Source organism: Sinohyriopsis cumingii, chromosome 16, assembly GCF_028554795.1.
Source record: "Sinohyriopsis cumingii isolate HCF-2022 chromosome 16, ASM2855479v2, whole genome shotgun sequence".
Taxonomy (NCBI): domain Eukaryota; kingdom Metazoa; phylum Mollusca; class Bivalvia; order Unionida; family Unionidae; genus Sinohyriopsis; species Sinohyriopsis cumingii.
Window position 1 is genome coordinate 69065747 of NC_142976.1, and position 72089 is coordinate 69137835.

General features: G+C 35.4%; 1 protein-coding gene across 1 annotated transcript; it reads right to left on the bottom strand.

Moving 5' to 3' along the window:
- Positions 1-32170: 32170 nt before the first annotated feature.
- On the bottom strand, positions 32171-57135 carry LOC149780730 (eukaryotic translation initiation factor 2 subunit 2-like). Its single transcript, XM_089937779.1, has 9 exons — positions 56968-57135; positions 48328-48535; positions 47558-47643; positions 45996-46167; positions 43227-43330; positions 41966-42114; positions 41532-41588; positions 38390-38475; positions 32171-33237 (listed from the first exon to the last, which is right to left on the bottom strand). The coding sequence occupies exons 1-9, from the start codon at positions 56983-56985 to the stop codon at positions 33068-33070; spliced, it is 1050 nt and encodes a 349-aa protein (XP_089793905.1). The 5' UTR covers positions 56986-57135; the 3' UTR covers positions 32171-33067.
- Positions 57136-72089: the final 14954 nt, after the last annotated feature.

Here is a 72089-nt window from a genome sequence, read left to right on the forward strand (position 1 = left end):
TATGTAAATCCGTCAAATACATTCTTTAGCAATTATGAACTCATGTAAATGCGTGAAATATTTTATTTAGCAAGTATGAACTTATGTAAATGCGTAAAATACATTAATTAGCTAGTATGAACTTATGTAAATGCGTAAAATACATTATGTACCTAGTTTGAACTTACGTAAATGCGTCAAGTACATTGTTTAGCTAGTATGAACTTATGTAAATGCGTCAGGTCATTATTTGGCTACTTTGAACTTATGTAAATGCGTAAAGAATATTATTTAGTTAGTATGAACTTATGTAAATGCGTAAAGTACATTGTACATTGCTCAGCTAATTCGAACTTTTACACCTGTCTGCATTTCCTCAAACTCTTCAACAATAGTTACCAAAATATTGATCATCGATAATCACTATTTTATTATCATAAACATTTACATGCTCATAGAATACACATTGCAAATATTACAAATATTGCGTAGTTATCAAATGCTGTATGTGCAATTTTAAACATAAGCTCAACACGGTAATTGTCAAAATCTGAAAAGGAGAGGATGAACAAATCTACAATCTTTGTAATTAATTACTCTAAAAATAATAATCTATCTCTTATTTTAAACGCTTCATAAACAAATTTCGCTCGTGGACATATTATTTTCTTATTTCAAGAAGTTAACAATTCAGTGTACCTGTGTATAAATGGTTCATTCCGGAACTACTTTCGAATTAAGTTTATACGCAAGCTGATATACATAGGGGTTACTGAAATAAAGTTTTATTCATCTTCAATATCAAGGCTGGCATAGAGTATGCAATATCTTTCACTTCTATCGATTCTACTGATTCCAAATCTCGCAGCTTCAATTCCCAGATTATGGGAAGACACTCGGACTTTTGTCAAAGCTGATCGATCTTTATGGTTACGCAAGTATTTGAGATAATATTCGAACCCGAAGTCTGTTTTTCATAGGTTTACATACAGTAAGTTTTTGTAAAAAAATTTAATTTGTTATTCCAGACTGATAGAAATGCATCAGCAACCCTTTGTTTAAAAATTAGAATAAACTTTGATCAATTTACAGAATCAGGAAACCTGTGTACTTCACCAAAACCAAATCTTTGTAAAATCTCTTTTAGGGGTGTAAACCCATTGGTACCATTATCTGATTCATTTGCAACATATACCACTTACATCTTCTTGAATCAAAACTGCTCCAACGCCAACATCACTTGAATCAACAGACATTTCAAAAGATTGGCTGAGCATTGGAGCTGTAAGAACTAGCACGCTTTAAGTATGGCTTTCAACTTTTTTCAGTCAAAGGAACTTGCTTTTCGTACTCAAACACATTTGTCAGTGTTTCAGCAATTATAGAAAAAATGGAACAAAATTGTCGATAAAATCCGGCCTAACCTAAAAATCGCATCAGTTGCTTTGAGCTAACAGGCACGGGAAATTCAGCGATAGCCTTGACCTTAGCATCTATTGGTTTAACTTGTCCATGTACCACGTTATGTCCTAGAAAAATTACACTAGCACGGCAGAACTCACTTTTAGATAAATGAATTGTGAAACATGCAAAAGTGAGTCTGTCAAAGAATTTCCGAATTGTTCCTAAATGTTCTTTCCTTGAGTCGTTGTAGATGAATGACATCATCAATGTAAGCATCACAATTATCTAGACCAGAGGTAATCATATTCATGAGACGTTGAAATGTACTTGGCGACCCTTTCGTCCCAAAGGGCATTACTTTATATTGGTAAAGTCCATCTGGAGTCACTCATGCCGAAATTTCCATTGCTCTTTCCGTTAGTGGAATATGCCAAAATCCTTTCAGAAGGTCCAATTTGGTGACATACTTGGCATTCCCAAGCTTATCAATACAGTCATCGATTCTTGGTAATAGGAATTAATCTGTTTTTGTCACACTATTCACCTTCCTAGAATCAGTACACATACGGAAAGTTTTATCTGGTTTTGGAACACGTATGCATGGTGAACTCCAGTAACTTTTATTGGGCTCTCTAAAATCATTCTCCAGCCATTACTGAATTTCTTATTTCAAGTAGTCCTGCTTGGGAGGATCCATTTCTGTATGGGTGTTGTTTCACAGGATTGGAATTTACAATCTCAACGTCATGAAAAAAATGTGTTCGTTTTTGTAGGAACATTTGGAAATAAGTGCTCATATTCAAATAAAAACTGTTTAAATTCTGTAAAAAAAAAAACTGTGAAAGCTTCTGGCCCAGTTTACTCATAATTCTGAATTCAGAAGATTGGTCACCCCAATATCAGTAGAATCCGATGATATTCCTTCACTTAAATGTTCAGTGAGTGGGACAGGTCAAACTAAATTAAGTGCAAGGTTAACCTGGCAATCTCTTTCAATATACTCTCTTAGCATGTTTATGTGACAAAGTTGTTTTTGTTTACGCCTCCCAGGAGTATTTATGATGTAATTTAAATTATTTATTATCCTGTCAACTGTTAGGGACCATGATTGAGTTCGTAAATAAGAAGTCACAAAATGAACGAAGGGATAAACCTCACATTTTAGAACGGATACTGTGATAAAATTCAAAAACCTTCCATTGAAATATTCATTTTTACAGTTTCCATTACCCTTTTTTAATTAAATTTTTATAATATTGTTTGCCAAATGAAAGAAGTTGCAAACGTATCGGTTTATTTATACACTTTAAATATAGACATTCTAAGTAGCTTTTGTGCACGTTCTGTTTAGGTGGGTATTTGCATTGATCGAAAGAAGATAAACAACAAATAAATGTGGGCTTCATCTACGACGACTATAGGAGACGTATTTAAGAGAAATTATATAATTCCCATTGCATTATACTGAAAGTTAGGTTTGTTAATCAGTAAAATAAATGTACGAGTGATGAAACGCCTGATAAAAGGCAGCGTAAGAAACTGCTTTGAAAAACTGTTAGAAATAATAACCAACCTAAGTTGTTACTCTTCTTGAAGATATGCATTTTCTAATTGGACAATGAGTTTGGTATATATTTCACTAATTCATGACTGTAGGTATAACACATGTTTTTGGAAAGCTGAAGAGCCAACACGTTGAAAAACATAATTTCTGACTTATGTACTTACGTTGCTTGTTCGTGTATATAATGTTTTTAAAAATTTTTACAAGTTAATTCCTAAATGAGAGCTGTACCATTCTTGATGACGAGCTATAAAGACAAAAGTAGAACGGATTTCACATACCAAGATTATCCGGCCTCCATTAACATTTAATAACAGTATCGGATACAGAAATATCGGGAAGAGGCACGTAGGGACAGGCATAAACAAGTAGGCGGCGAGACTGTAAGACAGAACCCTCTGCGGGTCCAAGGAGACGAAGCCCTCGGAAGTTCCTGCATTTCCTGGGTATAAGTTTAACCATTTAACTGTAAATAAAACTTCCCCTAAGAAAAATCATGTTATTTTCGTGCTCATTGTTAGGGATTGAGTGTCAGAAAGGGCGCCTTTTGAGTCCCACCCGCCCTGATTCGCCCCTGTAAAGGGAATTTAGTTAAATGAAACACATTCCTGTTGTTAAGGTCTCATACTAGACATATGTATTTAGACTGTTCGCACAAGGAGTATTACTCTTGAAGATATATTGCATTGGACTCGAGATTACATTTTGTTTGCTTACATCATTACGAACTGATGTAAAATAAGTTAGAGCGGAAGTGGTTTATCATACAGAGCGACGGACATATGAACCAGGTCGTTCATTAAGTAATCTAGTGGCATATCTAACTCAAATTGATTTGGGACAGCATGGTAAAACAACTAAAATAGTTAGCATCTACCTCTGTATGAAGGGAAATAACTACAAAATAATACGCTGAGGTTTGACTCCAGGCTCCATAGTCACAAAATACTTGCAGAACGCTTTTTGTATTTGGAAGACAAAGCACAACATGCAATATAAATTTGTGCAAAAGACATATGAAAATAAATAATACCTGATATTTGGATTTATTATATAGATACTAGCTTGTATTACATGTATGTATGAGCAACTTTTTGAATTTGTTCAGAATGTTGGTTAGGCACACATGATAGGCTATACATGGCGGCCAGTATAGTTGGTGGAAGATGTTGTTGTTGTTGTTGTTATAGGGTTTATCGCAATTTTTCAGCGCAAGATATGCTATACACGGCGGCCAGTATTAATGGTGGATTAATGGTGGAGGAAGAACCCGGGAAAACTCCAGAAAGAACCACCGACCCACGAGAAGCTGCTGGCAAGCATTTCTCACAGATCTACGATGGCCGATGTTTAATATGTAAAAATATGTGTGAATTCTAAAAGCCAGGAAGTTGCTTAAAAAAAGTGATCATGAACTGAATGTGCATTTTATAAACAGTGAACATGTCCTGTTCCTCTACTAAAATACTGGCCTTGTCAACAAGAAATCACTAATATACTGAGACTTAATTCATTCAAGCTCTGGAACCGTGTAAGCCAAGTTGGAGGAGCGTCAGCCTCGTAATCCAAGAATCGAAGGTTAGATACCACCCTGCCAGTCCGGGATATCGGCCTCAGTGTATTCTCAGGAAAGGCACTTATATCTCATTTCCTCAACATGATGAAGTAAATGTCGTTCAGCCAACAAAACAAACATCCTTCAAAAGCGTTCTCATCATCTTTTTATGGATGCTCTTCAGTTGAAATTTATTTGCAACAAAACAAAATATTGAGTTTATAATGTATCTACATGGTGATTGTAACAAGATAACCAGGATGGCTTTCGGATTTATAACAGAATACTTTTGATGGTGATACAAATACAATGTTTATTGATGACTGACTTGAATGGAAAAAGAATTATGATTAATATGTGCGTGTATAAGATCCAAATATTGGACAAATTAACACAATCCGCACGAACCTAATAGTGTAACATAAATGTGAATACAAGTAAATGACCTTGTACAGTACAGGGACAAAGTTTAATGATTCAGTCATTTCACCGGACGAAAGGAATTATGTGTTTTACTCAAATAGCAAAAATGGTGTACTTTACTCACATAGTTAAAATTTATTCACTCAAATAGTGAAAAATGAAGTACTTTACTCAATTAGTAAAATGATGAAACAATGGGACAGATATCACGCAAAATAACTTTCCAGTTCCAAAACACTGGGTATAAGGAGCCCCAAAATTAGCCCACGGCTAAAAGATTACATGTATGGAGTTATACAAAACATTCCGTCACTAGCATACTTGGCTTCCAGTCACACTGGTCAATCAAGCAGTCAGCAATACAGGTAATAACCGACCACCATTCAATTCCTTGGTCAATCAAGCCATCAGCGCGCACCAATCGGCCAGCAGTGTCAGATCACCTGCTATCCAACCAGTAACACATTTGTTCAATCAGGCTGCCGTTCAACCATCTCCGTCGCCAGCTCCATCGTCAGCACTACAGCCGCTATGACTAGCACCACAGCCGTCATGGTCAACTTATATGGTCAGTTCTACAGCTGGTACTCCGTCAACCCTGACCACCACGGTCAGCTCCACAGCTGCCACGGTCAGCTCTGATCACCAAGGATCAGCTCCACGGCTGCCATGGTCAGCTCTGATCACCACAAGTAGCTTTCATCAGCCGAAAATAAATCTGTACTAAGAATGACACAGGCATATACAATAGTACATCATTTAGTCGAGCTCATGTGGATACCGTCGCACATTGGAATCTCTGGCAACGAAACAGCAGACAAAGTTGCACAAGCCAAACTAGGAGATCAAAACTCTATCAAGCTTAACTATAGTTCTACAGAAGCACTAAGCTTCGCACAAACATATATAGACCAAACATGGCAAGATTTTTGGAACTCCTCCACAAAAGGTAAAAAGCACCATGAAACCCAAAAAAAACGTCGATAGGAACATACAGCTACCTAAGAGTACCTATTTAGAACAGAAAACCATAAACAGGATAATAACTGGAAAAACTAAACTAGCAAGCAGTTTTAGAAGGTTTATAGGACCCAAACCAGCAACCATTAACTGCTTTAACTGCCACACCACCGAAGATCTACACCACGTATTCAATATATGCCCAAAATATCAACCCGCTCGGAAAATATTTATCAAAAACCAAAAAGAGATTGGATCACCACACACATACCCAGAGTTACTTATGGACTCTAATAAAAATAAACAATCAGCATATAAAAATATAAATAAATTCATAGACTCAGCAGGACTTAGGAACAAAATATAATTGCTATCCCCACAAAACCAAAAGACCCAGTAACTAGCTAAATAAATTTAGAAGCCACCACATAAAAACCCATAACACATCATTCAATTTTATAAAAGTATTAATAAATAATTCACTTCCGAAGCACCCAGAAAAAACTAAGGAAACCGCAAAATCGGATGTCCTAGATGTCCTTAACGAACCGAGTAATCAGCTAGGACTCCGATCCTAGATGTCCTTAACGAACCGTGTAATCGGCTAGGACTCCGGTCTCTTGCTAAATAAAGTATAAATAACATTCAATCTCTAAAAACATTAATAAATAAATAACTTAAAGAGGCAATATCTAAAAACTTATAAATAACATAACGTAGGAAGCACACACTAAACACCTCGACTAGTAATACCATAATAACCTTGAAAATCTCTCTTCATACATGATTTCTACTAAGAACCTCTATAAACAGCATAGAACATTCCCCCACCCTTTTTAGAACATTTTGAAGAAGAAAAAAAAGAAGAAAAAAAATCGAAAAAACCAAAAATCGAACAAAAATCGCAAGAAACACCAGGCAAATGCAACAAGAAGCCAGCGATGTAAAACAAGCAGGACCGTTCCCGAGCTCTCCTTCCCACTATTCACAGCCAACCATTCAGCTGTAAGTGACCTTTATGGACCCACAGATTGAGGCCAAACTATCAGTGTTCCTTGAATCAATAAAAAGCCTGGGGGAGGTGGCTCCATTCCCTTCCCCAGGAACAACTAGCAGGCTGCGGTGCAGTCAGAAAAAAGTGGCACATGCACAATTGTGCGCACACCACTATAATTAAACTCAACAACAACAACGTAATGACGCTATATACGGTAAGCTAGTCAAAATAAATTATCGGTACACCATTACAAAGCAATAAACAGGTTTAGAAGTGAACCTACCCGTGTCCGATAAGAATCCTATGATACTAAAAGTTTCTTAATAAAATGCAACTTTATTGATAATATAGATCTCCTGTTAAGTCACATATAAGAATAGAAAATATTTGCTATATACCACACAAGACGGAGCTACGTAGAAAATATACAATAATAAAAGTGGTAGTACAATAGTTATAACCTATAACATGCATAAGAAATTAATAAATATCTCATAGACCTCTACAGCTGAAGATTTGCAAGTCCTTAAGTCACTGACAAGACGTACCGAAATGTAAAGATTTTATCCTACGGTGAGATAATTTATACACTCACGATGTAGCCCTACATCGTCTGTGTGCGTAATGAATATCGGATTTTCACATCGGAAGCGCTTGCGGCATAGAATGAATAGAACTCACGGTTTCGAAATATTGTGCAATATACATAAATCACCTTCGAGTATCGTTGTACACAAACAGCGAAGCCCGATACATGAATTTAATAAATAAGGGATTAATACAATTCCGTGACAGCGATGATGCTAAAACGCATGAAGAAATAACATATTAGCGACTCCATTTTAATTCACAAATGTCACTGATATCATTGAGGTGTTTAGTATCCCCTGTTTGTCTCTGTTTCTGTCTATATCTGTCTTCCTCTTTTTAAATTTTCTATTCCATCTCTAATAAAACTGCATCGTGTTCCATATATTAAAATTACTATTTCATAATTATTTTACTTTTCTTGTATGAACAACAACTTTATCATTTGAACCTTCATTTGCACTTCAAACAATATGATACTATATTTATATAATTATGCTATATTATATTTTATTTGCATAAGATTCTCATTTGAATTTAATTGGTTCTTGTTTAAAATCTTATAAAATATGTATTGGATTTTCACCTCTGTAACTGTATAAGATAATACACAAAATAACAACCATTCAAAATACTATTCAAATGTTGAATTTATGAACTGTTATAAACAATTTGCTCACCACACTTATTAATTTAATTTTTAACAATGTCTGGTGGAGGTAGTTCGAAAGCGAAAAAATAATCATTGTTTTGGATTGATGTTCATTGTAAATAACTGGTAAATGTTCACAATCACCAATGAAAAATGCAACAAAAATACTAAAATATAATACATCTGATCCAGCAAGCAACACAGAAGCCTATCTTGTTTCGGTAATTGTGCTTGTGGGAAGTTTATATCAAGAGCATGGCCTTTAAGTTTTCCTTTCATCATTCTTTTAATTATTGTTCTGTTAACAGCAGCTTGCTAAGCTTTACGGGGATTTCTTTTTCTTTTTCTGCGCATACTTTTTCATTTTCTCTATTTGATGTCGACTGAATCCAATTTCACCGTATTACGTCTTATACTATTAAAAAATATTGAAAACTTATTTTAAAAAACTATTTTATTTAGATGCATCAGAACCATGTGTTGCTGTCAAGTTGATCGTTATATAACACCGTCTGCTGCAACTGGACGCAAAGTTACAATCACAGATAATATCCTTTGAATACGTGCTTTTTTACGAATAGTATGATCGCAGCAAACTTGAACATCCTTGCTTAAGCGTATTTGATGTCAAATTCTATTCAAAATGATAATTTCTTTCAATCTATATTCAAAATAATCATTGCTGTCAATTAATATTCAAAATAATAATTTCAAATATTGGCTATAGTACAATTTTAACTGCGTTTTTGTCAAGACTAGTATATCTTGACCACATTTTATCAGGTGCGCTTTTAAAATGATCATTTCTTAAATATTTATTTTTGTTCATCTGGTATTAATAATGGAACTTTAGTACATGTCATCATAATATATGTTTATACAATACCATTCATCTTTCCATTTAATCTTAGGTGACGGTCTGCATAGATAACACTTTTATTTCCATTATTGTTCCTCCTTGAATAGATTAATGACAAAATAGAGATATTGTTCAGATACGAGAATGACAAGGGCATAAAGTACAGTTACAAATATAAACAATAAACGTAAGCATATATATGATGTAACAAGATAACCGGGTTGGGGTCGGATTATAACGAAGAATTCCACTGATGATAACAAAAATACAATGTTTATTTATTAATGATTCAATGGAAAAGATTATGTTCAATTCGTGCGCATACAAGATCCAATTGGACAATAAACGTAATATGCACGAACCTCATAACGTAATGCAATGTAAATGAAATGTGAATTGATACGTAAGAAAAGAACTTAAAATAGTACAGAGATTTACTATTCAAAGTGATTTCACACAATGAAATCAAATAATTCATTTAGACGTCGACAATTTTCATACAAATAATAAACGGTATGGTTCGGTGAAATATGATATACTTTACTCAAATAGTAAAATGTACAAGTTTTTCATTCAAATAATTAAATGCGAAATATCGTCTCAGCCATAACGCTATCGGGAGGTTGAGGAGCCACCACCTTCCTAGTCAGCCCTTCCGAGTCAGCTCTTCCTAGTCAGCCTAAAGATCCGTTCAATATTTTGTGCTATGCAAACCCGTGCTATATGTGTATTGGCGCGCGGGTTCAATATCTGGTAATACTGCACGATTCTGACAATGTGAAGTTAACGGGGCAAAAAATGGGCATATAATAATTTACGATATTGCACACCTTCATATTGCATTCACGTGCATAAGGAAGTACTTTCTATTGTAAACAAACAATGGACGCAGACGCCAGCATTTTGATTTATAAACAAATCATGTACACTCGCGTAGTATGTGCTTCACGTTTTGGATGATTAAATTTGTTTCTGAATGAAGTAAAGCAGATGTTTCGTGGACTGCCACATACCAGCTGTTTTTGGCGCATTCCGCGTTAACTTTTTTGATACAATGTTTCTGATTTAGGCTAGCTATACAGTAGACGCAAGAAAGGGTCCTTACAAATAACATACAAGTGACAAGGCAATAACTATCTTCTTTAGCTGGTAACAAGAATGGCAAAAATATATACTTACAGTTTTACATCCTGAATTTCCTCAAAATGTACTTTCTTAGTTCTGCAAATCCGAATTACATGAGCCATGTCACAGGTTTTCAATCTTGATTACACATTTCGAAACTGTACTGTAATTTCGAATATAAAGGCAATTACATCCTCCTTACTGCACTCAAAATGAAATAAGCATTAAATTCCATAGTGTCTTTTTGATAATTGCAATTGATAGACTTCATATTTTTCCAACATTATGATTTCAAACATTCAATGACAGAAACAGAAACACATATGCAGATGTCAACACGCTCGCTGCTTCAATCCGATGTATTTCATGTGGAATTGTCACATACAAATCCGGTCCATTATCACGAAATTTCGTAGAATCGAAAAAAATACCAAATATATTCATTCCAGATCAAATGGAAAAGTTGTTGCGATGCGCAGTCATTCACAATATGACTGCAAATTTCAATTTTAACTAGACACGTCATTTTCTTTCGAAAGTTATGTCGAGCGCGCGACTAAGTTTAAATTTATATGGGCGGAGTTATGTGCGCATTAATAATGTTGTTGTTGTGTAACGACGTTTCTGCCCTTGTGTATTTAGCTTGGAATAAGGCATACATTCAGTTACTTTGTTTCTTGTAGTGTATTTTGTTAATGTAATTAAGCATCAGGTACAATAAGAAAATGAGCATATAATAAAAAGGTTACTGCATTTGTAAGGGAAAATATGAACTCGTTTTGTCGGATGGATATGCTTCACTCCCAAAGTAGTGCAGTATTTACATCCGAAAAACTCGTACATATTTTCCCATACAAATGCAGTAATCTATAAATATATAACGAGCTATAATACAAAAAAAATGTTTTATTGAAAATAGAGAAATACCTGTATGAAATAGAAAATATTTGTTAACTTTTTTTGAGATTTTTTTGTTAAAGATGATGAATTAGAAGAAAAATTAACAGATAATGATTTATGTTTTCAATACCCAGATAAACGATTTTGCTATGTTGGTTATGTGAATTGAAGTTTAGAATTTCTTCATGGTTACATTCAATTATTATAAAGAAAAGTAAAAATATCAGAAAAACTTTTATCATATAAAATATTGCATTTCTTAATTATTTAACAATTATGAAACAGACAATAAATATGAAATTAATCACGAAATTATAACAGAATTAGTAAACGTGTATTATTTGATTAGAAACAGAATCGTCAAGAAAGAAAACACATACCTCTGATTGCCTCTTACAAAAAGATTGTAATATCTTTCAAATTCCTAAATTTAAAAAAACAGCAGGAAAAGTAGCACAAGAACATGATTTGAAAATACAACCAATATCTGATATTAATTAACTCAGTTCCTACGTAAAAGTCTTATTGTCTCTCTTGGTATACATCATACGTATGTAATGTTGCATTGTCATATTCAGTTTCGATTAGACAATCGTTCAATAATTTACAATTTCAGAGTTAGACAGCAAAATATTATCATTATCTTCGTTCGCTATATATCATTATTACATTCTATTCTTTACTGGGATCATTATATAACATTTTGATCACAACAATAATGTTTTTTATTATGTTCTCTGGAGAATTTAACTTTGTATATGCTCAGTAGTGTTCAATCACACACACACACACACACACACACACACACCGCTCCGATGGTCTAAGTGGTTAGAATGTGCACCTAGAATGCGGGAGGTCGCGGGATCGAACCCCGGCTGAGTCATACCAAAGACTTATAAAAACGGTCTTACAGCTGCCTCGCTTTGCGCTCAGCCTTAGGATCTTAGTATTAGAAGATCTTAGTGTTAGGAAAGGTGTGTGTGTTTGTGTGTGTGTGTGTGTGTGTGTGTGATTTGGATTGTTGACGTAGTTTTAACAATATGAGTCATACAATTTTTTGAACACTCACGGATAGCACAAGTTCTATAGAATTGGATATTACAAAATGCGCAACAATAAATTCAGTTATCAGTGTTACAAAATATGAATACGAAAAATAATAAGATCGTAAACTTGGGACCAACTGCTAATGCAAAGGATGCTAATAAAATATAATACATAGATAATAACGTGAACATTCTCGTTACAAACATTATTATAAACTAACTCCCAAAAGTTGATGATCAATTATGTATCTAGATTTTTATTTGTTAAAATGTGGTGCCGCAATAAAGTCCCACATGGATAGGAAAGATGAGGTGCCATCATTTGACATTTGCACAAACACAACCGGATACCTCACAAAATCCAATTTAGGGACAACATATTTGATACTATGGGTGAGTCTATAAAACAAAATACTTTTATAATGTTTTCCACCTCATCCAAACTCATTAATAAACGTATAAAAACTAATCTGAACACCTTACACACATACAAATCTACATTTATTTATTTTTTTAAGCATTTTTATGTCGTTGGATTGCTTAAGCAAGATACGCTTATAGTGATTCGAGTTCCTCCCGACCTTTATGAAACGCATAATACTCTGAACAGATTGCAAAACGCAAATAAAATCTATGTTTATATCATTGGTTAGCTGATACTGGCATGCTAGAGTGGTTTGTTAATGAAAGCAAATGTTTATTATTGTCATTTTCCGTCTGTGCCGGAACCAATAATATCACAATGATGTGGTACATTATGATAAATTTCCTTAATTGAGTTACATACATAAGTGCTAAAATATTGTTTTTAATGAAATAAAGAACCTTCTGACTCGAGGGCGGAAATCACTGCAACCATCTTCTGAAGTTTGGTTTTATATTAGTTTTCCATGCAACGTAATTCCCCAAAAGAGAATTATGAAATCTTCGGAAGTGTCGATTGCAACAATCTATAATTCTTATTACAAAAGAATGGTACATGGTTCGGTTTATTTTAACTCGAAACGGAGCATTTACCCGATATTTACATAATGAGGTTTTATAGGCCACACATTATGCAATTGTGGAAACAGTAACTTCTGTCATCAAAGAAGCCGAAGCCAACTAATCACCAGTAACACTTGACATATCGTAGATAACAGGAAGCTCAAAGCATTTATCACAAACAATACTCGTAATTTGTTTGTTAAATAGAATCAGCTGTTAATATCTTCAAAGCAAACTAAAAGATAACATGGTGTATTTGGGGGCTTTGAAGTTCTCTAACAGTTTCATTTTCCTTGACATTTTGGTACTTCTTCAATTATACGTTTGTGTATTTGTGGTAAGCAGACTTGACTGTACATGCCAACTTTATTGTAAAGACTTGACTGTAAATGCAGACTTGATTGTACATGCAGAATATTTGACCTGGTGAAATTAGCCATAGAAGCTAGTAATGTTATTACTGAAAGTTACTCCTTCGAGAAAACGCATATCACAATTCGAAATGAAAATGTTACGTCTTCTCTATTAAATGCACCGTGACCTCTACGTACAAACGTGACCGCTACGTACAACTGTCGTTGGTACATATTTGTTTAACGGCTTCTCAGCACCATTTTGACCATACAACATGCGATCTGTAGGTCCAATCTGACATGTAGCGCTGTTACTGTAAATCGCCAGTGTTGACAATGATCGACCATTCAATTTTCGCGGGGAAGGGGTGGGTGGCGTGGGTGTGGCTGAGATCGTCTTTCTAGCTAGGATATTTTTTCTTTCACCTTAAGCTAATTTATTTGTGTCAACTGATAAAATGGATAAAACTGTATCTCTTCTCCTCAAATCAAAGTAAGAATATACATAACTGGCCACAAGTGTGTCGATAAATGTACGAACTGCTTGTTAATGAATAACTATTTGTATATTTACATGACTATTATCTTCAATAACAAACGGCTAATAAGAAGCGGCTCCTTCGATATAAGAACGACTCTTTCATTGTGCCAATTTTCATAATTCCTGCAGATGCAAGTCCGACAGCTTTGTAATTAACGAAACAATTTAAAGATGCATTAAACATAGATTTATCTTAGGAAATGACGCATTCTAACTTGAAAAGTGCGCCCCCTCGCACCAAAAATGCTCACTGGTATGTAGAAATACATTCTGTACACCTACCACGAGAAGACTGGCGAATGACTTCTAGTGAAATATGGTTGTGTTGTTATTGTAATTTTAGGTAGACAAAAGAGAAGAATTTGTAATGTAGTTTCTAGACTCTGGTCAAGCATATTTATTACTTACGGTTGGGGTCTAGCGATTTTTTGAAGGCGCTTTATTATTGTTCCCAGTGCAAGTATTATAGTACATATCATGAAGGGTTAATATTGTCCGATACCAGACTTGCATGGATCTATTCAGAAATAAAAACTTAGGAAACATCACTTAAGCTTTATAGGATATATGAATAAATTTGATATACCTATAATTAGCAGAAGGTCATGTGCCACTATCGTTTGTCAACCACCATTTAAGCCAACTGTCATCTTAATATATACATAACCAGTCTGTGGTGTTTAACACATTCATTCAATGTTACATCATGACAGATACCTGTATGCTGCGGTTTTATGTTTCAGGCCAATAGGGTAAAATAAATAAAATAAATAAAATAAATAAATAAATAAATAAAGAGAGAAAGAAAGAAAGAAAGAAAGAAAGAAAGAAAATGTTATCACATTGAAACTCAGAATCAGCTTAATAGTTTAACATTTGATAGTATGCAATCGTAACTGAACGTGCATATTATTTGATAAAATCAAATCATTAACCAATCAGAATTCTGATTTGACAAAGTCAAATCAGTGACAAATAAGACATGTGATTAGATGAAGTCAAAGTAGTGACCAATCAGATTTCTAATTGGAAAAAGTCATATCACTGCCCACCAGCCGTCTGATTTAATGATTCGGACGTGTGATTGGAGGAAGTCAAATCAATGACCAATCAGATTTTAATTGGATAAAGTCATATTAGTGACCAATCAGACAGTTGATTGGATGAAGACAAATCAATGACTGAATCAGACATCCAAATTTTTAGTAAAGTCTGAATTCAGCGTGAGAATTTTTGCTTTCTTTCTTTCTTTGTAAACCCGTGACTATGTGTTTGGATTGCAAGACTTGAGTATGTTCTGTGATCCTCGTTAAAAATTGGCGCAGAAGAAATATTTCCTATTTAAATAGTTAGTTTAATTTACTACATATTATGACATTGCAGCGACAGTAATTTTTTTAAAATAAAAGCAGCTGATTGTTTATTATCTTGGTCATTATTAAATAACGAATGTTAGACAAACGACATAATGCACCAATTATAATAAACAATCGTCGTTTCACCTAAACACGAATTGTAAGACGCGAATAACGTTAACAGCAACAAAAGATAACACCTGCATTTCGCAGCTTTGAAAACAAGGCTGATTTGCACTTCAACACATTTCTCAGTTTATTCAGTCAGACACTATACTTGAAGTTTAGTTGCGTGTGTGCAACGTTAGTATTTTATGTCAGTCTGGCAACAGAAAGCGATGTTTTTTTTCTCGGTGACTGTCTGAACATGCCAGTATTAATTTTGTTTCATGGAGAATACTTTTGCTTATCATCCCGTTAAATTAAACATTAGAAGCATCTCTTCACATTATTGATAGTTATGTCTAGAATGGTGCTCTATTTTCTTTTCTCCAAAGCAGACGAAAATAATTTCTTAAAAGCCGTAGTGTATGTAAACAAAGTGGAAAAACGCAAATGAAAATGCACACAGATGTTCAGCCTGCACAGTGAACTCGTTTGCAAAACTAAAATCAAGTCGTGTAGCCATGAGGTGTTTTGTCTACCCCACCCCTATTATCAATACTGTTTAAGATCATAGTTGGTGTAAAGATACTGTATCCTCGAACACTAAAGTACTGTGTTATTTTCCTTTACCGAACTGGATGCTTCAACTCATGATATTTGAACCACTGCAAGTATGATTTTTATGATTTGAACAAGAGAAATGTTTTTCTTCCCGCTTTGTTTAGCAGTACGGTTTTAAAGTTTGTCTTGTAGACCGAGAGACCATATGTTGTGCTCTGCTAGTGTTATTACGAATCCAGTTTCGACGTCATCGTCTTTTTATGGCAAAATTCATTATTTTATGAGGCTAGATTTAGAACTTTGTGTGAACAGCTGCACAACACGAAATTCCATTACCGACAAACACGATTGAACCTATAAGTTGTTCAGCATAATGGAAAATAGCAGAAGCGTATACACGCTGTCTTGCTTGTTTTAAATAATAATTTCTCGACAGTTTGTCATATATCATACATGCTGCAAGATACTCAGTCTACAAGACAGCCTTTTCCTATGAATCGATTTAATATTGACAAATTGATAACGAAAATCTATAAAATATGTGCGATCTAAGTGAAAAGTTTGAAACAATAATCCATTACTTTTCAATGAATGTCATTTTGACTCGTCACACCGCCTGTTCTCCTTTTCGATCCCACCATTTGAGTCATTTAATCAAGTCTCCCTATTTACATTAAGGATTAAATTATGATAAAATAGGTCTGTATATTGAATGTATGGCTCCATGTAATAAGCCTAAAATGAAGTTACCTTTTACTTGAAGGAGAACGGCCGCATAAACACGTGCTAGAATAGATCAACAGTTCATTCTAAATCGTCGCTAGTACAGACACGACAAAAATTAAAGTAAATTTTAAATTACAGTTTATGTAAAAGTGAAATGTATTGAGTCTATCAGATGTCAGTGACATTTGTCCTCTCTCTCTCTCTCTCTCTCTCTCTCTCGTTTCAAAGTTCACTGCACAAAATTCGGCGGTCACAGTAAGAGAACTCAGCATTTTTCCTGACATGAAAATGGAGTAAACTAAAAAGACCGGCAAGTTATTCACCGCTGTCATAGAATGTATGTAATATTTCACTGTGTGTCAGATCAGTAAGTGGAGGAGGGAGGATACCAATTTCAATACAATATTTATAAGTTACTGCATTTGTATGGGAAAATATGAACGAGTTTTTCGGATGGAAATACTGCACGACCTTGGAAGTACAGTATATCCATCCGACAAAACGAGTTCATATTTTCCCATACAAATGCAGTACCCTTTTTATTATACGCTCATTTTCTTATTCTACCAATGGCTTAATTATATGAACAAAAATACACTGCAAGAAACAAAGTAACTGAATGTATGCCGTATTCCAAACTAAATACACAAGGGCAGATTCATCATTACACAACAACAACATTATTAATGCGCACTTAACTCCGTCCATATAAATTTGAACTTAGTCGCGCACTAGACATAACTTTCGAAATAAAATAGCGTTTTGGTCTACTTAAAATTGAAATTTGGAGTCATATTGTAAATGAATGTGTATCGCAACAACTTTCCCATTTGATCTGGAATGAATAGATTTTGGTATTTTTGTCAATTCTACAAAATTTCATGAATATGGACTGGATTTATCTGTGCCAATTCTACATGAAGTACATCGGATTTCAGCAGCGCGTTGGTATCTGCAAGTGTGTTTCTGTTCTGTCATTGAATGTTTTAAATCATAATGTAGGAAAATATTAAGTCTTTCAATTGGAATTATCAAAAAGATGCTATCTAATATAATGTTTATTTCATTTTGAGTGCAGTAAGGAGGATGTAATTGCCCTTGGAATATAGTCGAAATTACAGTACAAAATCGAAATGTGTAATCAAGCTTGAGAACCTATGACATGGCTCATGTAATTCGGATTTGCAGAACTAAGAATGTACATTTTGAGGAAATTCAGGATGTAAAACTGTAAGTATATTTTTTTCCATTCTTATTACCAGCTAAAGAAGACAGTTTATGCCTTGTCACTTGCAGGTTAATTGTAGGTACCCATCAATTCTATGAAATATGGCGTCTATCTCGCCTAAATCCGAAACATTGTATCAAGAAAGTTAACGTGGAGTGTGGCAAAGCATCTGGTATGTGGCAGTCCACAAAACATCTGCTTTAGTTCATTCAGAAACAAATTAAATCAACCGAAACGTAAAGCGCCTACTACGTGAGTGTACATAACTTGTTTACAGAGTGCTTCCTAATACACTATTGGGCAAACGTGAGCACAACATGAAGTGCGCGTGATTGCAATAAAGTAAACTACTGAACGATTCTGACAATGTAAAGTTAACGGAGAACAAAAATGAGCATATAATAAATAATTTTTATAACAGTGTTTTCCTTAAAACAAATAAATTTTAAAGAAAAAATGACGGATTGAAGTAACTGTATATAGGTAAACAGTGATTTGTATAACGCAGCAACTCATATAGCTCTAAATATTATTTTCGTATGAGTAGTGTCCTCTTGGCAATGAGTTTATATACTTACCTTGAGTAGATACCTCTTGGTTGTGGGAGAAACTTTTACAATTTGAGATAGTAAGGTCAAAAGATAAAAACAAACAAAAATTAATGATTAATTAAAAACACTAATACTGTCGTTATATGTATCCACTCTGTGCACACATACCCACAATCGTGTGTGGGAACGTTAGAACAACTCGTACTTTTGCTAACCTTGAAACCTTACTACTATAACAATCTTAATAATTGTCAATGATTTTAATAGAGCCATAAATAGTTCTTTTAAAAAATCGACACGTTAGACTCTCGAAAACATTTAATTCTATATCAATCAATAACAGCAACACAAAATACTCTCGACGTTCGAAAACACCGTGCTATTGTAACATTAAAATGCAATAGCACTGATAAAATAAGTTGAAATGTTTCGAATAATATATATATATATATATATATATATATATATATATATATATATATATATATATATATATATATATATATATATATATATATATATATATATGCGTGTGTGTGTGTGTGTGTGTCACAAGGCTATACTGTTACAAACTCAACAGTTACTAGAAAGATGGAAACATTCATGAATTTAACACAAAAGCAACAGTTTCTGTATCAAATGATTTGTTGGGGGTTGGGTGGTATTTAAAAGTACAGACGCTATGTTCGAAGCCTATTGCTATACACGCAAACTTTCAAGGGAATATTAAATGTTTCTTTGTCAATATAAACATTAAAGCAATATCCACAATGTTTCTAAAATGATGCAGATTGCAATCATTGATCACAAAACAATGATAAGCCACATCAACTTTCACAGCTAGATTGTCAAGACAGATGATAAGCCACATCAACTTTGACAGCTAGATTGTCAAGACAGAGGATAAGCCACATCAACTTTGACAGCTAGATTGTCAAGACAGAGGATAAGCCACATCAACTTTGACAGCTAGATTGTCAAAACAGATGATAAGCCACATCAACTTTGACAGCTAGATTGTCAAAACAGATGATAAGCCACATCAACTTTGACAGCTAAATTGTCAAGACAGATGATAAGCCACATCAACTTTGACAGCTAGATTGTCAAGACAGATGATAAGCCACATCAACTTTGACAGCTAGATTGTCAAGACAGATGATAAGCCACATCAACTTTGACAGCTAGATTGTCAAGACAGTGCAGTATCACGAAATAATAAATTACATATTTAGTTAAATACACACAATTTTGTTCATTTAAATTTATAGGACTATTGGACTCGTAAATTTTACCACATCGATCTGCAACGATTCCAGAAAAACATAGATATACTTTCTAAGAAATAAAATGAGATTTAAAACTGCACGGTGTCTCATTATACACAGTAGCCGTTTTTGAAACAAAAACAGTTTTTTTTACAACAATCTGAAATCATTCAAACCTTTGACATGATTCGAAAGATGTTGCGAACTGGTGAAGAAAGTCCCAGTTAAAGATCGATGTCTTGCTGACTTGTTGATAAAGCCTGAAAACAATTTGTCAAGTATACATTATTCTCTGGACGTTTATATGTCCTTTTAAATATCTCATAAAGATCACTATATATTTACTGCGATTCTTAAAGTAATGCTGCTTGCACAAACACTATTTTGTTGTTGAATAAAAGTAATCGACACATAAAAAAATCTTTTATTTTGAAATAATGTTTAACTGAATAATCTATTTACACACGACACAGGCAAGTTAGAAAAAGAATTTTATTCAGAATAGTCTGTGTCTATTCGCATGGATGACCAGTGGCAGATGGACGTTAATAATATGCAAATAAATGAAAATAATATCATGGTTACATTTTGACAGTAAATGAAACCATGTGAAGAAGAAAAAAACATGGTCTCTGAGGGTAAAGCGAAATAAGAAGAAGAGACACACCATGTTTCTGAAAAATCTTCAAAGATAAAATTCTTGAATAGATATAGTTAGATGATAGAAAAGGAAAGATACAACAGGACAATTAAAGGTTTGAATGAAAAGGCTAAAAGCATTGCCAGTTGCTCTAACAAAAAAAAACCGCTGTAGTGGCAAGGTTTAACAGAACCCTAAAGACTAGAATGTGTTTGTATTTTACTCAAAATGAAACTATAATTGGACTGACAAAATTTTTAACAAAGACTGGAATGTGGTTGTATTTTACTCAAAATGAAACTATAATTGGACTGACAAAAAATTTAACAAAGACTAGAATGTGGTTGTATTTTACTCAAAATAAAACTATAATTGGACTGACAAAAAATTTAACAAAAACTAGAATGTGGTTGTATTTTACTCAAAATGAAACTATAATTGGACTGACAAAAAAATTAACAAAGACTGGAATGTAGTTGTATCTTACTCAAAATGAAACTATAATTTGACTGACAAAAAATTTAACAAAGACTGGAATGTGGTTGTATCTTACTCAAAATGAAACTATAATTGGACTGACAAAAAATTTAACAAAGACTGGAATGTGGTTGTATCTTACTCAAAATGAAACTATAACTGGACAGACAAAAAATTTAACAAAGACTGGAATGTGGCTGTATCTTACTCAAAATGAAACCATAAATGGACTGACAAAAAATTTAACAAAGACTAGAACTAGTTGTATCTTATACAAAATGAAACCATAAATGGATTGACATTGTAACAAAGACTAGAATGTGGTTGTATCTTACTCAAAATGAGACCATAAATGGACTGATATTTTAACAAAGCTAATTTATGGAAGAAAACAGATCTAAAGTATCCATCAAACTTTTCTGTTATTTAACAATTGATACAATCGGAACTCCAAAATTATAAACCGGTGTAACATTTATAATTTCAAAATACAAAACAATATTTGCAAATTATACCTCAATAACTTTGCCAGGCAAATATTTAAAACCAGGCAAGTAATCTTAGGTAATCCTTTTGTGAACAAACTGGAAGACTTAAAGGTTATGGATACTGTTGGCATGTTTTACGAGCAACGTATATTTTTTAAAACAACAAACAGGATTATGTATACAAAATTGAAAAGATCTTGCAAACCACGAGAATCAAAGGCCAACGGTATGCACTTGTCAAATGGAAGGACGGGGGAGCCGGGTTACGATAAATCGTACAAATGTTGTGAGCAGAAGAAAACCTTAGTAAAGTAAACCAAATGCTAGAGCACAATATATAAACAGCAGTATCAAAGAACATTATTTTATTTATATTTAACTTGCATTGTTTGTTGGGTTTTTCAGTGATTATGTTACGTATATCTGGTTTTGTACCTGACCTTAGTCGAAAAATCAAGTTAATGATCTACTTAACCAGTGACATTTATTTTGTAAACAACACATAGCTATTATTTCTCTATGATTATAGATTAAATATTCAGATCATTATTAAATGTAACATGTTCACTTCAGTTTGAATTAAAGATATCTAGATTCTGACCTTAGAAATTCCAGAAAAGACATTTTCCATTAAGTTGACAGAGTATTCCAGAAAATGGTAATTGCGACTTTTAGTTAAAGTGAATGGGAATATAAACTTGTTTACTTAGGGATTGTTTATTCTTGCCTTAACGTCCGAAGCGGAATCAGTTTTAGTATTGTCTTCAGTTCTTAATTTGAGTGGATATATTGATTTCAATTATCATTCAATGGAATTACTAGGACCAGATCAGGTAAAGTGTTGGGCCTTGGTTCCAACTTTCAGAAGAGCACCAAAGCAAAAGGTTATGTGTCTATTTACTCAACGTGTGCATAATACCCAATAAACGTGCGCAAAAATAAAACGGTGGTCAAATTTCAAGTGACGGTGACTGTACGTTTGTGTTTATGTACTTTTGTTTGGGAGTTTTTTATCCGGAGGGACCGGAAGACCTGGAAACCCTTGGATTATCAGTGACAAACGTGACCCTGTCCTTCATAATGAAAAAATCGCCGTATTAAGTAAAAATTCCAAACCAGAAATGTTGACTGGTATTGACAAACCGTATTATGAAACAGCGTATCCTATGACCGCGGTTATTTATGCAATATCTCCAATGAATGATAAACCCAGCGTTCATGATCTAAAACCGATGAAATTGTCAAGGCTAAATTGTGTGGCAGAACGAGTAACGGAACATTTTACAATTTTAACTCGTGAAAATGGTTTAATGGATAATAGACGTAAAATAATAAATAATTGGGCAGAAATAGTTAAAGATACCGGAGCATCTATCAAAGACATCGCTGAGCTAGGAAAGAAATTAAAATTTCCAATAATGGTATAAAGAATAACCGAAGAGATGTTGTACGAATCAAAGTATAAATCGAAAGGAGCTTCAATTAAAATTATTGATCATAATGCGCATGCGTGGACTAATGCAGTAACAATATTTCCACGAAATTGCATTGTTAGATTTTAAGAAGCAGATATATTTTATTTTATTAAAGAAATAATAACGATCCTCAATCAGTATGGTTATGTCAGAGTTCCTATGATGGAAACTATGATCAGTTTGTACGACCTAATGGAGATATTTATCGCACGGAATATCTGCACGAAGAACTGAAAAATCTTGCGTCAAAATACACCCATGACGATGTCATGCATAAAAAGTTGCTCAGTAATTGTTTTACGATTCCATCAGTCGCGCCTCATTTTGCTAGAGAGACAAATTCGTGGAAGCCTACGATGTTTGATTTTTTTCAATGATATCAAATCGAGATGTGTCGAATATGGACACAGCGGATTATGGAAAACCAGATACGATTATAAGGATGTTATCTCGGTTGATATGCTTGCATGTTATCCGGGAACATTTTCTTGGAATGGGAGAGTGTTCTAAGTATTTTTAGCGATTTGGACATCAACACACGAGATGACCAGAGTATCAATAAATGACCATTACCAGATTTTGACCTGACTGTATTCGCTTGTATCGAGTTATTTAAGTTTGCCGAAGATCTTCATCAGATTTTGTTATGTCTGGTTTGGCAAACTTTTTAAGAAAAAATGCGATCACAAACAGTATTACGATATATACTCGATGTAAAAATACTGTGAAGCAATTATATCATATAGTTCGCTGAAAGAAGTTTGATCAAAAGAAATATTCTGATGATGAAAATCCTGACATGATCGATTTTGAGAATAAAATCGCAAAAGATCTTGGCAGAAAAATAATCGGTAAATTCACCCAAGGAAGATTGTATGATCATAAGCGACATTGTACAAGATTAATTATAGATGATGCTGAACTCGATTTTACAATTACTGATACAACGAATAGAAACACATTTATAAGTCTAAGTAATGTTAATTTATTAGACTAAAATTAAATTAGAGTTTCTGAGTTTTGCTGTCCGAGTCGCTACGGATTCATTTTATATCAATAAAAGATACAGGATTGCTAGAACAACTACATATCAGCACTTGTGCATCATGGGGTGAATGGAGAATAAAACAAGGAAATATACTTACTCTTTCTGAATCCGCCGACGTTGAGATTAAGGGTATTTATTACCAAAAAAAATCAATATTAAAATTGTCAGCCGCGTCATCAGTATATGATCATGTGACCAGAAATAACTGGTTATCTCAATGGACATGAAGGTTCCGGCAAAACAACTCATGTGATTGAATTATTTCGGAATTTTAATATATTTGTATTAACACCTACACATAGACCCGCAAAACAAATGAAAGAAAGAAATATTAAATCATGCACTTATCACAAATTCTTTCTAAGTAAGGGAGATAAATGGACTCATGAACGAATGGGCGAGAAATATATTCCAAGGATTATTGTTTGGGATGAAATATGCACTGTTTCATTAGCAACATTAAAAATATTTCATGATTAGTTATTGACAAAAAATACCGCTATAATAATGTGTGGCGATCAAGGTCAACCACCGCCTTTTGTTGGATTGTCTCCACATAAATGGATGAAAAAACTGGTGGATTATTATGAAGAAATAACTGATGATCATAGAGCACTTGATAAAAAATTAAGAGAGCTTAGAAAATTAATCAGACTACAACCGAACCAAGTTCAGTGTGAAATAATGCGCGAGATAATTTCAGAAACTCCTATAAACAAATTTTGGAATTTATGGAGACCAAATGATTTGATAGTTCCAAGTAGAAAGATAGTTCGTGATAAACTTCAACAATTATTTTTGTTACGTAAAGAAAAAAATTTAAATCTACCCGTACCATTGAATTATCGACCAGCAGATATGCGAAGACAAAATATTGAAGTTGATATACCAGGATCGTCAAAGAAACAAAATCTTGTACTAAATTATATTGTCTTAGTTCCTATCAGTGAAGTTGAGAGCGCGTTAACTATGGACAAAACTTCATGGACGCTAGGATACGCAATGACCATTCATCACAAGGATTAACCATCTCATAAAAATGTCTGGATCGTCGATGATCGTATCGAACGGTCAAACTTAGTTTATCTCAGTGTCTCGAGTCAGATGAATATCTCGGCTGGGGAGGGTTATTACAGACTTTACAGAAACTGCTGGTAATTGCGATAATGTTATTGATAATGATACAGTAAGAAAAGAATTAGTTATAAACAATGTGCCAAAAACTTAAGCGCGACTTTAATCTCGATATTAAATTTATTATGACGCTGAAACAACAGTAGAATAATCATTGTGCAAGTTGTAGCACAGTAATGTTGTGGCAATATTCAAATGATAATCCAAGACAGTTTACCATAGAAAGAATTAATAGTAGTCTTAGTAACACACGTGAAAATGTGATGCTGACCTGACTTGAATGTAATCGACGTCGAGGTGCTAGTTTACAAAAGTGAATGCGGTGGTAATTGTGTACCTTCAGCAAATACTTGTCACTGTTCACGTACAAATCCACGTTGAGGAGCAGTTGAATCGAATCTGTAGATTGCAGTTCTACCCACAGATCTTACCACGCTTGAAATTGTATGTGTCGTCACACTCGAAATAGGATCAGTCGCACTTTTTTTTAAACCACCAGAATCATATCAATCTCTTACAGTAACATTACCTAGTACTGGTTGTTTTGAAAAGTCATGTCGTATTGGTATGTTTTTGTTGTTGTTGTTGTTGTTTTTGTAATTGCATTAACGGGTTTCATATAAATTGCACTAGTAATTTCATTATTTAACGCAGCTATCACACTTGGTACTCTTGCAACCCATTCGTGGGATCTCATATCTTTCTAAACATTTCTTTTGCACATTGATATCCAAATAACAGCTCACAATGAATTGCACTATGTCCTCGTCTTATTCTGATGTTATGTTTTTTTCATCAGAGATGATACTGCACTAAGACATTCCTTGCCAGGATCAACCTGTAGCAACTGTGGCCACCGCAAGTGTCCTCGTTGATAAATTTGTTCAAAAGCAGATACAACTTCAGCTACTGTTTTAGCTGATACTTATTGACGTCTATCAATTTTAACAGTATCGTGTGGTAAAAATAAAATATCTGCTTGATGAACTTCATTATGAATGCTGACATCAAAATGTGCATGCTGAATTTTTTAGGTGATGGTAAATAAATTTACTATATTGCCTGTCCTGTAAACCAATTTGCAGCAACAGAACGTGTAACATGTGCTGCATCAGCAAGTTTACTAATCACTGCTCTACCCCTCCAATATCCTCTTGGGCTATAATAAATCGATTCCATCATTTTATAATAATCGATTGATTAATTACCAGTTCCTAATACTAGTTTACCTTTCATCGCAGATCTTACCAACCAATTAGCTAATAATTCTCTTAAATATTTTTTTTTCTTCATGGAATTTAAAGAGTGAATCAACTTCACATCTGCAATATGTCATTGCTGTAAATCTTTACTTTTCTGAGCTATATCATGAACGTGACATGCTTGATCAATCACATTTATTGGATACTCTCCTGGTCTTGGTTGATTTCGCTCGTCAAGTCGGGTTCCAGGACCACAATAATTATATCCTGGAAGATGTTTTTATCTCCTGGCTATTTAAACCATGGAGTTACTGGTAAATTTCCTAATGAAGCAGCGATATAACCACCTGTCTTCATACAACATGAAATTAATTTGTATTTATTTGTACATTTCACACATTTACCTGTAAGTGCATGCTTTTTATTTTTTGTTATTATTGTTGTTAATCCACTTGTGGGGGTGGATGCTCTACATCGAACACAATATAATTCCATATTATTTAATATAATTGTAAAACATGGATGACATTGACTTCTCAGCAACACTAAAGCAAGAGCCAGTAAAACATCATCCACTGCTACCAAATTCTATCAGAGCAAATTATCTGGTAAAACGCAATTATTACTTAATCTGATAATGAGATGGCTCAAATGGAATAAGTTGTATTTAGTAGCTCCGTCACTTAATGATCACAGATGTTTTGATGTACAAACATTTTAATGAAGATGCAAAATTGTTGGACGAGGACGGCAATAATATTATTAATTTTATCACTGATATTGATGAAGCCCCATCTGTAGATGACCTCAATGGATTTATTAATCTCGTAGTATATGATTATGTAATGCTGGACAAACAATCAACTCCAGCTAGAATATTTTCTCAAGGCAGACATAAAAACACGGATGTGATTTATGTTACTCAGTGATATACACAAATACCTAAAGTAATCAGAGATAACTGCAATATTTTAGTTGTGTTTAATGGAGTCAATACACATACTCTGCAAAATATTCATCAGACTTGGTGTTCAGGGGATATGGACATGATCAAGTTCAAAACTTCTTTTCAAAAGCACAGTCTACTCCACACAGATTTATAACAATAAATTTACATGATACTCGATTGCGATATCGTATAGATCTTGATAAAATCTTTGGTTGCAAGATTCATATAATAATGATTTAATTACTCACACATTTACAGCAGCACATTTACTCATACCTCATGGACAGGGTACTAACATGAGCATATACGTGTCAATGGAGCACCCAGCGCTCCTTTAGCCTAATAATAATACTTCGAACATATTCCTTGCATATAATGAAATAAATTGATTAGTCTTCTTATTTAATACCGGAAGTATCGAAAATCATTGTAGAGATAGTTGTAAAATCTCGTTTACCTTTTTTAGCCGATATTTTCGTTTAGATAGTCCGCCATATTAGTTCAAATAATGATTACTTCCGTTCTCAGCTTTATTTGTTTGTGTCCCATATAAGGACACTGATGCCTTATTTGGAAACATAAACAAATCGTAGTAAAAATTTGGCGCCGTTTGAGTCAGAAATTCTACACATTAAAAGTAAATACCAGTTATCGGCAACTTTGAAATTCCACCAAGAAGCAATTATTCGCCACTTGATTGATAATAACATAGCGTAGAATATCCAAATATGGTCTGGCAATCCTTATGTAGAAAAGGGGTCACGGCGAAAGTGTCGCACTATCTGTCATGGCGGACAGGGTGAGGTTAGTGTAACCATGCCAATTTATTTTATCGTATAAGGGTTTAATAAATCCAAAATAAGTCAAACTTCTTTGACATGATTATACTTGTGTAGTAGATTTCTACACTGTATGTTTTTCTGACTTTAGTGATGATTTTTTTTGCTCCATTACATGATATGGGATCAGTTCGTAGCCTCAACCAGAACAAATCAAGTTGAGACTATGACATCATAGTTAGGGTGCGACCACAAACGAGTGTTACGTTGGGAAAACAAAAACGATAAAGATAAAGCAAGAAAATAAACTAACCCAATTACAGAAACTCTCAGTTTTATTTAGAGGCTTCAGTTTGACGTTATTGACCATTTATTTTCATTTCCATAGCAAGCTTTATTTTTCGAAAATTGACTTTCCAGCAAGTGGTCTGTTCACCCTCTCTGCAGCTATACAAAAGGTATTCTGTTTGTTGAATAAGCTCTCAAAAGATTGTTTTTGCTAAAAATTTTACTTTCATTTTCAACCAATCCTGGCCAGCTAAACCCATATATACTCCATTTTATGTTCACCCATGTCAAGACTGGTTCCCATTTTTCCTTATCATTAATATTTTAAGTCCTATATCCACCCTTGATTTACTTCACTGACTTAGGAATTGTGGTAGAATGCATAAGTAAACAGTTACATTGTTAAAGAGTGCATTAGGGAACATTAAATTATATTACCAAGAATTCCAGGCAAAATTTATGTATCAGAGTTTCATTTCAGAAATATAATTAACAAAATTAACCAGTCAAATCAAGAGTTACTGTTTTTACTATCACCATTTCATTTATCTCTCTTCAATTTAGGACTGAAATGTAAAGGTCAAGGTGGCAATCTACACGTTCATATTTTAATAGAAAAGGAGATATCAATGACAGAAACTGCCTAAAACTCATCCAGAACACTTATAACTGAAAAGTAAAGTAAGGTAAGCATACCGTATATTCCCCATATAATATCCCCAATCTTATTCCTCACCTCCCCTTTTTTAAGACCAGAAAATTTAAGACTCGGTGTAAAACCAGTCCTTGTCAATACCTGTCTGCTTCAGATCCATGACTACAACAAAATGCTGGTGTAGACTCCGTTGATCAGGCTGCGACAGTGTTTATATCACTGTGTAAATTACTAAAGTCACAGGCATACATGTAGTGTTAAACATGACACAATAGCTGGATGGCAAGTTCAAAGACTTGCCAGTCTAATTTCACCGAGCTGCTTATTGGGAAAAAGTCCTGATTGATAGATCTTTTTAACTGTTCTGACATTTACAGTGATTGAATTCCGTGGCATAAATACCTCCAGATGTATATGTGTCATTATCAGAGTACATTAAAAAGAACAACTTTAGCTGTGCTCTAATAAATGCACCCCATTTGGATAATGTAACACCCCCGGGGTTTTATTTAGGGAATATATGGTATATATATTGTGCGTTGATGAATCTATATACAATGCTGCTGATACATACTATGTTTTTGGTTGACACTATTACACACAATGTATCTTCTTTTATATGCAACATAATTGTCATACTTTCCAATGCTAGTATTTATATTTTTCATGCTGCATCAGGCAACAGACCTTATTTTAATTTTTAATGTTCAAAAATGAACACTACCTCCACGACAATAAAAGCAAACATAAATAATCAAAAATCAACTTCCTACCAACCATTAGTAATTTTTAAACAGAAAGATTCCTTGCTCAATAACAGATCACCTCATTTTTAAACACCATAACACTAACCCCAAGAACAAAACTAAATAACAATAAACTTAATTAAGGTTAGATCCAATACAACATGAACCTAGTGTTGCCATTTAATTGATACTATACTAATTCTCATCCCATACTCTATCCCAGCTGAAGTCTACAAGGAAGGGGGCACAACCCTGATAGAAAGGCTCCACCAACTATTTCTACTGATGTGTATAATAGTGTATAAATTCTGATAAGATAAAACACCTGTGCCAGAACAACAGATGAATGTCTACCAGACATTATTGCATATTTTCACATTTACAGAATTTAAGCATGCATAGAAAGAGAAATAAAGTATAGCTAAATGATCAATGTGTTATTTGCATAGCAATATCTACAGATGGGGCCCCGAGTGGCCGAGTGGTCTAAAGCGCTATCCGTTATGGATCACTGCCATCTCACCTGTCTGCGTGGGTTTGAGTCTCGGATTAAGCCAATGTGGGTATGTGAGAAAGCTTGCCAGTAGCTTCTGGTGGGTCAGTGGTTCTTTCCGGGGTTTTCCTGGATTCTTCCTCCACCATTAATACTGGCCGCCATGTATAGCCTATCGTGTGATGAAAAAAGGCGTTAAACCCTACGACAACATATCTACAGACAAGCAGAATTATAAGACCTGTTTTCATTTCATTTCCAGTCATACACACTATAAGTATAGGCTTTCATGTCAGTTTATAGTTTCTTGTTTGCTTACACCCATAATGAGTACAGACATAAGTTGACAGTGAACAAAATTATTTGCAATAAAACAAAATGTGGGATTCGTCAATCTGCCTTTGTCGAACACTTTGTAAAAAGGACTGCATGTCTAAAAGACTGAATGTTTTTCAGTGGATGAATAAATATGGATTGTAATTCAACCTTTACTGTATATAACCTGGAATAAAATAGGATTTATTTTAATTAAAAAACTGAACTTCAAATATTTTAACAAGTTCTCAAGAAGTCGTAAAAACATGATATATGGGCCAGATGAGTTGAACCAGGAAGAAAAACATGATTTATGGGCCAGATGAGTTGAAAGTGGAAGACTTTCTCAGCAAGGCAATTGATTTTGCCCCCCCCCACCAGTTTGACCAGTTTTCTGATACCCTGATGAAAATAGTCTGTTTCCCTGACAAACTCGACTAAATATAATATAAAACCTGGATGACAATCAAACACAGACAAGCCAATTTTCCAGGGTTTACCTACAACAATCATATTTCCATAGTTTTTGCTTTTATTCCATAAGTCCGTATTTTAAGGATAAATTTCATAATACAGCAAAATGTAAGAAAGGTCTTCATAAAGCAAAATTATAGCATGTACACGTGGTCAGTAAAGAATCACCTGAATATACTAAAAGAAGTTAATGGCTAACAGAAATAGGTAATATGTATCTGTGATATGGATTTTTAACGTAGCTTTAACAATGTTTCAGTCATATCGCCACGATGTCTGCAGTGTGACAGTTTATAGTGATGTATAACATGGGGCATCATGCCCCAGACATGTAGCATGATGTCCCACCCAGTCACATTATCCTGACACCAGGCCGACCAGTCCTAACAATAACCTCTTAACGCTAAGCGCCAAGCAAGGCAGCTGTTAGTACCATTTTCGCAAGTCTTTGGTATGACTTGGCCAGGGATCGAATCCATGACCTCCCGCATCCGAGGCAGATGCTCTAACAACTAGACCACCAGAGCAGTAACAAAATAGTTATAAAATTACATTTTGGCATGTAATACTGGATAATCACTGAATACAATTTATACCAGGTCACACTTATATTTAACACAATACTAAACTGTTGGGCAGGTAATAAGACCAATATACATCTCAAAAGACTAAAACAAAAGAAGATAAAAAGGGAATTTTTTATCTTAGAGAGAATAAAGAGTGAAATAGTTAGAAATTCAGTTGGAGTATACTTCCATGTGTGAGAAAATTGCACAGAAATGCTCCAAATGTGGAAAAGGCACAACTACACAACGGTTTTGTAAGACCTCCAAAACAAGTGTGCATTCTAAGGGGCAACTTTACCATGGATGGAATTTAGCATTAAATCCTTGTCAAGGTATATCTTTCTTGTCTAACACCATGGTGGCGAGATGAAATATTTGCACTTTTATTGCTAAGAATCAGCTTGGGAATGGCTGTATCTGCAAGGTAATGTTTACACTTTTAACGTATTAGGATCGGGTAATGTATCTGCATAAGAAACATACTTATATCCAGTATTACATATTTGATCCAACTCCCCAGGAAGCATAAAAAATACATCAGATGCATCAATCTTAAAAATTTTGAGTTGCGCCAAATCAGGATATGAAGGAAACCACACTGAACATTTTTTCAGAAGTCTTCCCCCTCCCTTTTTACTGTAAATATAAGAGTGAATTTCACACCTAAATTTTCAGTTCTAGAATAGGTATAATAACATGAACACAAGGACTGCCTTATGTATGAAACTTTATTAACATAAAAATCTTATACTTCGTAAGCATATAAACTGAAATGACTTTTATCAGATGGTTTTGATAATTCTCTGTCTTTTACTCCATTTCCTCTCTATGTTCAATGTAAATTCAAATAAGAAGAGAAAGATCGACAGATTTTTTAGGTTTATACTGTATTGGTTGTTTTATTATTCTATCATACTAATCCATCAGATTAATGTGAATTCTGTTATTTTTATGGGTATTAATTTTCATTCTCTGGGGGCTTAATTTTCATATTTTGCAAAATATTACATTTTTTGTCAGTACATAAATTTGTTGATCATCTTCAAGTCCTGCTGTTGCCAAAGAAGAGTCACTGCTTACTGGGTTGTTAAATTCATGGTTTGTAACAATCCAAGAAAACAAGTAAATCCAACAAAGAAGTCAATTCATAAACACAGTGCTAAGTCTTTCCTGAATGGAAAGATTAAGCATTGCTAGGTGTTCAGCCATACAACGTACAACTTTACTGATGTACAAGCTAATTATCAACACTCCCACATTTGATATGAATTGAAAATGAATGGTTGCAATCATTATTGAAAATGTATTTTCCACATACGTTCAGATCACTGAGAAATAATATATGTATGTCCGTTCTATATTTGCAAATTTTATTTCCTTTTTCTGTGCTTTATGAGAATTTTCACTTATTCTTTGAATGGGACATGTGGTACACAATTATTTACTAATTAATAAATACTGTAGGTGTCAAATAATAAAGTTCCAAATTATACCTGCACCACAAACTGTTTATAAAGAACTGTAGATAATGACCCAGTCAATACAAAATGTACATAAAAGGGTGATAATTCTTTTGAATTTAATTGTCCTATAATGAACAGCTGTTGTCCCTCACTGAGCCCTAAGGGCAGCCCTCCTTCCAGTGACAGCCTGGAAACCAGATTTGATGCTCTGGACTGAACACCGCGAACCACAGGTTTCACACTGAAGGAAGAAAAGACGCTCTTCTTTTTGAAGCATTGTGTCTGGAGACTTGCATGTATGGCATGTGACATATTCCTCTGAAAATGTAATGGAATATGCATGAATATTTTTTCTTCTTTTGAATCCTGGAATCAAATAGGTTGTACTGTGTGCAAACATACAAGCACACAAGGAAAAAAAAAATGAAAATCTTCCCAGAGTGCTATGTTAAATTATTGTGCACAGAAAACCATATATGATTGTTATTGCAATATGATCAGTTACAAATCAGCACTATCAATAGGATGTCTGGAGTTGAAGTCCTGAACTCTTTACTGCAATTTTTTTTTAAATCTCAACTTCATTCTTAAGAGCTTCAAACATTGTTGACACCGTAACAATGCTTGGTTTCATTTTGCATTCTTTTAAAAATATTCTATAATTATTAATTGATGACAGATAAATAGAAGGATATTAGAACTCGCTACTTTTATATATTTGCAAGTTGTTATTAAAAGAACTTTGGCCACAAAGGTTATTTCCCACAACTTTGTTGCAAGATTTATTGGCACAAAATAAGAAGAAAGGAACTTTTGAATGTTTATTTCTATTTTGAAAATTACATCACCAAATTTTCATGAAATTGCATCAATCAATTTTTTATCATAATCAATCAAGCAGTAATGTTTTACTATATTAAAATATACGAACTAGTTACACACAAAAAATGTACTTCTACCAAATATGAAAACAATGATCCCTGAAAGGGACGGATTCTCTACTGAGCAAAAAGAATTTAAAAGAATCCCAGATAAGGCCATTTTTTCTTACTAATTGCTTAGTGTTCAAACCATCCCTGATCTTCATGAGTAAGAAAAAGATTTTCATGACCAGGGGTGAAACGATACACCTGTGCCGCATATCGATGTACATATGAACATAATGGTTTCGCCATCTTTGGAAGATAGGTGGTTCCCTTTTATGTATGTTGACATGCTGGTTGAAATTCCAGTATGCAGATTACAGATTGACATATACTTATCATGTATTTATATGCAATTCTCATCAATGACATGAAGAAGAAAATATACTTTCAAACAGACTACCTGTTGTTTGTCAGTGAGTTTTTTTCAACATTTTGGGCCATTTAATGGTGGCTCCATTTAACTCACTTTAGCCACCATACCCTAGGGTTCTTAGTCCATCAATGGCAAGGTCTGCTCATGCAGAGGTATTCAAATAAATATCTTTCCTTCTAAATTTAATTTTTTTCTTCCTTATTTATTTAGTTTATCTTAACCCTGATATGGATATATGGTTTTGTACTATATGACCTGCAGGGCTAAATTGATTGGAAAAAAATATAATGAAAATTGCATTCTACTGTCAAAATGTCTGTATTTGAATTACGTTCATTATTCTGCCCTTTCTACATTTAATTTCAAAATACTCCTGAAAAAGATATTGACCACCATGCCATGTATTTTTGTCCATCCCATAACATGCACATCTGACTCGTATATAACACCATTTTCGGGCTCAAAATCACTCACTGGTATCTTCATTAACACTTTCCCAGCTCCGATAATCTGATATACTTCATAACTTCAAAATTTATTGTCATAATCACTATCATCAGCCAGTATTTGCCAAACGAAAACATAATGAACCACACCGGGAATAAAACATTTTGAGTTTTCTAGGTACCCCATATTTGAAACAAGCATTTGCAGAATGTCCTTGATGGTTCAAACTACGCCATAATGCTTGTTCCAGGACACAATGTGCCAACCAAATTTAGTTTAGCAGCCATTCATGTCATGCCTGAAGAACCCAGATGTGTAAACAGTTGCCTACCTGAAAAACGTGTCGTAACAAGAACAGTTAAGTAAAAATTGTATACTTCACTGAGCACATTTTTATATGTGTGACTTTCAATTAATTGTGGGAGTTCTTGTACATCACTGTTCTCCACTTAGGACCACATAAAATCATGAATCTTTTGGTGAAAATTCCACATGTATATGACCATTCATCCAGGAGATGGAGCAATTAAGATATTCCATAAGAAGTCATCTAACGAAAACCCTATGCTGATGTGACCTTTCATTTAGGAGAAAGAGCAAGAACAAAGTTTTCAAGATGGCTTCCATAGTGACCATATTGGATATCAGATCAGCAAGATTTTCATTTAGGGCCAACCAGACATTATAAAGCCCTATGTTAATAAACCATCTTTTCTGTTACTTGGTTTCACACTATAGAGTTGTGACTTCTAGTAAAGTCTCCAGATCCAATGATGTGTATTCCATATATACATGTTGCTGTGCAACTGATGCCAGACCAATGATGTGTATTCCATATATACATGCTGTTGTGCAACTGATGCCCGATCATGATGTGTTCATAAAGGTAAAGGTGTATCATGTGAAAGCACTGATAAGAAGAACACCACGTTTTCTTAGCATTTCATGCTTACTTGATGCAGGACCCTTGATTCTTAAGAGACCTTATATATAAGTACATGTATTATATACCTAACATCTATAAAAAGGAATTTTTAACACAAGAACTTGTACAGCATATGCAATTCAAATGTTCAAGTATAGCTGACATAAAATATTCTTCACATCAATTTACATCAAATTATTTCTCAAGTTAATCAAATGACAAGTTCAATTATAATTCATGGAAAAATGTTTCCGCCAGACAAATTAAATATAGAAGAATTACATTTTTCTCTATCTACCAAATGCCTGTCCAACTGCTTAGATTAGATGAAGCGTCTTTCTTGAAAGAAGGATGTACATTTTGTTCCCAGAGGAAACATTTTTGGTCATTGACAAAATACTGAAATTTAGGTAAATATTGCTACTCAAGAAAACTCCAAGTGTATTAAGGAACCCTCTCACTGTAAGGGGCTCCCACTTAATATTTAATTATTTACTATGAACTTACCATTTGCTTACCATATCAGTTGCAAACATATAGCTGTATTAGTTTCATAAATACAATTTTCAACTTAAATAGCACACTTGTCTACATATTAAGTTCGTCGTGCAACTCTTTTCTAAATTTCTGCAATTTTGGAATCAGGAAACACCCGTTTGAACAAAGGACCAACGTAGCCTTCTACTGCTCTAGTCCGTGTTCTATTAAGAACTTGGTAAATAACACCTCTGCATTTATTAGTTCTGCTTTAAAAAAGTTACAAGTTACCTTAGTATTGGAGTTTTAAAACCACAGGAGTATATGTTTTATCAATAAAGTATAGCAAAATCTCTGACAACATGAAATCACCTTATATGAATGAACATTTATATTACCAATAAGGTGATTTCATGCTGTCAGATTTTGCTGTATTTTACTGATAAAACATCCGACTCCCGTGGTAAAATGAGCCAATTCAAGATTTTTTTAAATGGCTGCAATGGTGGCCATACTAGACCATATTCATGTGGAAATTCAATTCCAGCAAATTTGATGATGGCACCTGTGCCATCCTAATTAATGTCCATTTTTATTTAGGACCAACTACACTGCATAAGAAGTCATATGGTGAAAAGTCAATATGACTTTCTGTTCTGCTGGAAAAATGATTACAAACGTTCAAGATGACTGCCATAGTGGTCATAACGAATATTAAATCAGAACAAATTTCATTTAGGAATAAAACAGACATCAAAAGTCTTTTAATGGAAGAATTTTGAGGACATCACCAAATTGGAATATTCCCGGTGTATCTGATCATTTGTGCATCAATACTGCACATAAATTACAAAAATCAACCACTCCTTGATAGTTTGTAAGAAATTTTCAAAAACCTTGTTAACTCATTAACCCCATGTGCTACATTTATCCGCTATGAGGTTGTACACTATTTCCGAGCTCTGTAGTGTCTAGGTCATTTAAGATACACCAAAGTGGGTGGTATTTGAAAAAAGTAGACAGACGTAGTTCTACAATGATACCAAAAATCTGGATTTTATTCTTGCATTACAAAATAGAGGGAAAAACATTTTTTAGAACACAATTTTTTTACACCAAGAACCTATCAACTGTTGGAATCGAAATTTGGATTTTGTGGTCTTAAATAAAAATAAGAGTTTTTGTTCTGAGGTCTATTAAGGCAGACTGGTCTGAAATGTACACAGAAAGTGTGTGATTTAGATTTTGTACGTAGCTTTAACAATTTTCCAGTCATATCGCTACTGTGGCAGTTTAAAGTGATGTCTAGCACTGGGGCATCATGCCGCAGACATGTAGTGTGATGTCCCACCCAGTCACATAATTCTGACACCAGGCCAACCAGTCCTAACAATAACCTCTTAATGCTGAGCACCAAGAGAGGCAGCTGTAAGTAACATTTTTAGAAGTCTCTGGTATGACTCAGCCGGGGTTCGAACCCACGACCTCCCGCATCCAGGGCAGACGCTCTAACCACTAGGCCATCAGAGCGGTCGTACACAGACAGATGAACCTATGGAAAAAGTAGGATAAGCTGGGGATTTTGGAGTAAACAGAGACCAGGACATGAAAATGATGGGTCCAATAAGCATAAAAATCCTCCAACTTTTACCCTTCTGCCATGCATGAATGTAATAACCAAAGACAACCATGCATCTGGCGAAATGAAAGTCTCTTACAAGCGGATGTATTTGGATGTTTTCAGAAGTAGCCCCCAAAATGCGTTTCCTACTCAAATTTCAGGTGAAAATGAAAAGATTCTCTAGGGTTAATGAAATTATGAAAATCCTATGCTTGTATAATGATCAATTCAAGAGAAGTAGTGACAAGACTTTCAAGATGGCTGTTTGGTGGTGATACTGGATGTCTGAGCAACATTATTTTTATTTAGACCATTTTGTGACAATTCTCCAAGTAGTTTAAGAAGAGAAATGATAACAATAACACACTAATAGACACAGATATCAGAAAATGTACAATCGGCCATCCCATAAGCTCTCAGATCTACGACAAGTACAATTTACATGTACATGGAAGGAACTTTCAATTAGTCAAATCACCTTTACAATAATATTTAAAAACAAAAATAAAAAAGTGTGAAAAACATTTATTTCAAATTTTTATCCTTTACAAGACTGTTGACTCCTTAAAAGCAAGCACCGTGTCAATTTCAACTCCATATTCGAATTCAAACTGATATTGAAAGTCTTCCTACAAATCCAGAGCACTTCTTATGGATGGGATACAAAACAAATGTGTTAAACACAAAATACCTGTACTTACTTATATATCTTCTTAAAACGTTTTCTATCTGTTTTTGGTTGAACTTTCCTTTGATAATCAATTGATTATTTCCATCTACAGAACCACTAGAAAAAATAAAAAAGACAGCAATTAAAATCTTGTGCACTTTTTCTGATAATAATCCAATTTATGTTACTCAGTTAAAAAAATTTCAGAATGTATCAGTGCCAAAATTAATATAGAATATGCAAACATGCCTTTACAATTTTTTCCCAAATGTGGAATACGTCACTAATGTTAAAATACGAAACTGAGAAGAGCTAAAATAAATACTGCTATAATAGGAAGTGAAACATTTAACTTTACACACACTTGTGCACCTTCATGACCTTTGGTTATTTGAATAACAGTATTATCTGAAGTTTTCCTCTTGTTCCTAAGACTTCAGACAATCTAGAGTATACTGCATATAAAATATAAATTTGCTTACCACCTTTCCTTTACTCGTTTTAAGTTATATTTTAAATTTATATATTTTCATCTGTTTTAACCGATTATTCAATTCCTAAGCTATATTATTTTGTAAATTTGCATAACTTGTTTTACTCGACTTTTTGTCCCATATTTAAAATTATTTTACTTTTTCCAAGGGGGAAGAACCCTCTTCAAATTACCCCACCCCCATCTGAATAGTCCTGAACATTGGTTACTTCCCTTGCTTCATTATGCCAGCTTTTTGTCAAGTATAATGGTAGCAAAGTCAGTCAAACCGATACAAGATCACTTTATAAACATGCATGGATCTTGGTCATTATCAATAATCCATGATCTTGCAGATATAAGCCATCAATATCAGTTTAAACAATATGGTTTCCACCATGATAACATGCTCAGCCAATAAAATTCACAATCACCTAAATAATAAATGTGGATCTCACTCCTTGTCAGATTTATCTGAGATCTTAATGATTTACGCATGTTTCAAGCCTAATTAAAATCAGGTCAGAAATCCAGCCTCTATAGTGATAACAACCTGTCTTTTTATTTACTACAAGCTCAGTCAATCTGATGCTAGATCACCTCATTAATATGCTTGTATCCCACTCACTATCATACTCATTAGTATGCTTGTATCCCACTCTTTATCATATTCATTATTATGCTTGTATCCCACTTTTTATCATACTCATTAGTATGCTTGTATCCCACTCTTTATCATACTCATTTTTATGCTTGTATCCCACTCATTATCATACTCATTAGTATGCTTGTATCCCACTTTTTATCTAACTCATTAGTATGCTTGTATCCCACTCATTATCATACTCATTATCATGCATATATCCCACTCATTATCATGCTCATTAGTATGCTTGTATCCCACTCTTATCATACTCATTAGCATGATTGTATCCCACTCATTAGTATGTTTATATCCCACTCATCATATTCATTTGTATGCTTGTACCCCACTCTTTATCATACTCATTAGCACGATTGTATCCCACTCATCATATTCATTAGCATTGCTTATATCCCACTCATTATCATACTCATTAGTATGGTTGTATCCCATTCATTATCATACTCAGTAGTAGGCTTGTATCCCACTCATTATCATACTCATTAGTATGCCTATATCCCACTCATTATCATACTCATTAGTGTGCCTGTATTCCACTCATTATAAAACTCATTAGTGTGCTTATATTCCACTCATTATAAAACTCATTAGTGTACTTGTATTCCACTCATTATAAAACTCATTAGTATGCTTGTATCCCACTCATTAGTATGCATATATTCCACTCATCATCATAATCATTAGTATGTATCATACTCTGTATCATATACATTAGTATGTTTGTATCCCACTCATTATCATACTCTTTAGTGTACTTGTATTCCACTCATTATAAAACTCATTAGCATGCTTTTATCCCACTCATTATCATACTCATTAGTATGCCTATATCCCACTTTTTATCATACTCATTAGTATGCTTGTATCCCACTCATTATCATACTCATTAGTATGCCTATATCCCACTCATTATCATACTCATTAGTATGCATATATCCCACTAATTATCATACTCATTAGTATGCATGTATCATAGTCTGTATCATATACATTAGTATGCTTGTATCCCACTCATTATCATACTCATTAGCGTGCTTGTATTCCACTGATTATAAAACTCATTAGTGTGCTTATATTCCACTCATTATAAAACTCATTAGTGTGCTTGTATTCCACTCATTAGTATGCTTGTATCCCACTCATTACCATACTCATTAGTATGCCTATATCCCACTCATTATCATACTCATTAGTATGCTTGTATCATACTCTGTATCATATACATTAGTATGCTTGTATCCCACTCATTATCATACTCATTAGTGTGCTTGTATCCCACCCATTATCATACTCATTAGTGTGCCTATATTCCACTCATTATAAAACTCATTAGTATGCTTGTATCCCACTCATTATCATACTCATTAGTATTCCTATATCCCACTCAATATCATACTCAGTAGTAGGCTTGTATCCCACTCATTAGTATGCCTATATCCCACTCATTATCATACTCATTAGTATGCTTGTATCATAATCTGTATCATATACATTAGTATGCTTGTATCTCACTCATTATCATACTCATTAGTGTGCTTGTATCCCACCCATTATCATACTCATTAGTATGCTTGTATCCCACTCATTCAAGGGCATAATCATATAAGCATAACTTCCAAGTGTTCAAAACCGGATCAGAAACATGGCCTTCAGAATGAAAACAAAGATAATCAAACAGATACAAAATTAACTCATGAATATGCATTTATCTTGCTCATTATCACACTCATCCAAGATTCTGCTGCAATAAACCCATATTCCAAGGGTGACTGATACTGAATCAAAAATATGGCCCCCAAAATGGCTACAAACAAATGTTAACTGACGGATGCATATGATGAAACATGTACAGCACACAATGGATGCTTGGCTATACCATAAGCTCATGTTCTTATGGCCAGGTTAGTTAAGAAAACTTAAATAATGAACCTTACAACTGCTGACACCACTCTCACTATTTCCAATGGAAAAGTAATACCTATGTCTCTCACCATTACAAGGCAAGACAAAAAATGGTTGGAGAAATATTATGCTCACCTTGTTCCCAATTCAGCCAACAAAAATGCCAAGACATGCTTGGGCTGTCTATGCAACCTAAAATGAAGGAAAAAATATGCAAATACTTATGCTGCAAGAGAAATGTATAAAGTTTCTCACCTGACATATCCTTTGAATCATATTACTTAAAACAAAACTATTTTTTTATGTGAACTAATTTAAATTATTCACTGATGGAATTGAATGAATAAAAAGCAATTTAAAAAATCTGAACTTTTGAGAAATTAAAAGAACTCATAACACACCACTTATTCTATCCATGCTGCAGGCTCTGAACATTGTATTCTGCATTAGTGTATATGTCTGCGAATGAAATCTCAGTCTTCCTACTGAAGCATGTATTTGGTCCTAGCACGAGTCAAATATCCAGTTTTCGAAAAAACTGAATGGAGATGAAGTATAACGTAACTTACATTCGACAAATTTCTGAAAAATTTGCAAAAGACGTTTTCCTAGCACCAGCTCTGAGAACCTGTGGTGGCCTCATGACAATTTTCTTCTTTTCACCTGTTACCATATCTGGATTTTTTTCTCGTATGATATCAAACACCCGTTTCAGTAACTGAAATAAAAGAACGTTAACAATTACTTCCAAAATCACATTCTTGTAAAAAAAATGTTTTACAACTGAACTCTTTAAAAAAACTATTACACTTAATGATGATTAGTTTTGTTTTGGATGAACCTCAATTTAATTTAAATCTATATTCCCAGGAATGCCACATTCATTTATATTTCTGGTATCATCAAGTGGAGAAGACAATAAACTACGAATTTCAAAGAATTTGAAAGCTGCGTCACCAGCAACCACCATCCTTCTGGTAGACTGATTCCCATTTTTGAGATTAGTTCCTTTGTGTATGATGCTTGTAGGCCAAGGACTATGAGTCCATTGTGAATATGGACACACAAAAAACAACTTGAAGATGACATTTAATTCTTACAAACTTGGATGAATCCAAGGCAACCAAACTTTTCTGGACATCAACTTCACATAAAAAAATTCATTCTTCCACACATTTTGTGCTCACACCCACACCCCCATCAGCCACCCTCTTTTAACTGCTAAAATCATTGGCACCAACAAGTTTGTGTTCAAATGTACCCCTTTAGTATGGCCACCCCTCACCATTTTGGGATTTCTTGGAAGTCTGTATTATAAACACACATTGGTAAACTTCTTGAAGCATGTTTCAAACTGCAACAGAATACTTGTTCTGGGGCCCAATGTACCAATCAGATTAAGTTTAACAACCATTCATGTCAAGCTGAAGAACTCAAATGTGTAAACAGTTACAAGCAACAAGTGCTATGATATTTATACTGACATGACTTGTGTCATGACAAGCACTTCAAGGATGAACAGCTGAAAAAAATTGTAAACTGCACAAAGTACATTTTTCATACGCACAACTTTAAACTAATTTAAAGGTGTTCTCATACATCACTGGCCTCTAAGCACGTGAATTCTTAAATATTTTCCACAATTCACTGAATCATGTGTCATGGCAGCATCTATGCTAAAGATGATGAAGATGATGTTTACAAATTTATCAAGCCTCTCTGAAAGTTGCTCACGTTCTCCCTGTTTTGGGAACCAAGGATGGTCTCTGGCTTTGACCTGTTTGCTGTTAATGTAGGCACGGAGGAAAAATATATATAAAAATTAATAACCTCATCATAGGTGTAATCTCTGTCAGAACCGAACCAGGTCTTCCCATCCATGCACCCGCCTTCTAATCTATCTTCCCTCTTAGAGGAATTGTCTGCCACATCCTCTGTAAAAAAACACAAACAAAATTAAAAGTTATCTTCAACATTTTGAGCCAAAATATAATAAAATGCCGATATATGCATATTTTTAACTCTTAGAAAAAGTTATCAACCTTTACCTTTTCAAACCTTTTGATGGTTCACAGGAATTGCAAAGTATACATGTATGATAATTAGATGACAATAATAATTTCCCCAAGGCCTCAAAGTTATTCAAAGAGTCAATGCCCATAACTTTTCGATGCTCAACCTAACATGTCAGCCTAATCAATGTTTACTTTTTCATCCATTTAATGGTTCCTAGAATAGTTTATAGGAATTGCAAGGCACATGATAATTAGATGAAAATAAAAATCATATCAAGGCCTCAACTTTTATTGAAAAATCAAGTCACTAGCTACAACCAAACTTGTCACATAATCAAAACTAAACGTTATATATTCACAATCAAAAGCTATATGCTTTATGATGCTATAACTGAACAGTGTTTACTGACCAAAAAGTACATATCTGACAAAAATGGGGGTGATCACTTACTGAACAAAAAGTTTTGCAATCAAGTGAATTCCAGTCATAATTTTTTTTATGGTTAAGCAGGCAAAAGGCTTACTGTTGAGATGGTAAATGAAATGGATGCTTATATCAATGAATCTTTCACCCCCTTCAATGACGATAAAATCTGTACATGACCTGTAGCATGGTGCATGCACTATACAGGACTTTCTATTTGTACTCTCAGGAAAAAACATAACCTCATTATCTTTGAGACTTTTCAATGTACTCTAACACTAAATATGTATTAGTAATTAGGAAAATAAAGAAAACTGATCACTATTTGAGCACCAAAAGTCCATCCCCAAAATCAAGTAGTAAGACATGCTTTAGTACAGCAAATGATCCTGTTTTATGCATTTATGAAGTGTGGACAAACCAATGCCAACACAGCCTGCATATTAATGGTCATAGCACAAAGCTATGAATATAACATTAAATTAAACATAATATGAATTATTTTTTTTTTGTGTGAATCACATTTTGTGGTTTGGCAGACAATTACATATTCATCTATATTTCAATGATGGACTTACCTCTAATTGTGGGACGGTTGCCATTTGGCAATCATCAAATCCCCCCAAATTCTTACCCATGAATAATAGTCAGTAAACTGTATTTTATGTTTAAGTTTTAGGTTAATAAAAAATGTGGGCTTGCCTCTTTGCCAAATGACATTTACTACTAAAGTGATATAACAAGTCAGCAAGCAGTTAAGTAAAATTGGTTTGTCTGCCAGTCTCAATCAAGACAATGATGAATGAAATACTTCTTGGAGGCCAGAAAAGTGTACATCTGATGGGTGGCAGCTTGCAATGGGTCACTTAAGGAACTGTAATGATGTATCTGTAGTAATTACCTTGAAACTGTGCAAGCCCATGAGAACATGCACTAATCCATCCAAAATGTACAACTAATTTTTTAGTTTGAATGTACAACTAATTTTTTAGTTTGAATGCTGCCCATTTAAAGGGGTGTTGACAAGATAATAAATGCCTTGAAATTTTTTTGAAACAAATCACAAATCATACTTCTACACATCAATCAAGGATAGTGTAGACGAGTTACTGTTAGAAACTAGCTTAAAGTCTTGTAAACTCGGGATAGCAAGTTACAAGGTATATAAAAAAGAAGTGTTCCATAAAATGTGGCATCACACCTGCAAACACCATTTTGATAATGTAGCTTTCTGCTTATGTAGGAAAGATGGGAATCCTCAAATGGTACAAACTTCATGCATATAGTAATACTGACTCCAAGTTTCATCTTGAATACTGAAAATTATATAAACCATATATTACTTTCACAAGCCCAGTGTTGTTCCCAGAACCACTAGTAAGGAAAAGGTGCTGATTGCCTCTGACAAGCCCCTTGTTGCCCCTGAACCACTTGTCTCCATAAGGTACTGACTGCCTTTGACAAGCTCTGTGTAGTCCCCAGTACCAATAGTCATGGCAATGTGCTGAATGCCTTTGACAAGCCCATTGTTATCCTTTGTACAACTGGGTACCATATATAAGTCAACATATTTTATTTATATAAAAAATAGTTATTACTGCAGAGCAGGTGTCATCTTATAAGTGAGGTATTAAAAAAATCTGACCTAGAAAATATTATATCAAGGTCCAAGATAGGAAACTAGTATATCATGGTCCATGACTGGAAACTTGTATATCATGGTCCAAGATAGGAAACTAGTATATCAGGGTACAATACTGGAAACTAGTATATCAGGATACAATACTGGAAACTAGTATGTCATTGTCCAAGACTGGAAACTAGTATATCATGGTACTGGAAACTAGTATATCAGGATACAAAACTGAAAACCATAGTGTATCAGAGTAGAAGACTGAATACCCAAGTGTATCATAGTACAAGACTGATTACCCTAGTGTATCAGAGTAGAAGACTGAAAATCCTAGTATATCAGAAAACAAGACTGGAAACTCTGGTATCTCATGCTACCAACTTAATATGAACTAAAATTTAATCTGAGTGTGGAATAATCATGACTTCCAAATGCCTGACAACACTGCTGTGCTGTTGCCACAAGCAATACCAGCAGGAATGTGATAACTTTGTCTCACCATTCACTAGTTTAGACATCAATCTTACCATCTTCTGCTGCCTTTTCTTCTTCACCAACCAGTTCATCAATATCTACAGCCTTTTTCTTTTTCTTCTTCTTCTTCATGGGCAGATCTAGGTCTATGTCATCAGCTGGTGCACCAATGGTCTCCTCAGCTTCCGGGGGAATTTCTTCACTTTCTTTTGCATCAGCCACGTCCTAGAGAATTTTTATATATAAAAAACAGTTCCACATGATCTCTATACATTGTGTGTATTTGACCATCAGCCCCAATGTCAACAAACTCTAACCATTGGCCCCAATGTCATCACACTCTGACAATTGACCCCAATGTCATCAAATTAACCACTGGCCCCAATGTCGTCAAAATGTGACCACTTGCCCCAATATCATAAAACTACTCAAAATCCTGCTGGAAAATGACAAATCAAAGGGCTGCATGAGTACATTTCTAGCATGGTTTTCAAGTCTGGAGTTACATTTTTTTTCTTTCACCAATGTTATTCAAAGTTTTGACAGGTGAACCAGGTCTGACTAATGTCCCTGAAAACCCAAGATTATGTTTTAACCACTAAAGGGCTCTACAATCTGGTAAAAAAAATATTATTTTCAAGGATAGGATAAAATATTACAATATCAGGGAGAGTTGAAACTGATACCTCAGTGAAATCATTGGCATGTGCCAATATCACAACATTATGTGACAAAATGGTAGTGGAATGATAAAAAATACAGTTTTAGCCAGAAATATACCATTCTGGATGATATTTAATATAGAATGCATGTATCGCCCACCACAATAATCATGACATTGAGAATGAGTGTGACTGTGAGTGATTTGGATTTTTAACATACCTTAATTTTTAACGTAGCTATAAAACATTTTCAGTTATATCACTATGATGTCTATGTGACAGTTTATAGTGATGTCTACCACTGGGGCATAATGCAGCAGACATGTAGCATGATGTCCCACCCAGTCACATTATCTTGACACCAGGCCAACTAGTCCTAATACTAACCTCTTAATGCTGAGCAACACGCGAGGCAGCTGCCAGTACCATTTTTATAAGTCTTTGGTATGACTTGGTTGGGGTTCGAACCCACGACCTCTCGCATCCAAGATGGACCCTCTAACCACCAGAGCGGTCCATACTGTGAATGAAGTAAATTGGGTGGTCTTTGTTCTTCATTGCTCTTCTGAAGATTGTGCAAGAATCATAAAAACAATGGGATGTTAAAATATAAAAGAACACACCAAAACATTACAAGTACTTAAACAGATATTTTATAAAACGTGTACAAATTCTGTAACGATCTAAAATGAATGGTCATTTTAACTCCATTTAACAAGAGTCTCCAGTAATGCAATTTTGAGAGAAAAAGTGGGGATATGACCAGTTTTTTTAAATGACAGATTAAATAAGCAGTTACTCTTGTTCATTCTTTTAACATAAAAACTTCAAAGATGTCCCAAGAATTTGTAAAGCACCTAATTACAATCATGGTTTATGTTCATATTCCATGCTATGGTTCTTTTGATGAAACATCTTACTCAACAGGCACACACACACAGAAAGATACTCACTGGCAAAGTTTCTTTCATTTCTTCTAAATCAAATGGCTTCTTTTTCTTCTTCTTCTTTCTCATGCCCGAAAAATCTAATGAAAAGTCTGCAAAAGACAAAATACTAGAGTTCTAATTGGGTTTTACAATGAAAACGCAAAAACCTCTGCCTCCTAAAAACTGAAACCTGGGTTTCAGTATAAAAAAACTATAAGTGTAGTAGTCGAAATCTCTAGTGTCAATATGCCAGTGACACTGATCAGTAAGGCAAAGTCTAAATTTTGCTGTCACACGATACAGTTTTGGCCAGCCTAAATTTCATGACCAAGACTACAGTGAAATATGTAACACACAGGTCAATAGAATCAATGATTGATTTTCATCACCTCATTTAGTCTCTTTTTGGTATTTTAAAAAATCCAGCACCTTGTTGTCTACAGAACTGACACAAAGAAAATGAAAACACAAGGATAATAATTACATTTCACTTCTTGATTTAGTACTTGTGTTTCAGTTTTAACATTTCCAGCAAGATTCCATTGCTTCTAATAAACTTTTGTATTCAAGAAATTTCTAAGCAGAATATCGTAAACCTCAACTGCACTAATGAGAATAACCCTATTTCAAACCTGAAAACACTATTGACATGCATACCTGAACTACACGGCAGTCAAAACTAATATGCTTCTTTGTGGATAATTCCTCTTCAAGAAGGCTTTGAAGGGTAAGGGGAGAATAAGCAGTAAAGTAGCAAAAATCGCAACGCAAATTCCTGCAAATGAAAGATATACCTTCATCTTGTTTGTCTTTTTCTGTGTCTGGTTCTGGTTCATCATTAACTTTTTCATCTGATGTTTTACTGTATTTTTCTGTGGTGTTGTCACTTCCTTTTCCTGTATCTGGTTCTGAAGGTTCCCCATCTACTGCCTCTAATGCATCAGGGTCAAATGTGGCCTTTTTCTTCTTCTTTTTTTTCTTCAGTGAAGGATCAAAAGGAAGCTAGAACCAAAACGAATTATAATATTTATTTAGTGCAAATTAATTAACAGTTAACACATGCTGACTTTCATCTTGTATTAAATTGTTTTTACTTATTTCCACACAGTGGCTGACAAAATGAGTATTATGCTCCAAAGAAAGTCAGTGACAAAGCATTCTGCATCAGTGTCATGATGTCTTGCTACTGTCTAAGTCAGTGGCAAAACATTCTGCATCAGTGTCATGATGTCTTGCTAATGTCTAAGTCAATAACAAAGCATTCTGCATCAGTGTCATGATGTCTTGCTACTTAAGTCAGTGACAAAACATTCTGCATCAGTGTCATGACATCTTGCTACTAAGTCAGTGGCAAAACATTGTGCATCAGTGTCATGATGTCTTGCTAATGTCTAAGTCAATAACAAAGCATTCTGCATCAGTGTCATGATGTCTTGCTACTAAGTCAGTGACAAAACATTGTGCATCAGTGTCATGATGTCTTGCTAATGTCTAAATCGATGACAGCATTCTGCATCAGTCATGATGTCTTGCTAATGTCTAAATCAATGACAAAGCATTCTGCATCACTGTCATGATGTCTTGCTACTAAGTCAGCGACAAAACATTCTGCATCAGTGTCATGTCTTGCTATTGTCTAAGTCAGTGACAAAACATTCTGCATCAGTGTTATGATGTATTGCTAGTGTGTAAGAAAGTCAGTGACAAAGCATTCTGCATCAGTGTCATATCTTGCTACTAACAGTTTTATCAATGCCTGTTGGATTGATGGGGGTGGGGTGACTTGTTTCCAGAGAAAGGAAGATTGTTTGAGCCAGGAGATGTTTGTATCCTAATTTGATAGACAAGAAAAAGCAACAATTTTGTCAGTTGAATTGGGATATGACGACTCTAACGCAAGTAACGGATGGTTACACAGATTTCAAGTGCGACACAATATTAAGTGTTCTGTCCTTAGTGGAGAACCAGCTGATGTTGATAATGAAGTTGTTGAAGAGTGGAACAAAAGATTAAACAATATATGTAGGGGATATGACAGCAAGGATATTTTTAATTGTGACGAGACTCATTTGTTTTTTTAGACTGTTGCCAACAAAGTGACAGATGATGTAATCTGTAACATAATTATAAAGACAGTTTTAAAACTATATCAATGGTTATTCATAACATTCTTTTGAAAATGATGAAACAGTTTGTTTTACATTTATTTCAAAAATGCATGTGATTTTTTAATGAAAACATTAAATGTTTTAGAATTAAATGTACTTGTGACTTTCTTCATATGTATTTACTATTTGCATTTGTCATCCCCCTCTAGAAAGGCCACTTCCCTGCTGCAATAGGGGTGACTGCTGTACATGTACATTCATCACTTTTATTAAAGTCAACACGAATTTAATTTAGACACCATTACAACAAAATAGGACATCATTTATTAATATTTGCCAAATCGATAACAGGTACTCAACTGCACTTTTAACATAACATGGGATCTTTGAAGTATGTCAGATTCAAATGGAGGGGCAATCCTTATTACAATATAGTTACGATGATAAGGATGAACTGTTTATTAGTTGCACTGGTTTCATGCCTCTTTGCCTAAGTCTGGCCTTTAGCTATTCCAGTAACAAGCTAAACTTGAATTTTAGGTCAAAGTATAATCATTTAAAGTGGCATAACAGTGTTCAAGTGTCATTCATATCTAAAGCTGATTTAGGAAGCAATCAGCTTGAGCAAAGCCCACAAAATAATTTCAGAACTCATGGCTTAAAATAGTTTTACTCTGTGATACATGCCAGCCAAAAATTTTAAAACATGGGAGGAAAGAAAAATTTTTAAAAAATGGGAGGGGGATCCAGTAGAAGTTTGAACAGCATACATGCCAACCCCTGACAAGGAAAAAGTGTAATCCAAGTGGACAAAAACAGCAATCCAAGCAGATATATATCCACATATATAACATGCTAAAATTTCAATAAACAATGATTTATTTGCCCCTCTCGTCTTTTAACATCCATTACTGCTTCAAGGTTTCATATGTAGCACTTTTAGCTTTCGAAAGCAACAGATTTTCATGTTGCATTTTAAAACACTTTATACCAGCTGAGACCATGAATGTTTTGCACACCAGCAGAGCGCAAAGTACTGGGTTACTGAGCCTGGATCTGAATTCAGTTTTATTTTTGTTAACAATACTGAACAATCTCTCACAGTCAGCATTAGAATGGTAAAGAACCAATATTCCTTTCATAACCTGATAAAGAAATGGAAATTTATATCTTCCAGTGATTGTGTCTTTTAGCTAGGAAATAAGGTGCCACTGCACATCAACTCTATCTGCATTAAGTACCGTATATTGTCAGGTAGAATCCCAAGTTCATACTTCAGGAATTCTCCTTCCAGATGATCCAAGGTAGACAAGGATGGTAATAGGAAAGGATATCTCTTGACAAAGAATCGAACACTTTTGAAGCTTTTTGACTCTCTCTCATTTACATCAGCAACTGAAGCATTTAAAAGCACTTCATCTTCATAGGGGAATTTCTGGAACATGCAATCACAGGCCGTAGCATAATACTCTCTAACATTATCATAAAACACATTCACAGCCAGAGTAGAATTGTGTTCTATGAATTCTCCTGCTTCTGCACCAATAACAAGATCTTCATTATCTTTCTATTAAGAACTCAGTAAATAACACCTCTGCATTTATAATATTCATGTCCGCACTTTAGTTCTGCTGTAGATAAGAAGTTACCTTAGTACTGGAATTCGTAAGACGAGCTAATTCGATGTGTTTCTTTGTTTTCAAGTGTTTCTCCACATCAAATTTACCACCATGCCCAATATTAAAATCGTTTCCGCACAGACTGCAATGAGCACGATGCTGCCCTAGAATACAGGGACTCGTATCATTGCTTGAAACTGACCTGTCATACATGTACTATTTAGTACATGTATGACAGGTCAATTTTAAGCAATAATACAAGCCCATGTGCCCGAGAATGGAACGATGTATTTTGCCATTAATGTATTCATCTTTGAAAAATTTGTTTTTACTTGTCTTTTTCTGATCCACCTGTGAAATTCTTTGAAAAAATATATGTGCTCTAACACAAACATCGAAAAGAACACATCTGAAGACTTTTAGAGCCAAATAGCAAAATTATTTCCACACAGCCTGCAATAGACATCACGTGATGCTGCCCTTGTGTCCTCCTCTTTGGAGGATTCTGTTATTTTATTTTTCATTTATTTTTGGCCTTTTTCTAATCCAGCTGTGAAATTATTTGAAAGGAGATATTTTTGCTCTCATACAAGCATCGACTAAAATAAATTGTACTTTTCAGTGCCAAATACCTAAAGACTGGTTCTGTACTAAATTTTAGTAGAAAAAAGAATATGCGAGTAAAAATTAAAAAACTAGTCTGTTCTCTCCTCACTAAGCCATACAGCTGCTATAAATAGAATATGTGTCACGGAATGGTGTAAATGTTGTTCATTAAATACATGTACTCGGGTTTCGTTTCTTTTCGCTGTACAACGATACCCGATAGTGATTATATATATGGTCTATGTATTTTGAAATCGTGAGTACGATTCGTCCTATGCCACACGTGCAAGGTGCCTTCGATAAGGCAAAACGAAAATTCCAGAGGTATAAATACGTTACTGCATGTAAAGGACCTTTACAATACTAATGGTTTTGTCAGCAAGCGGCCTGCTAAAAGGATTCGCACAACTCCTGCTGTAGGGTTAGGTAATTTTTCGGTCTTAAGTGATAACTAGTGTATTACCATATTTACCTTTGCATGTTTGTTATATAGTTTCCTTTATACAGCATAATGCGTGCATTTCTTTTTATTCGTGTTGCAACAGGATTTATGTTGGTAATGTAAAGCTACATTTTTTTTTATAAAAGAATTCTTTACTACTGTCTTATCGAGCAGGGTTAGGTTTTATATTGAACCTCTGTTTTTGTAATTGCCATAATAATATAATCTTTATAACTTACCATGTATAACGTCCTTACGTTATGTCTGTATCAAGTTTAGTACACTGTATCGGGTATATTTTCAGCTGTTTTTGATGGTAGGAATATCTGGGGTGTCCGGTGTTGTCTGAGAGTAGGAATATCCGGGGTGTCCGATGTTGTCAGAGTGTAGAAACGTCCGTGTGTCCGGAGCGTTTAAGGTGCCGGAGCGTCTAATGTCTAGCGTCCAGAGTGTCCAGAGTGACTAAGGTGACCCAGCTGTAGAGCCGTCAAAGGACCAGGGGGTCCGGAGGGTCTAATGTTCCGAGTGATCATAGTATTCCGAGGGTCTGGAGTCTATATCAGTTGTGAAATTGATTCTTCGGAGATGTGGAGCGGATATGGTGCACGGGTGACAGAGTGCATCTCCACACATGTATTTTATTAGCTGTATGCTAATTTTGGGTTAGTAAGACCCAGTGTATTATTCAGGACTGGAAGGATAGATTGTATATCCGTCCTTGTGTTTAGTGACATAATTTCGCTACCTGAGCGAATACATTTTTTACTATGTGTAAAGACTTACATCGTTTACTTTTTGAGTGAACTATATTCATCTTTCCATTACTGAATCATTTGTGAAATCATTTATCCTGTGTTTTAGGGTTACTGAACTAATTTATTTGTATATTTTTTCCATCTTTGAAACTGTGCATTTTTATGTTAAATAGATCCAATATTTGGATTATAAATACGCACACATCTTCATAATCCACTACTCATATAAATCGCCACATTAAACCATATCTGTGTCGTCAAAACGTGTTCTGTTGTTAATCCGAAATATCCCACCCAGTTATCTTGTTACAATATGAGGTTGAAAGTTTGAAAGTAGAACCAGCTTGTTTCTGGGTAATAGCAGAACATAATACTGTTGGGAAAGTGCACGGACAAGCATACTCTTGTATTGTAGTTACCTATTTTTCTAATATACGGTCTGTGGGATTAATGGGATGTTAATAAAAACGAAAAAAACAAACAATTCTTTTGGAAGGTGGATATACCGAAAAAGCGTAATCCATATAAGTTTATGCGTAAGGCGTAATTTAGTGAAAAAAGCGCAATGATTACGTCAAAAGTGTAATGGTTGGCATGTATGCACCAGAACCATCTAGTCTCTAAACTGACACTAGCATTACCTTCAAAACCCCCATTGGACACTACTGACTTTATATTTGAAATGTAGCAATTGCAATACTGTTTGACAAATATTTAAGAAAGGGGAAATTTTAGGCATATGGAAACTGGAGTCGACATGTAGAATATCAGGCATGGATTGTGATTTTTTTAAAGTCATCTGCCCTGGGCATGCATCTAAAAAAATATTCTTTGAGCAAGGCCCGTGCATCTGGTTCATAATGTTATCTTTTGAGCCACTCGTATTTCAATGTTAACACATTTGCCACATAGACTGGATGTTTTAAAAATGAGTTCTAATGTGTATTTAATCTGTGTGGAATTAAGATGACAAATGTATAATTATTCTATTGAACAGGATTCCTAAAGTTGAATCGAGTTAATCATAGGTAGGAACTTAAATTTGCATCTACCACTGATCTCTCATTTAATATTCTATAAAAAAAAAAAATATGCATTAAAACTGATATCATGTACAAATATCATATTCATTAACTACAATATACAGGGGCCCCCGAGTGGCCGAGTGGTCTAAAGCGCTCTCCGTTATGGATCACTGCCATCTCACCTCTGTCTGTGTGGGTTCAAGTATCAGATCTGGCTAATGTGGGTATATGAGAAAGCTTGCCAATAGCTTCTCGTGGGTCGGTAGTTCTTTCCGGGGTTTTCCCCGAGTTCTTCCTCCACCATTAATACTGTCCACCATGTATAGCCTATCGTGTGCTGAAAATGGCATTAAACCTAACAACAACTACAACATAGTTCACTTTTGTCTATGTCACATTTCAAAAAATTTCTGATGCTTGGCTTTGGATCGTATTCCTTTACACAAGGTCCCTCTTCTTTGACTCGCATCAATTGTGTTAAGGTCTCATGTTTTATTCTGGACCTACCCTTAGTCTGATTTTGTTCTGCACACTGAAGCCTCTCTTGCATGTCATGGATGTCACTGGTGACACCAACACAATCACAGCTATGACTGCAAAGTCTGGAAATCTCTACACTCTTGAAGTAGAGTTGTAAAGGCATCTGTCAGTGTGCAGTTCAATGATTTTATGACTACCTAGCAAGTAGGTGGTCTCAAGATATCTCATCCCTAGAAAATGTGGAACTTTGCAGATTAGAAGAACCAGTAGTTACCATCAAGTTTAATTTTCCATATTTTTTACACCACTAGCATATAGCTATTTAATTTTGGCTGATAAAAACTGTATATACAGTCGACTTTGGAGTGAAGAAACAAAGGCACCATGACAGGTCCTGGCAAACTTGGATGTAAAAATGCACCGAAATCTATTCTTACATAAATAAATCCTTGTTTCATACTGACAAACCACCCCAACAGTGCACTGTTAAATCATAATCCACTTATGCTGGTGTCTGGCCTTGGTACTGTATGCTGTAATATAACCAAAATAGCCATGCAACTAACTAGCCACAATTGCCCACCTCTGAAAGCGAGTAAGGGAAATGACAACAGTTGACCGGAGGACAGCAATTAAAAAAAAATAAATAGTTTTCCTGCATCTTCAAAGAAAACTGATTATCTTTTGAAGCACCAATATATACCAAGCAAATAAAAAGAATGGTTCAATGTTCTACAATTATTTAATGTTGCAGCAGCAATAACACATGCACCTTCATCAAAGCAAGCCAACAACCTTTGATCAAAGTAAGTCAGCAACGAACTTAAATAAAATTGTTGTTTCATTTTTTATAGTGATTAGAACATATTTACTGTGCCTCAAAACATTCCTGTTTGCAACAAAAATGTACGTACAGAGGACTCCAGCGTGGGTGATTTTCTGTGTCTTAGATCAAAAATTTGCATCAAAGTATGCGTAATTACGTGTTTCCGAGATTTCTGTATAGATTATGGTCGCTTGCCTTCTGAGTCGGAAATAGCAGAAGGTGATAGAGCACCTGGCATGGAATGAAGTTTTGGGAAGCTACTTCCCTTGTCTCTTTTATAGTAATATCGACAGGGTCGAATGTCAGAATGGGTAATGGGGGTAATCTGAAAAAATTATGTCACTATTATATTTTTCCCTTCACATAATTCTTTTTTTATATTTTTGAAAATTAAACTTACATTGAGCACCTGTGATAGCGTGTAGTTCTTAACTAGTCCTACATGTGAGACCTCGATACTGATATTTATGTTTTGGGCATCAGGGTCTTATTGCCTAATTATTGGCGCTGTGTTTTGATGTAGACTAAAATCATACCGAAAGTCAAATTTTCAGGAATATCTCACACAACTAGCAACCAATAATGATGCTTTTCTGCAAAGTACAGTCATAATATTTTAGTCAAACATTACTTACTCTGTCTTTTCTCTAATAAATTCAAATTCTCACAAAAGAAATGGACCTGTTTTCAAGTTTCATTGGCCTATGTTTCAGTTTGCTGGAAAGCGATGAAGGCTGGGAAAGCCGAAATCAGGTTAATTTGAAATATTATTCTTTAACGAAACAAATAAAAATATTCCTATTGGAATTGTAAGCAAAATATATCCAGCATATGAACCTACTTCAGCGTACCTCGACTACCATCTCATTTCAACAAATTCAAATGTATGCCAGTGGGACATGAAAATGCGTCCATTTGCTAGTGTCAGATTTTGATTCAACCTGGATAAAAACAGCACAGTAAGTATATTAATTACATATTAATTTGTGGAGAGTGTCCATATGGGCTGCGAAGTGTGTGAAATATTCCTGAAACTGACTACTTGTTCAGATGTCACCCGACACTGGAACATGCTTTTATTTGGATAGTAAGAAGTAGCACTAAAACATAAATAACATGAGATATGTCTTACACGTAGGACTATTTGGAAGTTACCTACCTTGTCTCTTTTATAGCATGATAGACAGGGTCCTATGTCAGAACGGGTAATGGGGGTATCTGAAGAAATTTTGTCACTCTGTATTATTGTTTTTTCCTTCACGGTATTCTTATTTTATTTTTGAAAATTAAGCTCGCGTCGAGCACCTGTGATAGTGTGTAGCCCTTAACCAGCCCCACCCACCACCACCAAGATTATTTGTTTGACATACATGTTATGATTCCTGATCACATAAATCGCTGATCTCAACTAGGCAGAATTCACACTCTAAATATCAAAATGAGAAAAATAGCCACGTTTTGAAGTACTTGCTAATTTGAAACTTTTCGCTTTCGGATCCACGTGAGTTGCCGAAGTCGCCATATTGACCATTGCATAGACCCTATATCTCGATTACAGTTCATTGTAACTTACCAATTCGTCATCCGCCATTTTCTCTCACATGTAAAACAACTTATATTAAACGGAAGTTAATCTGCTTTTAAAAATCAAAATCTCGGATCGTTTTCTTTATGATGATAGTTGCCACTCAATTCTTGCATCAGACCATCTGATTTCGAATGTGAAGGTCGTGTGAAACTAACGTTTATGGGCAGAACGCTGCCCCGGATATCTGTGGCACATTGTTACGAATCCGGACTATCGCATAAATACTTGCCAGATAACTGTTATGCATAAAAATAAAAATATTTATTTATTTATTTATTTATTTTTATTTATTGTTCAAAGCACTGGATTCGCATAAAATGTACTATTTTTTAAATACTAGAAAATGATAGACGTTGTTTCTTGTGACATATGATGCTTAATTTTCCCTTCTGGTTTATAGTGTATGGATGATGGTACGTGTAATTTTTAAGTTAAACTTATTTTGATTTTTTACACTTTAGGTAAACAATACAGATTTATACCTTTTAAATTTTTTTTTTTTTGGGGGGGGGGTGCTTATACGGACAATGGGAAAATGCATTACAGACCCCAAATGGGGCTGTTTACGAACAAGGTTTTTCAGATCACCCTGGGGCTGTTTACGGACAATGGGAATTTAACATAGGGAATATTGGGACTGTTTACGGACAAGGGAAAGTTGGGTTTAATAGGAATGGAACAGGTGAGGTAACGTCACGGTACTGGACATTGGCAACAACGTGGCAATGTGTGACCTGAATACGCGCTACTCTATGGAGAGACAAATACAGTAGAGATATAGACATAGACATACATAACACAGACAGAGATTGATTACCGTAACATCAATATATCACACATAAACTATAAAATCGACTAAAAAATTGTAGGCAAGAAAGCAGATCTTTTTGAGGCATATGAGTGGCCCTGAAAAGGGCCTTTGCGTTTTCTTAAAAACCATTTCGTTAACATGGAGGGAGGGCATAGCATAGGTATTCTTCTCTTCCTCAAACTTCTTCTGACTTCTGGACCGTAGATGATGAATCTCTTCAAACAGCCTTGTCTCTCCACATAGATCCTTCTTTTCCAAACGCTCGTATCGGTGATCTGGATGGTTGTCCATGATGATTTGACATACATGGGTAAGTCCGTACGGAACAGCACTGAAGATACGAGAGTAGATGGTTATTGGTGTGGTCCCTCTTAGACTTTCATCATAGAAAGGACCCGCTAGTGCCGAAAGTTAAAGGATTTTATGAGTTTTTGTCACCCCACCCCCCATCGTGTACATATTTGTTTGTATTAGGTTTATTAGAATTTCGGTTTTAAATAATTTGGCTCTAGGTTTTGCACACCTCCCTATTTTACTGTATTAATAATCTCCTTCAGCCTGACTGGTCTTGGAGTATATTTGTATATAGTAATCCTTGCCAGGGATCAGTGGTGTCCAGTGTTTGCTATGTGTTTGTGCTATTTGTTTGTGCTATTTGTTTTGTATGTTATATTTTGTTTTGCATGGACTGGCTATTAAGGATCTAATTCATCGAGTTATTATTGAATTAGTGGTTCCATTATACTCGGGAAGTTCGGCGGTGAGTGCCGTGCTTCCCGGTCTATGGAGCCTGTAATATAATTTAGTGTAATTATGCGCAGAAGGAAAGATACATAGAAAGGTTGGAGATAGTATCTGTATGCTAAAAGTGTGCATGTTGTGTATATTTATCTTTATACCTCGTACTTTAGATAATTTATTCCGTGTTTCTGTTTTCGTGATGTTCTTGTTGCTGGCCTTGCTTTTGGGGGAGATCCGGCACGATCCGTACTACCTACCACACGTGAGTCTCGTGGCATAGACATCTTACCATCCTATTCTCCTTACTCACCAAGGCCATATCTTGTGTGTGTATGTGCTATTTTATTAGTCTAATACGAGGTATTTGTTTGAAAAGTTTGCCACGGTATATTATTATTTAATGTAGATATTGTTTAAAAAAAATTATCTTATTGCCTTCATTTTGGAGTTGATAAAGTTTATTAGTTCATTATATATCTTTTTATCATAAATGTTATTTGTGAAAAGAAGTTGTGTATTTTCTATTACACAATATTTATTAATAATTTTATTATTCAGTTCTTATCTTTCTGTTTACATTTTGTGACACTTGAGAATTAAATGATCTTTAGAATCTACATGATTCCCGCATAGTCTACAGTGCGGAATAGAATTTAAAATATGTCTCTTAAATGCTGCCTCCCCTGTTAACCAACGTTAGTCCACATCTTGTGACTGGAACAGGTGAAGGGAATGAAGTGAACCCGGGCTATTTATAGTGGAAGAGCGGATCGAAACGGATTGAGTTTTTTCACCAATCCTAACACGTCACATTCTTTATATAGATGCGCTGGCGTCTCTGCGCAGTGAATCAATGCGACATAGTTTTCAAACATGACGGAAACTAACATGACGATGAATTGGGTGCACCAGCCGTGGAGACGAGAAGTGATGGAGCGGCTACCAAAGTCAACAGGGTCCTACTTCCAGAAGAGACAGATTTTAATTGGGATTTAGTCGATTTTCTCTCTTCTTCACAAGAATTTGTTCCGGTACCAGCACCTTCGCCACCTTCTCCTTCTTTACCACACGTCGAGGATTTTAAACAGAAAGAGAGAAGAATTTGAGAAATTTTTACAGCAGCAGAAAGAAGCAGAACAAGCTTTCCTCCTTCAACAACAACAACAACAAGAGGCAAGAAGAGGGAGACGACATGAAGAAGAATCAGCGGAGAAGAAACAAGGTCTAGGAGAGAAGGAGACAGTGAAAGTCAAACGGTGACTGTACTCTTAAACATTTTGACAGAGTTAAGGAGTCTGAAACAAATGTATCAGACTTCTTTATTACGACCCAAGAGAAAAAGACCTTCCAGAGCCAAACAGCCCAACCCTGTTACTACGCCTGCGATACCACCCCTAGCGATTTCTACCAAATCATCGACAGGAGCAAGTCCAGAGGTAGGCATTGACCGTGGCAAAGGCTTAAGGCAGTTAAAGCTGATTGCTTCCAGTTCCTGAGTTGTTGTTTTTTAAACAAACACCCAGCGGTCCTTTTCAGGGCTATCCAGAACTATCGAAGAAGATAGTATTCATTTTGCCAATATCAATAAAAACTCAAAATCCTTTCTTTTTTTTTTTTTTTTGGCTCCACGTGTGTGAGCTCGCTAGTGTAGGTCCTTATTCTAAAATTCAAAACCAAGAAACACTTACGTTTTCTGTCTGGTCTATTCTGATACAAATTTTACAATCAAATTCACAACACAACACTTTAAAACGTTCATAGACTTCTTCTGTGTATTTGTTCACTCTCTCTATTTTTTTAATTTCTTCCCTTTCAGTTTTTCCTCCTCTTCTTCCTCGTTTTCTCTTCGTCTTCTTTTCTACTCTTTGTTTTTCCTTCTGGACGTGTCTGGGTTCTCCCTTTGGGAGGATGCCTCTTCTTCTTCCTTTTTGGCACCCCTCTCTACCTCTTTCTCCCATTGTTTCGTAGGGCAGTCTGAAGACTGTTGTCCTTCCTCTTGACAGTGATAACAGGTATCTTGATTTTTGTCTCTTCTGACACCTGTCTTGCTTTTTTGACGGTCTGGACACTCTGTAACCCAATGCCCTTTCTTCTTACATATATAGCAAGTATCTTGACTTTTATCTCGAAAGGAGGGGAGTACTCCACCGGCTTGTCTGAAGAAAACTTTCGTATGACACCTCGCAAACTCTGATCAGAAGTTCGATTTGTGCAGGCTCTTCCATCGTTCTGGTAGATTTTGCTGGAAAGGAAGACACTGACCCTTTATATAGGGAAGACACTGGTCTGACATTGATATAGGGACCCATAGCTTATAAAATGTAGTCATTTGACTTATTGAAGTCAAGATGAAACGATCGCATCAGTTCGTGATGAAAGGAGAAAAACCTAAGAGGCAGAAACGTGATTTATCTCCTCGCACAGTAGCTAAAGTCTTGGCTCAAATTCATCCCAGCTATTTTGAAGATGACATGAGCGAGCCAGAATCCATACCCAGAGAGTCTACACCCAACCAAAGTTCACCACGATTAGTAAACCGTGAAAAGTACCACCACATTTGGAAAGATCGAAAAGATTTCAATTCCGACGTACCGCTTGAGAAAACAGAAATGTTTGTCACCGAGATGTGGGATTCTTCGCTAACCACACTGAAACGACAATGTGAAGCCCAAGAAGATGATCGCTTGAGACTTTCCATTCATCACGACAGTTTGAAGTCACCCGTTTGGATTGAATCTAGCAGCCCAGCAGAATTGACACCTTCCAAAGTCATCGATAAGTTTCAACACGTTCAATAATCCATCGACAAGTGTCGCCTTACCGATGGAAAAGCGACAGTGTTCAAGACCCACGTGTCTCTTTCCCAAGGGACAGGACGCATAAAAGTGTTTTTGGTGGACGACCTTCGCAGCACCAAAAAGAGTTTCGTACGAATTAACAAACCTCACGACAGTATGTGTTTAGCCCGTGCCATCGACGTGGGACGAACGTATGCCGACAAGAACGACACGGTAAAATGGAAAAGAGCTTGTCAAACTATTCAGAAATCGAACCTAGCCAAATAACAAAGAGAAGCAGAACTCTTGTTACAGCAATATGGGCTATCTGTGGCATTCCTGAAATAACAAAAAAAAAATACAAGATGTCCTGGCTCCACGCTACATCTTGAAAGTGCACCCTCAAGATTTTCGCGGACCTCTGTTGTTACAAGGCAAATATTTCAAAGTCGGAAAATACATTTACGTCTATCATCACGATAAACATTTTGATGCCATCACCAGCATCGTCACATTCATGGGATACATTTATTATTGTGCGAAATGTGACCATGGCTATAACAATCGAGAGCAACACAAACACTGTGGATCGAAAATCTCAGAAGGTTTGGCCTCCAAAATCTGTCATGACAAAGGACAAGAACGAGTGAATTGCCCTGCTTGTCAGCGAACTTTTGTTAGCCCTGCCTGTTACCAACATCTGAAGACGCAAGGTTCACAGCGGAAAGGTGCTTGTTAACTGCTGAGATTGTGCCCTACTTGTGGACAAGTGATACGTAGCTATAATGCCAAGGCTCACGTATTATTCAGGAAAGAAACGATGTCACATGTCACCAAACTGTGGACCTAGAACACGAATGCTAGATTCAAAAATACCATTCCAAACATGAATAGGAAGATGACCAGAAGAATGGCAATTTCATCTTTTATTTTATTTCGAATGCATGCAAGAGACCGGCATTCGCATTCCTAATTTCTGCGTGCATCCAAGAGTTTATCTTTATTCATTGCCCTCACTGCAGAAAGATTCCTGGAGGACATGAAAAAATCTTTCGGAGACCAAACGTGCTAGCCGATTTTGCCCAATGGATCTTAGACCCCAGCGACGAGACGTGGAGCTAAGAGAACATCTAACATTACAGAAATTGTCATCGCCGTGCCATGGTGATGGCTCACCATTTCTCGGGGTACAATGAAGAGTTTCTTCACAGATACTATACGGAACAAAGTACCCAACGTCCTAAAGTCATTTTGAACGGATCCAAAATCATTTTCATGCAAGTGGGACAAGTGCCGTTTAAAGATTCGATGAATTACTTTGCCATTGGGTCGAATACCTAAAACGTTTGGAATGACATAATGGCAGTGGTCGGAAAGTATTCACTATGTCCATTACTTTCTATCTAGGAGAAGATTTTAAATAAAATAAGGACAATTAGAAGTGACCCCAACATGGGTATTAATACTGACTGACATGAACATAGATACTTTACTTTTCCTGTGGAGTTGAGAGAACGCATTTACCGAGAGCTGGTCAAAATACAAGTTCAACACAAAGAACAACTGCATTAGTTACGTCACCGATGTTTAAGCCACTGATACATGCATGATATAGGAGGACTGATCCAGATTAAAGTGTTCCAATGGTCAGACATTGATCAACTACCCGTGCGTGAGAAGGATTGGTTTTGTTACTTATTGTATGTACTACAAGGTAGACTTCCTGCGACGAATTTAAGAGGAAGAGTCAGAGGGTCACCAAATTATTTTACAGAACGTAAACTTATTTCAAGAGGAAACTTCTGAACGGTAATTGATGTGAAGATAGTGAATAAACAATTTAGATTCGCCACTAGAGTAAGATCATCTCTGTGCAGAAAGTACACTTATTTCCTCCGACAAAAAGAGGCATGCCACAACCTTTATCAGTGATGATACAACAGATTCCGTGGAAGAAAATCAATAAGAGTATTAAAACTTGCGCTTTTATCTGGATACTTCTCGATCTCTGCAGAAAAACAAGATTCGTCAACTTTTAGGTACTGAAGATGTGTACGCTGGTGTGTTTGTAGCTTGTGACTTACACCCTCACTGGACAGAAAAAATTTGGTTTTCAAGGCATGGACTAAAGAAGTGGCCCATTATGCCCAAGAGTTGAGATCCTAAATTCAAATGTCCAGTAAGAAAAGTAACGTTTAAACCTGTGTTAGGTACAGTGTCAGAAGAAAAAGAACCACTCCATTCAGGACAGGAATGTCACGGACATTCCCGAAAGGACATTCTGGGAGGACACCTGTGTGACTATACCCTATGTAGAGACTGTAAGAATATTACAAACTGTCTCTAGGACACTTTTGTTACCAAAACATGTTGTACAGTCACTTGTTTATATTCCACGTTGATCGTTTTGATGTGTATTTTATCGATGTACTTAACCATTTGGCTTTTACGCATTTTTGTCTTTCGTGTTGTTCCATTTTAAAAAAGAACAACAAACGTGTCCTGAAAAAGTACGAAAGCTCTTGTCTTGTCTGTCTTCGTGTCAAAAGTGACATTCCTACACTACTATAGTTACCCCTGCTGTCTCTGCTTGTGCCAGTTGAAAGGCCTTGTATCTTCGCCATCCCTTTAACATGTTAATTGCCGGACCAAGCGGTTCAGGCAAAATCGATATTGTCAAACGTTTTATCGAACATAGATATCATTTGATCGATCGTCCACCGCAACGGATCGTGTGGTGTTACAAAGAGTGGCAATCGGCGTACAGTCTCTTGCGAGAAAGTCTTGGTGATTCCATCGTGTTTGTGGAAGGCATTCCTGGCGAAGACGACGGGATCTAATCTGACTCCAGTCTAACCTATCTGATCATTTTTCACATGTTAGGATAAGACGAAGAAGACCTTACACTGTGGTTTACGGACAGAGGGCATCATCGTAATGCCAGTGTCATTTACATCACTCAAAATTTGTTTCAACAAAGTAAATCACATCGCACCATCAGTCTCAATGCTATATTGCGTGGTCTTATTAAAAAGCACTAGAGATAAATCTCAGGTACAAGTCTTAGTCAAACAGTCGTTGACTTATCAACAATAACAACAACAAAAATCTATAATAACCTCGGACACTTTGGTTGTCTCAAACGTCGTCAGCATGACATCCCTTCAGTCTCATCTTACCGTCAAATTAATTCATGCCTTGTACGCTATCAGTCGCGAAATAAACTCCCAAGCACGTGCTCGTCTCTGAAGCAACTCTCAAAGAAGTCTTACGATGGTTTAAGGTGACAGCACGTCAGTTACCGCAAGGCATCATTCACGTCCCTCATCAAACCAAACGCTTTTTTGAGAGAAACAAAGAAGCCTTGACGCAACTGGCCGATCCACGCATCGATGCTCAAACCAAAAAGCAAATCATTTTGAAACCTGGAGCTAGCGTTTCTGTAGTGGGGGGGGGGGTCATCATTCGCTCATCTCAAAATGTGATCCCAATAGCCCCAAAGTGCTCCCCCAAGAAAAAACACTCCCAAAAACGCCAATCAGACCCAAAAGAAAAAGTGCAGTGGTGTCAAGGCCAGGTCGCATCCCGAAAAAAAGAAAAGCTTTCAGAAAACAGCTTCTACCCGCAAGACAGGCACTTTGGCAAGAGTGTAACCTTACATTCGCAAACCACGATCTGCAGCGACGGTGACCGCATCTCCAGTAACCTCATGTTCTTCCACTTCTCCCAAAAGCTTCTCCTCCAGTGGTGACACCCTCCTCCTCTTTAACTGCAGTATCAGCTGCTCACAAAGAACCTGCTCCGAAAATCACAGTCCAAGAGAAATCTGGCATGTTACAGATTTTACTGGATTTGTCCAAGCAAGAACTCTCCCGATTTAGTCCGTTGCCAACCCTTCAACGACGTGTGATACTTGCTATCAAGTTGATACGACGTAACGACAATCAGTGGAGACGCATTCCAATATAAAAAGACCTGCAGTGAAGAATGGGTATCAGTGTTTTTGTGCTTTTAAATGCCCAAAGATGTCCCCTCAAAAAAGTGCACACCATCGTTCTTCAGTCCAAACGTGAATAGGAAAAAGAAAAGGAAATCTCGTAGTCCGAAAAAATATTCTCAGACAAATAACAAAAAAGGATGTCAAGCGATTGACTTTAGTGTATTTTTTTGCTCCTGAACTAAAAAGATCTCCTCTAAAAGAAGTGCACACCATTCTCTGGGTAAAAAAGGAAAGAAAATGAAATGAATTCCTCCTCGTTTAGCCAAATATTGGAACATGTTGTCTGTCCTGTCCAAAGCACTTCACGCATGCGAACACTACCCATTCAAACAGCCTCCAAAGATGTCCTCGACACCGTGGGTAAGTGTTCATGTTGCTACTCACCAGTTTGTTGTTCAAATAAAATCCACTTTGCTGAGCAATGACTGCACTAATTTGTTGACGGAAACTACTCTGGCATCGGCGCCTAGATTATTTTTGTTCACTTTGAGATTGATTTTCAGGTATAAGTAACTGTTATTCAGATCGAAGTAATCTTCGGCTTGCCCATGAAATTCCAGATTTGATAGACGCCGAGGTGGTCAAAGACGAAACAGGATGAAATTCTACCCATTGGAAGTCATGCATTGTCGTTATTGTCGGTAGCATGAAAAACAGGTCGAGTTCTGACTTGGAATATTCACAAGAATCTCAATGCATCACTTTCCATTGTTTCAGAAATAATACAAATTCTCTGCCATTTATTCTTCTTTTCTCATTCTTTTTCTGAACCTGTCTATGAAATATGAGAAGTTATCTACTTGTTTATGCCTTGTTCTAGCTGATACGTAGAGGAGTAATTAAGGTCTTCGTTGTAAGCTCGAAGCGAATTTATAGGGTTATCTTAGTACCTTGGGAGGCCTTTTCCTGTTGGAATCAGCAATTTATTTTTCTGCTTTCCACAAGGCTTCTGTAAGAGAAGCATCGTTTAAGCTATGCAATCCTCGATTGACCATAGGTTTCAAGATGAGACCTACCGTAAGAAAAGCTGATTTTAACATATCTCCAAAACCATGTCCTCGCTGTCCAGATACTACTTGGTACATAAGATGCATCTTTTGTAATCAATTGGAGAATCGTTTTAAAAATTGTAGTTTCACGGTGACTTTTCCTTTGGGATACTTTTGTTTCCAAGATTTCCTTGTACGTTAGTATTGTCACTATCAAAATACGGTTGATAAGGATAATAATGAGGATGTACAAATGCGTGTTTCTTCCTTCATCGTAAGCAGTTATGGCAGAATCCACTTTAAAAGGAATGGATATCAGCAACGGAGTAGCTTTGTCTTTTCCACAATGTTATACTAAAGGACACCATAATTTGACACAAACATCAAATTCACTCCTTCGTTCAGCTTAGTAGGAAAGGGAAAATATTTGCAGAATCGATCGTTGTTGTGGATGTCTTTGAATGCGGCGCATGTTCATGCTTCCACCCAGAATAACGAACAAACTGGGAGAAAATCTGATAGCGTTTAAACGTTGGAAAAATAAATTTTGAAAAGGCGAGCTAAGGTACTCGATCAGTAAGACTTAAGGGAGATTTCTCTAGTGCGTTGCCAAACTTATCATTGAAAATAGTTGTAATCGTCACGACGTAATGTTGAGCTTTAAAATAAAATAATGCAGGAATTATCGTGCAATATATATATTTAGTTCGTGTATGTTGATGGTAAATGCGGTTGTGGAATATTACATGATTTGTAGATGATTGTTTAAAATAAGCTTGTATGAAATGGTAGGGACCTCAAAAATGGGAGGTTGTTAGAGAGTTTGTTCTTGGTTTGTAAGTGTTACGATAGGGTGGTAACGGGCTAGGGAAGTAAATTGTGTTTTACAAATCTATAATCTGTTAGGGTTTTTTAACTCACATTCCTTTTACATCATACCTTGTGTGGATCTGATGATAGTTTTGTTAAAAATATTAGTCGAGGGGAGTGGAGGGACATTATAGATGGGGTGGGTGGGTAGAGATTTTAACCTTTTTGTAAGGGGACTGATAGGGTGGTGTGGCGTTTGGTAGGGTTGAGTGGGGTGCTCCCAATATATTATTTAAATTACTATGGAAGTCCCACCCAGGCTCGATTTTGTAGGAAGTGAAATTAGTGATAGAGGGAGGTAAAGCTCCGAGCCCCCAGTCAGCAATGCCGACAGTTAGATTATTGAGAACACAAAGGTGAAATTCAAAGGAATAACAATTTAATACAATTCAATATTCAAATGATAATAATTTCCCAATCACTCTTCTTCCTCTCGACCAAGTGATAGCCTATTGCATCCTGTTATTTATAGTGTGAGATCGCTTTTCCACCTGTCCTTGTTTTCTACTCATCTGTATCCCTCCTATCCCGCCAATGTCTTCTCTCCTTCCCTCCTAACTCCTTCTCTTTGATTGCTCCTTCTCCAATTTCTCCTCCTCCACTCCTTTTCCACCTCCTCCTTGTCTCTGCTCTCCGACTAACTTTCGATTCACAATCGACTTCTCCACTAGTCTCTATTCCGTCTCTCTCCTAGAGACTGGGGACTAAGCCACACCGGAAATCTGTCCCCTAAAAGCTTCCTGTGAAAACACAAGGACGTTAGCATATTTCTTTAGCCATCTCGTCTCACACTAAACCAACAATCAATCATCAGATAAAGGCTATTACATTTTTCGGTCATGCATTCGTGCACATCGAAATACCCATACACTCTTGTATGGTAAACAACGTCGTAATAAAAGCACGGTATCAACTACTTATCATACAGACATCAATAAATTGTGTCACATCCGTATATATATTCTTAATCTCATTATACTGAACAATAGCAATAGCACAGCAATCAGACACATCTCTGTACATTACACTCCCACAAGTGTACACAAATGTTCAGATATCCATATTAACTAATTTTACACACTGCAAGCATTTTCCAAAGTTAAAATTCAATTCAACAGTTGCAAAATCTAGAATATCACATGAATAAATGCACTTGTTTGCTACAAATTAACCAAATAGCGAATTACAATATTAATTCTAACTACGTGCTAGCAATATACATAATTCTTTACATAATCACAGCTCATTTCTCAAATACGCATGTAAATTAAACACTACAAAGGTAATTCTATGTATTAACGATTCTAGTAATGAAGTATACATACCGCACATAATAACATTTACAATGCCGTAATATTCTGCAACAATCGAGCAAATAACTCACTGACCTTTACGAAGCTTTGTCTTCCTGCAATTCACGAGTGGTTTCCAGGAGTTATTGCTACAACTTCTCAGCACGATGTTTCACAATGGCTGGGGTTTCTAGTCTAAAGTACTCAGTTAAATTCGGGTTGAAATGGTGACCACGCCCTCTCTCAATTCCGTTTGGATATCGATTATAATGTGTTCTATTCAACTTCGCAATGTTCAAGGTGACATTTACGACGCCAGAAAGTGTCCTTTGTTCTTGAACAAAGCTTTTAACGTTCACGTGTGATTATTGACACCCAACAAGCTGGGCTCTCGTAACAAAAACGAACAGGACCACTATAGCCGTGGAGTCTAACATATATACATGGCTCCTAACCAATTCCTTTGTTCTTGACTTACGTAATCGCAGGCAGGCAACGTGACAGGTGGTAAGGGAGAAAATTAATTTTATATATGAGGGATTTTGATTCCATTGCACACCCTAGCCTGTGTTGTCGGTAAATGAGTGAATGCTGGTCGCTCCAAAAGGGGGTAGGGAAGTTTAAGGGGGATAGCAGTTTTCCTTTTGTGTATAAGGGGGATCATTCATAGGGAAGTTATAGGAGACAGAGAAATTAATTTTGTTTGTACACGATTTTAATGCTATTTATATACCTCTTCTTTCACCTCGTACCACGTGTGGTCAATAAATTACTGAATGTCGGTCATTCATTGCGCCATGATAAAGAGATAGGCGTACTTTTACCTTCGCATGTCTTGTTATAGACCAGATAACCCGACAGATTATAATCGTAATGAGTAATATTAATTTCAGTTAGAGGACAAACAGTCTCAAATTTTCCGGCAAAATCGAACCAACATATCACACTGTTACAAAGAGAGAGAGAGAGAGAGAGAGAGAGAGAGAGTCGTCCTTTGACTGGGAAGACAAATTCCTGCTTATTACAATTCCCGTTAAAATGGAATAAACGTTACACTGCAACATTCTAAATATAGCTCATCCTGTGAAAATATATGAACCAGTTTTAGACAATGCGTTTCTATCGATATACATATCTAGATAGCGTATTTCATATCCTTTTTCGTAACCCATTTAACAACTGCCTTTAATGTTGAGGTCATATCTGAGGATCTCGAATCATCAAGATGGACGACATTTTTTTATAAGACGATGCTAAACAAATATTTCTCTTCAACGTGCAAGAATATGAACACATTATCAAGCTGTTGTCTTTGGTGCATAGCGCAGTTCGTCCCTTTTATAATAGTGATGCCAAGATGGAAATCTAGACAGGAAATTTGGGCATAATAATTCCAGAAGAGCTGTCATACAAGAATAGTTTAAGAGAAATTGTAGCATTGTGCGCTGGAGCATGTGCTCTATTGCATGTAACATTCATCTTGATTATGGCTATTTTAGTAGTTTTCAGGGGAGTTTATTGGGATTATGGACAGAGCTGATTAAAAGTATCATTAACCATCATATATTTCAGTGAAATGTGATGTTTCTGAAGATGGAAAAGAGAAGAGCACAAAGTTCTCCACACCAATTTCTTTTGCTAAAATAATAATCTCACAGCGACTACCGATTACTACTCAGGAACTTGAATTCTAGTACTAGTGTACCACCCACAGGATGTAAACCTTTAGTAGTTGTGTCATAGTCTTCATTGGCATGTTTCCAGAATAATTTATAGTGGATATCATGTTGTTTTATTATTGACAGCCATTAATAAGAACATTCTACGACCTTAAATAGTACACCGACATTAATGTCTTTCGAAGTACACCAGGCCATCTATCACAGGCCCAATTTATACATCTTGATCCCAAATAAACCACATTTGGGCAAGCACATTTTCTAATGGTGTTCCTACTGGAGTACTGTCAGTGTATTATTATTATTATTATTCTAACCGCAGTCTCCGCTATGTCGGTATACTAAATATTGAAGTATGTAAAGCATAAAATGGCGTAAAAAGAGTGTAGTTACCCCCATGTTATAATGTATTTTCATATGCAGACATGTGCCTCAGACAATGCCTAAAGTGTTTCAATATGCACTGTATCCATATTTTGTATGTTTCGTTGCGAGACTATTATTTCAGGTAATATTATTGGTTTGAAAAAAATTGTTTATATTGTTTACATTTTATTTCCCATGTTGACAAAATGGTTACTCGCCATTGCTTGAGAACAATGGATTAACCAATCTACCGGTATGCCAATCCGTAAAATCAATTTGTTGCGTTTCCTGCCCCTTTATTATACAGGTAGTCTCAGTGTAACCTGACGGTACTAAGTTTGTTCATAGCCATAGGTGCACATAATTTTATTATACAAAATACGGTAATTCAACCTTATTTTGGTGAATATACTTTATTAAAATAAAACATTCTTGATGCTGACGTAACATTTATTTTTTACAGTTACCATGGAGAGTATTTGGTGGGGTTTTTCTTTATGTTTAGTTATCAAATGGGTCCATGGTACAGTTCACAAGGAATAGATGATTCTAATTTTTGTATTCAGTCACTGTTATAGTCTTTAAAATAAAGGTTTATCGCAAATACTTTATTTTAAAAAAAAACAAATTCATACAAATATTGTTCTTTAGTCTTTGAGAATACATTGTACTGAGAGGCAGAGTAAAGAATGACGGGATTATTTTAATAAAAAGAAGACGTCATATGCGTGGAAATTTCAATGGCGAGAAATGGGAAGCTCGCTTTCAGTAAATAAAAAGAATGCAATCGGGTTAAATTCAGATCTCCACTGTCCTGTGTGAAGATCTGACAGCGACCGCTTAGGGGTTATGTTCTGGTTACCCTTTGTGTTAGCCAATGGAAATGCAGCTTTCAGAAATTTGAAAGTGAATGAAATCGTTCGGCAAATACCAATGCTCTTCAGCTATGCTGCTCAGTCTCCCAAATGCGAAGATATAAGATTTGTTCTAATTGGCTGATGACATTAGCGATTTTGGTAATATCATAGGTCACCAGAACATGACATCTAAGCGGTCGCTGTCAGGTATACATGTAGGACAGTGAAGATCTAATTTTGATCAGATTTTAAACAGATTGTAAAACGATGCAATTACACAACAGGTGCTATCACATGGACGATGAATGCGCCAAAATATGAGATATCACAAGAAATCAAGGATTAAGATAAATATGCTAATTGTTAAATCAAATTTGAAGTCAGCAGCAATGTAAAAAAAAGGCGAGAAAGGCAAATACAATACCTGCTCTCATATTTAAGAAATCTTATAAATAATACTTGTTTCCTTGTATAAAATTCTTAATCCGGTCTCACTTGGGGTAAGCCTCTGTTATAACATACTCCTATCTGAAGACAGCGAGAAGTCGTCTTTGGACAGCCTCTTTGGGATTCTCACCCAAACGCCCAGCTCACGTTCTCGGTTGATTTATGAGTGTGCTCGCCTTAATAACTAGTGTCCTTGAGTGATACACAAGAAGGCTAAAGAACTCATTGAGGTTGAGGATCAACATCACCTCTAGGGTGGGTTCCGACAAATACAAAAA

Excerpts from the sequence above, each read along its gene's own strand:
- LOC149780730 (XM_089937779.1), bottom strand. Across the intron at positions 46,168-47,557 it reads AAATGAAAGAAACTTTGCCA|GACGTGGCTGATGCAAAAGA; the intron begins GTGAGTATCTTT and ends AAAATTCTCTAG. Across the intron at positions 33,238-38,389 it reads CGTTTTAAGAAGATATATAA|AGGAATATGTCACATGCCAT; the intron begins GTAAGTACAGGT and ends TTACATTTTCAG.